General features: G+C 34.1%; 1 pseudogene; it reads right to left on the bottom strand.

Moving 5' to 3' along the window:
- Nucleotides 1-38,702: 38,702 nt before the first annotated feature.
- Nucleotides 38,703-48,679, bottom strand: LOC100928186 (annotated as a pseudogene).
- Between the last annotated feature and the right edge of the window lie 23,410 nt (nt 48,680-72,089).

Genomic DNA, 72,089 nt, shown 5'->3' with positions numbered 1-72,089 from the left:
AAAAGATGCTCCAAGTCATTATTAATCAGAGAAATGCAAATTAAGACAACTCTAAGATACCACTACACACCTGTCAGATTGGCTAAGATGACAGGAAAAAATAATGATGATTGTTGGAGGGGATGCGGGAAAACTGGGACATTGATGCATTGTTGGTGGAGTTGTGAACGAATCCAACCATTTTGGAGAGTAGTTTGGAACTATGCTCAAAAAGTTATCAAACTGTGCATACCCTTTGATCCAGCAGTGTTACTACTGGGATTATATCCCAAAGAGATTATAAAGAAGGGAAAGGGACCTGTATGTGCACGAATGTTTGTGGCAGCCCTTTTTGTAGTGGCTAGAAACTGGAAACTGAATGGATGTCCATCAGTTGGAGAATGGCTGAATAAATTGTGGTATATGAAAATTATGGAATATTACTGTTCTGTAAGAAATGACCAACAGGATGATTTCAGAAAGGCCTGGAGAGACTTACACGAACTGATGCTGAGTGAAATGAGCAGGACCAGGAGATCATTATATACTTCAACAACAATACTAGATGATGACCAGTTCTGATGGATCAGGCCCCTCAGCAACGAGATCAACCAAATCATTTCTAATGGAGCAGTAATGAACTGAACTAGCTATGCCCAGAAAAAGAACTCTGGGAGATGACTAAAAACCATTACATTGAATTCCCAATCCCTGTATTTTAGCACACCTGCATTTTTGATTTCCTTCACAAGCTAATTGTACAATATTTCAGAGTCTTATTCTTTTTGTACAGCAAAATAACGTTTTGGTCAGGTATACTTATTGTGTATCTAATTTATATTTTAATATATTTAACATCTACTGGTCATCCTGCCATCTAGGGGAGGGGATGGGGGGGTAAGAGGTGAAAAATTGGAACAAGAGGTTTGGCAATTGTTAATGCTGTAAAGTTACCCATGTATATATCCTGTAAATAAAAGGCTATTAAATAGAAAAAAAAGCCATCAGGGAAAAGAAAAAAAAAATTGAGAATAGGCTATTTCTTCATCATGGTTTTCAGGAAGTCTAATAATCCTTAAAATGTCTCTCTTAGATCTATTTCCCAGATCAATTCTTTTCCCAATTAGGGGATTCTTTATTGTTTCCTTTTTTTTTTTTTTTTTTTTTTTTTTTTTTTTTTTTTGGTTTTGATTGACTGATTCTTGTTGTCTCATCGAATAATTAATTTCCATTTGTTCTGATTTTTAGTGAATTGTTTTCTTCATTTACTTTTTTTTACTTCTTTTTGTATTTGTCCAATTAAATTTTTAAATGAGTTGTTTTGTTCTATGAATTTTTTTCCATTTCACAAATTCTGTTTTTTAAGTAGTTATTTTCTTTTTCAGTTTCATAAGTTCTGTTATTCAGGGAGTTGTTTTCTTTTTCCATTTTGTCAGCTCTATTTTTAAAGGAGTTATATACTTTTTCCATTTCATGTAGTTGATTTTGTAATGAATTTTCTTCAGATAATTTCTGTTTCCTTTTCTAAAACCTCCTTGTAAAGTTCTCATTTCCTTTCCTCATTTTTCTTTTAGCTCTTTCAAGATACTATTTAATTTCTTTTAGCAAAGTCTTGTGTGATGGGTGCCAACTTTTATTACCCTTTGGGGCTTCTTCTTGAGACAATCTGCTTTCAGTCTGCTCAGGGTTTAAAATCTTTTCTTCTCTTTCATCATCTTTTTGTTTTTTTACTCATTAAAAAAAATAAAGTCTGCTTTTAGTGCAGGGGAGATTATCCAAGATTCCTCTACAAGTGGCAGCAGCTTCCTTTACAAGTGGTAACGGTTTCCTCTACAAGCAGCAGTGGCTGTGCTGGATCAGTGTTTACTGACTTGTAATCCTGGTTGGGCATGACTAAGTTCCATGAGATTCTGGTGATTTGGGGTTCACTATTTACTTTTTTGCATTTGTGTTGGATATTTTATAGCTTCTCCGCTGATCTACTGGCTTGCTAGAAGGGCAGAGTAGCCAACAGTGCTATAGACTCCTCCCTGTAGATTCTCCTCTGGGAGGAGCTTCCGCCACCCCAGTCTGAGCAGTCTGCATTAGTGTTTGTGCTCAATCTGTTTGTGTTTGGCCTGTCTCCCTCCATACCCAATTGAAACAGACCTTTTCTGATGATCTTCAAAATTATCTTCTGCTGGTAATTTGTTGTACTGCCAATATTCGTGGGTTCTGACAGTCCAGAATTAATTCATAAGCTGGATTTGCTAACTAGTCTGAGGGTCATGAAAGAAGATCAGAAAGAAGCTTGTGTCCTCTCCACTATCTTGGCTCCATCACTGGAAGATATTATTGTTGTTGTTTTGTATTAGATTTTCTTTTTGGAACTACTCATTTTACTTAGTATCAGTTCATGGAAGTCTCCCCAGGTCTTTCTGAAATCATCCTGTTGATTGTTTCTTATAGAAAAATAATATTCTACAACAATAATATACTATATCATATTCAGCCATTTCACAGCTGATGGGTCTCCACACAGTTTTCAGTTCTTAGTCACTAGAAAAAGGGCTGCTAACAAAATTTTGCAAATGTGGGTCCCTTTCCCTGTGTATGATTTCCTTGGGACACAAAGCCAGTATAGACATTGCTGGATCAAAAGGCATGTACAATTTCATAATCCTTTGGACATAGTCATAATTGTTCTTCAGAATGGTTTGATAAGTTCACAAATACACCAACAATACAATAGCAGCCCAGTTTTCCCATACCCCCTTCAACATTCATCATTACTCTTTCCTCTAATCTTATCTAATCTGAATTGTGTGTAGTAGAATCTCAGAGTTGTCTTAATTTTCATTTCTATGATCAACAGTGATTTAGAACATTTTTATATGACTATAAATGGTTTCAATTTCTTCACCTGAAAAATTGTCTGTTCATATCTCTGATCTTTTATCATTTGGAAAATGGACTGTATTCTTATAAATTTGAGTCAATTTTCTATATGTTTTAGAAATAAGGTCTTAACAGAACTCTTAAATATACATTTTCTCCCAGTTTTCTGCTTCCCTTTTAATCTTGCCTGCATCAGTTTTGTTTGTACAAAAACTTGTTAATTTAATATAATCAAAATTATCCATTTCATATTTCATAATGAACTCTCATTCTTCTTTGGCCACAGATTCCTTCTTTCTCCACAGGTCTGAGAGATAGCCTATCCTCTGTTATCCTAATTTACTTATAGCATCACCCCTCATGTCAAAATCATGAACCCCTTTCAATACATATCTTGGTATAGGCTGTTAAGTGTTTGTCAATACTTACTTTCTCCACACTATTTTCCAATTTTCCCAGCAATTTTAGTGAAAGTGATGAAGTCTTTGAGTTTATCAAACCCTAAATTACTACAGTCATTGACTATAGTGTTTTGGGAACCTAACCTATTCCATTGCTCAATTACTCTATTTCTTTTGTTTTAATGTTCTAGTAAATTTATTTATTTTAATACATTGCTTTATGAATCATATTGGGAGAAAAAAAATCAGAACATTAGGGAAAAATCTTGGGAGAGATAAAAAAAAAAAAAAACAAAAATAAGTGAACATAACATTGTGTTGATTTATAGTCAATCTCCTTAGTTTTTTTTCTGAATACAGATGACATTTTTGGCCCAGTGTCTTGGGATTGATTTGGGTCACTGAACTACTTAGAAGAATGAAAGCATTCATAGTTGATCATGGCGTATTCTTGTTGTTATTGTGCATAATGTATTCCTGGTTCTGCTTGTTTCACTCAGTATCAGTTCGTGTAAATCTTTCCAGGCATTTCTAAAATCAACTTTTTCACCATTTTATAGAACAATAATATTCCATTATCTTCATATACCACTTGTTTACCCATTCCTTAACTGATGGGCTTCTACTCATTTTCTAATCCTTTGCTGCAAAAATGTTGCTGCAAACATTTTGGCACATGTGGATCTTTTTTCCTCCTTTATGATTTCCTTTGAATAAAAATCCAATAATTGTATTCCTGGATGAAAGTTTTATAGTTCTTCAGGCATAGTTCCTTTTTGTTCTCCAGAATAGTTGGATCATTTCACAACTACACAAAGAATGTGTTAATGTTCCAGTTTTCCCACATCCCCTTCAGCATCTATCAGTATCTTTTACTGCCATCTTAAACAATCTGAAAAGTGTGAGGTCGTATTGCACAGTTGTTTTAATTAGCATTTCTCTAATCAATAATGATTTAGAGCATTTTTTCATATAACTACAGAGGTTTTTAATTTTATCTTCCAAAAATTGTCTCTTCCTATCATTTAACAAGATTCAATCAAGGAATGACTTATATTTTCATAATTTAACAGTTTTCTAAATATTTTAGAAAAGACACTTTTATCAGAAACATTGGCCTAAAGATTTTTTCCCAAGCCTTGTACTTCTCCTTTAATCTCGTTTGTGAAAAAAAAAAATTAATGTCATCAAAGTTGTCCATTTTGCCTTTCATAATGTTCTCTAGCTCTTCTTTGGTCATAAATTCTTCATTGTCCAAAGACCTGATAAAAAAAAGACCTTGTTCTTCTAATTTGTTTGTGGTATCATCCTTTATGCTCAAATTTTATATCCATTTTGATCTTATTTTGTTGCGAGGTGTGAGCTATAAGGTTATGTAGAGTTTCTGAAATAATATTTTCTAGTTTTCCCAACAATTTTTGTCAGATAGTGAGTTCTTATGCCAAAAGTTGAAATTTGGGGATTTATCAAATACTAGATTGCTACAGCCTTGATTATTGTTTTATGTGTATTGAATATATGCCACTAATCCACCACTTTTAGCCAGTACCAAATGCTTTGAAATATAGTTTTAAGTTTGGTACTGCTAAGCTATCATCCTTTGAATGTTTTTTTTTTCCATTAATTCATTTGATATTCTTGACCTTCTGTTCTGCCTGATGCATTTTGTTATTATTTTTTGTAGTTTTATAAAATAAAATTTGGGTAGTTTGGTTGGTATTGACATTGAACAAGTAGACCAATTTAGGTAGAATTATTATTTTTTAATTATATTGACTTTGCCTGAGCAATTGATATTTTACCAATTATTTTGATCTACCTTTTTCTTGGCAGGTAGAACTCCAAGTATTTTATTTTGTCTACAGTAATTATAAATGGATATTCTTATTCCATCTCTTGCTGATGGATTTTGTCAGTAATATAAGAAATGCTGATGATTTGTGTGTGTTTTTTTTATCCTGACACTCTGCTAAAGTTGTGAATTTTTCCTAGTAGTTTTTTAGTTGATTCTCTAAGTATACTAACATATCATCTGCAAAGAGTGATAATTTGGTTTTCTCCTTACTTGTTCTAATTCCTTTAATGTCCTTTGAGATTTCTAATAAATATGGAATAGTAGTGGTGAGATTGAGCAACCTTGTTTCACCCCTGATCTTATTGAGAATGGTTCTAGATTATCCCCATTACATCTGATATTTGCTGATGACTTTAAATAGATGCTAAATATTTCTTTTTTTTTCTAAAATAGGACTATTTAAGTAATTTATTTCCTTGTCTGTTAATCTGGGAAATCTATATTTTTGTAAATATTTATGCATTTCACTTAGATTATCATATTTATTGGCATTTATTCTTCATTGGTGGTAAGTTCACCTCTTTCATTTTGATTTTCTTCTTTCTTTCTTCTAATAAAATTAACTAAAGATTTATCAGTGTTGTTGGATTTTTCATAAAACCTCTTAGTTTTATTTATTAGTTCAATAGTGTTCTTTTTTTAACTTTCAGTTTTATTAATCTTTCCTTTTATTTTCAGAATTTCAAATCTGGTATTTACTTGGGGAGTTTAATTCATTCTTTTTCTAGCTTTTTTAGTTGCATGCCCAATTCATTGATCTTCTCTTTGTCTATTTTATGCAAGTGAGCATCTAGAGATATACAATTTCTCCTAAGAACTGCCTTGGTTGTATCTCATAAATTTTGGCATGTCTCATTTTTGTCATTCTCATTGATGAACTTTTTTATTTCTATGATTTGTTGTTTCACCCTCTTATTCTTTAAGAACAGATTATTTAGTTTCCAATTAATTTTTGGTCTATTCTCCCCTGGCATTATTGCATCACTATCTGAAAAAGATGCCTTTAATATTTCTGTTTTGCTGAATTTTATTTTGAAGTTTTTATGACCTAATATATGAGCAATTTTAGTATAGGTTCCATGTACTGCTGAGGAAAAAAGTATACCCCTTTCTGTTTCCATTCAATTTTCTCCAAAAGTCTATCATATCTAAGTTTTCTAAAATTCAATTTACCTCCTTAACTTCTTTCTTATTTATTTTGTGATTTGACTTATCTAGTTCTGAGAGAGCAAGGTTGATGTCTTTTTCTTCCTGCAGCTCTCTTAAATTCTTTTCTAGGAATTTGGATGCTATATCCCTTGGTGCATGTATGTTTAGTATTGATATTACTTCATCATCTTTAGTACTCTTTAGTTAGAACTATTTTTGTTTTTGCTTGATTGAGATCAAGATTGCTATCCCTGCTTTTTTTGTTTGTTTGTTTACTTTAGCTGAAGCATAATAGATTCTGCTCCAGCTTTTACCTTTATTCTTTATGTATAACTCTGCTTTAAATGTGTTTCTTGTAAACAACAAATTGTAGGATTCTGGCTTTTAATCCAGTCTGTTATCTGCTTCTGTTTTATGGTGGAGTTCATCCCATTCACAGTCACAGTTAAAATGACTAGTTCTGTATTTCTTGTCATGTTATTTTTCCAAATTTTCTCTTTTTGTTTCCTCTTCCTGTCCTCTCCCAAATATTCCTTCTGAGCACCATCTCCCTCAAAAGCCTTCCCTTTTTACAGTCCTCCCTCTTTCTTATATCTTTTCCCTCAACTTCTGTTTTCTCTTCTATTAGCCTCCCCCTTTCCTTTTCGTTTTTCTCTTTTACTTTGCTAAAAGGTGAGACAAGTTTCTCTGTGAAGCTAAATATGTTTTATATTCTCTCTTTGAGCCAAATCTGATGAAAGTAAGATTTTTACAATGTTCATGCCTCTTCTTCTTTCCCTCAATTATGATATCTTCTTTGCCTCTTCCTGAGATATAATTTAACTTTTACCTTCATTTTCCTCTTTTTTTCCCCAGTACAATCCCCTATCCACCTCTAGTTTCTTTTTTATATTATAAGAATAAAATCAAATTATACCAGCATGCTCTAACTATACCCATAACAGAGATATAATTCGCAAGAATGCTTTCCTTTTTTTAACCTTTGTATGATTCCTTTCAGTTTTGTATTTGGAGATCAAATTTTCTGTTCATCTGTGGTCTTTTCATCAGAAATAAATGAAATTTACCTATATCATTGAATATCCATTTTCTTCCCTGAAGGGTAATACTCAGTTTTGCTGGATAGTTGATTCTTAGCCTCAAATCAAGTCCTTTTGCCTTTCTGAATATCAGATTCTGGGTCCTTCTGTCCTTTAAAGTAGAAGGTGCTAGGTCCTCAGTAATCCTAATTGTGGCTCCTTGATATGTGAATTGATTCTTTCCAGGTGCTTGCAATTTTTTCTCTTTGATATGATTAATTCTCTAATTTAGCTATGATATTCCCTGGTGTTTTCATTTTGGGGTCTCTTGCAGGAGGTCATGTGTGAATTCTTTTAACGGCTATTTTAGCCTCTGCTTCTAGGATATCAAGGCAGTTTTCCTTGATGATTTCCTGAAAGATGATGTGTAGACTTTTTTTTTTTAATTTCCATCATGATTTTCAGGAATTCCAATAATTCTCAGTTTGTCTTTCCCAGATCTATTTTTCAGATAGGTTGTTTTTCCAATGAGATTTTTCATATTTTCTTCTATTTTTTCATTTTTTGGATTTTGTTTGACTGATTCTTGATGTCTCATTCAGTCATTCATTTCTTTTTGTTCAATTCTAATTCCTAGTGAATTGGTTTTCTTTAATTGCATTTTTAACTACTTTTGCTTTCAGCCAATTAAATGTTTAAGTGAGTTGTTTTGTTCAATAGATTTTTTAATTTCCATTTCACAAATTCTATTTTTAAAGGACTTATCTGCTTTTTCCACTTTGTTAAATCTATTTTATAGTTTTCTTCATCTAATTTGTTTCCTTTTCATAATTCTCCTGCAATGATCTCATGTACTTTCCCTATGTTTCTTCTAACTCTCGTTTAAGGTCCTTTTTGAATTCTTTCAAGTGAGCATTGTGAGAAGGGAATAAATCCATATTACCTTTTGGGTCTTTATCTGGAGGTGATTTGCTTTTAGTGTCCTCAGGGTTTGAGGTGTGTTCTTTTTGTCCATAAAAACTATTTATGGTCAGAGTTCTTGTTCCTTTTTTGTTCCTTTTTTTTTTTTTTTTAATGTTGAAGTCTGCTGTTAGAGCAAAGGGGAGATTGTACCCAGCTTCCTCTACAGGAAACAGTGGCTGTGCTAGATTGTTACTCACTAATTTCTGGTGCTGGATTGGCCTGGCCAGGTCCCACATTATTATGAGGTTCAGATGCTCATTATTTGCCTTTTGTAGTTATTTTGGATGTTTCACAGTTACTCTGCTGATCCACTGGCTTGTAACCAAGACAGAGTAGCCAACACTGCTATGTATTTCTCATGGCAGATTCCTGAGAGAGCAAACACCACAGCACCATGGGTCTCTATGTTATGCCTGCATTGGGCTGCCTCCCATTTCCCCTTCCCACCTGGCAGAATGAAAGAAGCCTTTTCTGAAATTCTTTCAAAATATCTTCTGCTTGAAAGCTCAGATAAAGATCTGTCTCTTTTCTACCCCTCCTCACTGATGGTTTGCTTCTGATCATTATCTCCCTCAAACAGTCCTCCCTTTTTTATAAAGCATGATCTTTTCTTATCCCTTTTCTCTTTTAATTTGTTCACCCTTCTTTTAGCCAACCCATTCCTTTCTCCTCCTACTTTTTTATAGGATGAAACAAATTTATATAATATGCTAAATTTATCTGATATTCTCTCTTTGAACCAAATGCAATAAGATTAAGGTTGAAATGATGCTGATACCTCTCCCTCCTTTCCTTCAACTATAATACACCTTTTTGACTTTTCATGTGATGTAGTTTACTCCATTTTACTTCCCATTTTCTCTTCTTCCAGTACAATCACTTTTTCACCACTAATATTTTATATCATCACAATAAAGTTAAATTACACCTACACCCTCTAAATACACCCCCAAGGAAGATACAGTTCTCAAGGGTTAAGCATATAACTTTCATATATATAGATGTAAATATTTTCACCTTTATTTTTATTATAGCTTTTTATTTACAAGATATATGCTTGGGTAATTTTTCACCATTAATAATTGCAAAACCTTTTGTTCCAATTTTTCCCTTCCTTCCCCCCAACGTCTCCCCCAGAGGGCAGGTTGACCAATACATATAAAATGTGTTAAAGTATATATTAAATACAATATATGTATACAAGTCCATACAGGTATTTTGCTGTACAAAAAGAATTGGATTTTGAAATAGTGTACAATTAACCTGTAAAGAAAATAAAAAATTCAGGCAGACAAAAATAGAAGGACTGGGAGTTCCATGTAGTGGTGCATAGTCATCTCCCAGAGTTCTTTCACTGGATGTAGCTGGTTCAGTTCATAACTGCTCTATTGTAACTGATTTGGTTCATCACATTGTTGAAGAGGGCCACATCCATCAGAATTGATCATCATATAGTATTGTTGTTGAAGTATATAACGATCTCCTGGCCCTGCTTGTTTCACTCAGCATCAGTTCACGCAAGTCTCTCCAGGCCTTTCTGAAATCATCCTGCTGGTCATTTCTTACAGAACAATAATATTCCATAATATTCATATACCACAATTTATTCAGCCATTCTCCAATTGATGGGCATCCACTCTCTTTCTAGTTTCTGGCCACTACAAACAGGGCCGCCACAAACATTTTGGCATATACAGGTCCCTTTCCCTTCTTTAAAATCTCTTTGGGATATAAGCCCAGTGTAACACTGCTGGATCAAAGGGTGTGCACAGTCTGATAACTTTTTGAGCATAGTTCCAAATTGCTCTCCAGAATGACGGGATGTATTCACAATTCCACCAACAATGCATCAATGTCTCAGTTTTCCCACATCCCCTCCAACATTCTGCATTATCTTTCCCTGGCATTCTAGCCAATCTGACATTTGTATGGTGGTATCTGAGAGTTGTCTTAATTTGCATTTCACTGATTAATAATGACTTGGAGCACCTTTTCATATGGCTATAAATAGTTCCAGTTTCTTCATCTGAAAATTGTCTGTTTATATCCTTTGACCATTTATCAATTGGAGAATGAATGGAATGGCTTGATTTCTTATAAATTAGAGTCAATTCGCTATATATTTTGGAAATGATACCTTTATCACAACCTTTGACTGTAAAAAATATTTTCACAGTTTATTGCTTCCCTTCTAATCTTGACTATCCCCACAAAAGCCCCTGCTGCAGAATGCCACTGCATAGCTGTATTGTGGCCAGTGCTAGTTTATTCACTTCCAGTTTGGGTGGGTACAGCCAGATCCTGTTAGGTACTGGTGTTTTTTAGAGTACCCTCTACCTTTTGCTTTAATTTCTCTGCTGGTCTACTGCTTTGCAACCAAAACAGAACAGCCCAAATTATGGTAGAATCCTCTCTATAAATTTTCCAACCATGGAGATCACCCCCACCCCTGGTTCGCTCCAGATGCTAGACTCTTGTTCTATCCCAGTTTTTGCTGGTCTACTCCCAGTGCTCAAGGCAAACCTTTTCTGATGATCTTCTAGATTATATTCTGCTGGTAAGTTGTACTTCCAATCTTTGTGAATTTTACCAGTCAAGCACAATTTTTGAGGCTGATTTTAATAATTAGTAATGAGGGTATGAGAGAAGCTTAGAAAGTCACATGTGCTTTCTCTGCCATCTTGGCTCTGCCTCTGTTTTCACCTTTCAAAAACATAGTTTTCATAGATGTACATCTCACACCCCATAACAAAATAGAGTCAAACTGGGTACATGATTTGGGCATAAAGGATGACATCATAAAGACATTAAGGAGTACAGGATAATTACCTATCAGATCATTACAGAAGGGTGAAATTTATGACTAAAGAACTAGAGAACATTATGAAAGGCAAAATGGACAACTTTGATTACATTAAATTAAAATATTTTTTGCACAAAAAAGACAAACAACAGAAACAAAACCAAAAGGGAAGTACAAAGCTTGGAAAAAATCTTTTAAGCCAATGTTTTTGATAAAAGTCATTTCTAAAATACATAAATGTTTGTAAAATTAATAAGCAGTGCCATTACTGGATTTGTATCATCACCTGCTATGCTCACTTTTTCTTCTGTTTTTTTTTCTCTTCCATTTTTTTCCCTTTTCTCTCATTTTTCTCTCCTAGCATGATTCATAAAGCAACGTGTATTAAAAATTAAATTAATTAATTAAAAAACATTGCTTTTTTCTTCCCTTTTTACAGTTTTAGGCTTCCCTAGAGTTTTGTGTTTGAAGATCAAATTTTCTGTTCAGGTCTGATTTTTTCATTAAAACATATAGAAAATTCCCTATTTCAATTGAATATCCATATTTTTTCATGGAAGATAATGCTTACTTTTTTTGAATAATTGATTCTTGGCTGCAGCCCAATTCCTTTGCTCTCTGGAATATCATAGTCCAGGCCATTAAATATCAACCTGGAAGCTGTTATATTCTGTGTAATTTTAATTGTGACACCTTAATATTCAAATTGTGTCTCTCTGGTTGCTTGCAGTATTTTCTCCTCGATGAAATTTAGCTACAATATTCCTCTGAATTTTAGTTTTGATTTCTTGAAAGATGTTGTTGTCTCTTTTTTCAAGTTCTTCATAATTTCAATAATTCCTTGTCTCTCCTGGATTTATTTTGCAAGTCATTTGTTTTTCTGATGAGATATTTTACCTTTTCTTCATTTTTGTTTTGTTTTGTTGAACTGATTTCTTGATGGCTCATTGAGTCATTCACTTCCATTTGCTCAATTCTAATTTTTAATGAATTATTTTTTAAATTAGTTTTTAAAAAAATTTCTTTTGCATTTGGCAAATTGAACTTTTAGACAAGTAGTTTTGTTCATTGCATTGGATTTTCTTCCTACTTCACAAATTCTATTTTTAGGGAGTTATTCTCTTTTTCCATTTAACCAATTCTGTCTTTCATAGAAACTCTATGAAAGTAACACTTTCTTTTTTTCATTCACCAAGTCTATTTTTAAAGATTTGTTTTCTTTTTCCATATTGCCAAATATAATTTTTAAAGAGTTGTTTTTTTTTCAGAAAATATATGTGTAACCTTTTCAAAACTCTCCTGCAAAGCTTGTGATTTCCTTCCTCCATTTTTCTTCTCTCTTTTAAGAATCTTTTTGAATTCTTCCAAGAGAGCTTTTTTTTGAAGCTTATAAAGCTTTTTATTTTCAAAACATGTGCGCAGATAATTTGACACCATTGACACTTGCATAGTCCTGTGTTTCAGATTTCTCCTTCTTCCCCCTTTTGCACCCCTTCTCTGGAGGTGCAATTAGCTCTCTTTATCACAAGACCTTTGTGCTTGTGGGACTGATTAAAGCCCATATAAGCATTTCAGTGCTTTGCTTTGGGTTAAGCTACACAAACTACTAAATAATTTTCACGTCACTCTCATAAATACGAATTACAAGACTTTATCTTGCTTGGAATTGGTAACAACCATCTCATTGATAGAAAGAATCAGGTTCATCAGATTTGATCATCACATAATATATTTGTTGTTGTATACAATGATCTCCTGTTTCTGATCATTTCACTTAGCATCAATTCATATATTTCCAGGCCTCTCTCAAACCATCCTCCTGCCTTATAGAACAATAATATTCAATAACATTTATATGCCGTAACTTATTTGACCATTCTCCAACTGATGGGCATCCACTCAGTTTCCAATTTCTTGCCAGTATGAAAAGGATTGCCACAAACATTTTTGCACATGTGCTTCTTTTTCCTCCTTTATGATTTCCTTGGGATACAGATCCAGTAGTGGCACTGTTGGGCCAAAGGGTATGCTTAGTTTTATAGCCTTTTCAGCAGGGTTCCAATTGCTCTCTAGAATGGCTGGATCCTTCACAACTCCACCAACAAAGTACTAGTATTTCAGGTTTCTCACATCCCCTCCAACATTGGTTCTTGTCTTTTCCTGTCATCTTAGCCAATCTGAGAGGTATATAGTGGTTTCTCAGAGTTGTCTTAATTTGCATTTCTCTGATTAATAGTGATTTAGAGCACCTTCTCATATGATTAGAAATAGTTTTAATTTGTTCATCTGTAAATTGTCTGTTCATATCCTTTGACCATTTATCAATTGGAGAATGGCTTGGATTCTTATGAATTTGAGTCATTTCTCTATATAATTTAGAAATGAGGACTTTATCAGAACTTTTAAATGTAAAAATTATTTCCCAAATTATTGCTTCCCTTCTGATTTTGTCTGTATTTGTTTTGTTTGTACAAAAAATTTTTAACTTAATATAATCAAAATTATCTATCTGGTGTCCAATTATCAGTTCCATTCCTTCTTTTGACACAAATTCCTTCCTTCTTCACAGATCTGAGAGGTAAACTATCCTATATTCTTCTAATTTGCTTAAGATATTACTCTTTATGTCTAAATCATGAACCCATTTAGATCTTATCTTGGTATGTGGGGTTAGGTGTGGGTCAAGCCCTAATTTCTTCCATATTAGTTTCTAATTTTCCTAGAAGATTTTGTCAAATAGTGAGTTCTTATCCCAAAAGCTGGAGTCTTTGTGTTTGTCAAACACTAGTTTGCTCTAATTATTGCCTATTTTGTCCTCTGATCCTAACCCATTCCACTGATCAACTATTCTATTTCTTAGTCAGACCACTGGTAAAATAAAAATAAAATAAATAAAATAAAAAAAATAATCCCTCCATATTCAACTCATATCTCTACCTTCTGTCTATAGATACTCCATCTAACTTCCATAATAATGAGAAATCTATAATGAATTACAAGTATCATCCATCCTCATATAGGAATGTAAACAGATAAAACTTGTTAAGTCCCTTATATCACTTTCTTGATTATCTTCTTATGCTTCTCCAGAGTTCTGTATTTGAAAATCAAATTTTCATTTCAGCTCTGGCCTTTTCATAACAAATGTTTGAAAATTCTCTATTCCACTGAATGACTACCTTTTTCTCTGAAGAATTATATTCAGTTTTGCTAAGTAAGTGATTCTTGGTTGTAATCCTAGCTCCACTATTCTCTGGGATATGTTATTCCAAGCCCTCCAGTCCTTCGTTATAGAAGATGCTAAATCCTGACTCTGGCTCAACTACACATGGATAGTTTCTTTCAGGATACTTGCAATATTTTCTCCTTGACCTGGGAGTTCCATAATTTAACGATAATATTCCTGGGAGTTTTCATTTTGGAAATTATTTCAAGAGGTGATGGATGAATTCTTTCAACCTCTATTTTACCCATTCTAGCATATCAGGACAGATTGAAGAATTCTCTCTTTCTCTCTTTTTTTTAATTTTTCTTGAGACTTTATTTTCATTAGGGTGGGAGAGCTATTTTTTTTTCACAACAATAATTCTTTGCAAATGTTTTGTGCAACTTCATAAGTGGTTTCTTAATATGGGTGGAGTTAAGGGAAAGAATCTAGAACTCAACTTTTAAAAATAAATGTAAAGGAAATTGGGTTTTTTTTTTGTATTGAAAGAAACTGGGGAAAATATTGAATAAATAAAGTTAAATAAAGTTTTAACAAAGTGATCAAGAGTTATGGTTGTTTATATGCCCATAATTCTTGATTATATCTTCACTTATTGTTTGACAAGATATAAAACACATATAGAACATTCCTTTAAAGATTCTCGCTCTTTTATTATTTTATGTGCCAAAACCAATGACTCAGACTTATGGTTTTCAAGTTCTTTACTGCTTGTTGTAATGAAAAAATTCTAAGTAGACTTTGCTATTGTCACGCATTATACATACTAGTCATTTTTGCTCATATTAATTCTTATGGTAGAAGCCATGTTTAAGAACTAGCCACCTAGCTGCAAATAAAATAATTTCTGGAAATATAAAAAAATACAATGAATCATTCTTTTAAAAAAGTTAATTAATGAAATAATATTTAATAGATATTGCTTTATGAATCTTTTTGGTAAAGAAAAATCAGAACAGGAGGAAAAAATATGGCATATCAAATAAAAACAGAAAAAAAGAAGTGAATATAACAAAGCATGTGTTTTATTATATTCAGTCTCTATACTTTATTTTCTGGATATAGATAGAATTTCTATTCAAAGTCTACTGGGATTGTCTTGGATCACCGAACCACTGAGAAGATCCAAGTGTTTCATTTTGATTATCACATATTGTTATTTTCTACAATATATTCCTTGTTTTGCTAGTTTTTCTCAGTATCATTTCTTATAAATATTTCCAAGAAGTTCTAAAATCATCTTTTCATCATCTTTTATAGAATAATATATTCAACTTAATTCAATTAGGTTTCTGATAAACCACAATTTGTTCAGCCATTCCCCAATTGATGGGCATCTATTCATTTTCTAACTCTTTGCTACTACAAAAGGAGCTTCTGCAAACATTTTTGCACATGTGGATCTTTTCCCCTCCTTTGATTTCCTTGAGAAACAGAGCTAGTAGAGGGTCTTGCTGGGACAAAGAGTATACACAGTTGATAGAATTTTAGGCATAGTTCCAAATTGCTCTCCAGAATGGTTGGATCATTTCATAACTCCACACACAATGTATTAGTGTCCGAGTTTTTCCACATCCCCTCCAACATTTATCATTATCTTTTCCTATTATCTTTGCCAATATGAAAGGTATGAGGTGGTAGATACATCAGAGTTGTTTTAATTTGTATTTCTATAATCAACAGTGATTAGAACATTTTTTCATAGAGTATAGATTGCTTTAATTTAATCATCTGAAAATTGTCTGTTCATATACTTTGACTACTTATCAACTAAAGAATGAGTTGTATTCTTTTAAATTTGATGCATTTTTTTAATATATTTTTGAAATGACACATTCATCAGAAACACTGGCTATAAAGATTCCCCCCCCCAGATTTATACTTCCCTTTTAATCTTGTTTGTGTTGGTCTTGTCTGTGCAAAAGATATTTAATTTAATGTAATCAAAGTTTTCCATTTTGCCTTTCATAATGATCTCTACTTCTTCTTTGGTCATAAATTCCTCTGTTCGCCAAAGTTCTAATAGGTAAATTTTTCCTTGCTCTCTTAAATTGCTCATGGCATCACCCTTCATACCCAAATCATTTATTCATTTTGACCTTATTTAGTATCCCAGTTTTCTCACATCCCCTCCAACATTTGTCATTATCTTTTCTTATCATTTTAGCCAATCTAAAAGTTGTGTAGAGGTACCTCAAAGTTGTCTTAATTTGCATTTATCTGATCAATAATGATTTAGAGCACCTTTTCATATGACTAGAAAGGGCTTTAATTTCTTCATTTGAAAATTGACTGTTCATATCCTTTGACCATTTGTCATCAAACATTTCTATTAGAAATCTTTAAACACAGAACTCAAGAGAAGCACAGAAAGGTAAAAAGGAGGAAATATATATATATATATATATATATATATATATATATTTCTGTGTGTGTGTGTGTGTAAATATATATATATATATATACACACACACACACACACACACATATATATATACATATAATTTAAAGGTTAAACTGTATACTTTTTTAGATGGGAAAATGATATATGTAACTCTTAAAAATTACATCTGTTACTGGATCAGAGAGAAGAGGGGCATCAGAGTGATAGAAAATATGATTGTGAATGGACTTTGATTTGATGATATCAACTAAAAAGAGATTAATCTGTAAAATGAACTGAAGAAAGAAATGGATAATAACTCTAATATCATTGCCAAAAAATCTCCAAATGGGGACACATAAATAAAATATATAAAAAAAAACAAAATGGATGAAATTTATTGTGTTATAAAGAATTTGCATTGTATCTACAATAATTTTCTAAGCTTGGTAATCGATGCCATTCTTAGAATATTTGGTCAAACAGTTAATAAATCCACAAATATTTGTGAAATTTCTTCTATGTGCCAGGCATTAAGGAAATAAATATATAATAATGAAACAGCCTGCAGTCACAATGATCATTCATTCCAAAGGGAGAAGCAACAAAAAATCCATATCAAATGTATTTTGAAAAATAGCATATATACAATGTATATATAGCATTTATATGTACATATATCTGTATGTAAACATAAAATGTATCCAAGAATATAATTGTATAGGTGTATATAAATTTATACATCTGTGTATGAATACAGAAAATAATTAAGTACTAGTCATTATGGGAAAAAAAGAAGGCAATTATAATTAGATCATGCAAAACTTATCACAGACAATGATATTTGAGATAACTTTTTAAAAATATAGGGACTTTATGAGGGTGACTTTGGAAGGAAATGGTTCCTAGAGGCTGAGCCACTACAAGTACAAGAGCATAGAAGATGCTCATAGAAGGAGTATCATGCATGATGAACAAAGAGAAATTCAATTTGGCTGAACTCCAGAGTGCAGGAAAGAGAAATCATATCTAATGAGACTGGAAAGTGAACCTGTGCCCTGGTTATTGAAGACTTTCAAACCTAAGGAGAGAACATTAAATTTTATTATATAATTTTCATAGTCTATAAGAAATACAAAAATACACAATATAAATCCTTTCATTTAAAGAAGTTTTTTTTTTGTTTGTTTGTTTGTTTTTTTGGCAACAACATATGCTATGTCCTAGTATGATTCCTGAGAAAGGAAGACCACTTAAGAGACAGTCTGTATACTTTAGGTCATAAGGCCTTTATTAAGTTTGTAGTTATATGAGTGTAAAAGATCAGAGTTAACAGACATTTTGAATATTGAAACAAGATTGGGGAACTAATTGGATATATAGAGTGAGGGAAAGTTAAAATTACATAATAATTCTAAAATTATGAATTTGAGACACTGTAGAGATGACATTACTTTCAACAATAAATCAGGAAATTTAGAAGATAGAAAAGTTTAGTAGCAACAAGAAATAATGCATTTAATTTTAAATGTGTTGAAATTCAGATTTCTTTGGGAAATCAAGTTCGAAATATTTTAAAAATAATAACACAGTGTTGAAATTTGGAGTGAAAACTGATACTACATATATAGCCTAAAATTCATTTGCTTAAAGATATAAGTTAATCAGTTGGAGCTAAAAATGGTAGTAAAGGAGAATATATAAAATTAGAAAAGAAGAGGGCCCAGGATGGAATACCTGCATTTTGGGATGATACAGTACAAGGCAACATGCTCAGCTAAAAAATAGAGGGGTAAGAAGGGTTTAAATATGTCTGTATGGAGCAACTTTGTAAGGCTTTGAAGGGAAGGTAGAAAGGAGATTGATTCTTAGACTCTGGTCTACTACAAATGAAAGAACATAGAAGGAGTGTTACTTGGAATATTTTATCACCTTAATTGTTTCTTCTAATTCCCAGGAAAGATAATTGAAATTCCAGCACTGGAAAATCAATATTTTAAATTATTGACTTTTCAAGGGCATACACTTATCTTTTTATTTTATTAAAGCTTTTATATTTAAAAACATATATATATGTATATATATATATATATATATATACATATATATATATATAATATACATACATATTTATATGGTTATCTAGCTGCACAAGAAAAAGTGGTTCCAGAAGAAAAAAAAAAACTGAGAAAGAAAACAAAATGCAGGTAAACAACAAAACAAAGAGTGAGAATGATATGTTGTGTTTTACACTATGTTCCCAAGGCTCTCTCTGGGTGTAGATGGCTCTGTTTATCACAGAATAATTGGAATTGGTTTCAATCAACTCATTGTTAAAGAAAGTTATGTCCATCAGAATTGATCATCATATATCCTTGCTATTGCCCTGTATAATGATCTCCTGGTTCTGCTCATTTCTCTTAGCATCATTTCATGTAAGTCTCTCCAGATGTCTCTGAAATCATCCAGATGGTAGTTTCTTTCAGAACAATAATATTCCATAACATTCATATACATAATTTATTCATCTATTCTCCAATTGATGCCCATTCATTCAGTTTCTAGTTTCCACTATAAAAAGGGCTGAAGGGCATACAATTATCTGCTTTTTATTTATCTATAAAGTTTTTGTGTCCTACTTTCAGGGTTAAGAACCCTTTGGTTTGAATTTTCACTCTAACCAACAATGAGTGCCATAATCTTTCCTCATTCAACTTGTGAAATGACTCTCTCTAATCTCGTTTGCCTCCACTGTGCCCTCATTTATCATGACGATAAATCAGTCTTGGAGGATAAAATGACTGGACTGAAATATATTTCCTTTCTGACTAGTCTGTTTGTAAAGCCCCTGCTCAAAGTAAACATGAGTTTCATCTCTTATGTAGTAATTGAGGAATCTTCACCAGTAACTAATTCTGACCCTTTGGCAGTAATGTTGCAGATAATTCAACTGCCCCACTAAGCAAAGGAAGAAAGACAAAAACAACAACAACAACAATCAAATGATGGAGTGATTGCATGGGCAATAGTCTTTTTAACTAAATATTTTTTTTTTGTAAAATCTTGAACCACAATAAAAAAGTATTCAAAATGCTAATATCCTTTGAAGAAGGTGTCATTGATCTGTTTTTCTGGGTTCCCATAAATTAAGAAAAGTATGTTCAATAAACTGTAATGTGCACATCATTTTATATGCTGTTAATCCTTCATACGTGTCAATCTCTCATAACTTTCTTGAGAAGTTATAAAACTACTGTTTCCAAATTAGGCCACTTGCCACAAGATGACATTTGATTTAATATTAGTTGCAGAAATTGGTTCTGTGATTTCTTTGCTTTATAGAGCATCCAGTGAAATACTTCTGATTATATTGTAATTTATCATCTCTACATCTTATAGACAATTTTAAGAGACTTATCTGGAGTATTAAGAACCCCATTTTCTAGAACTTTAAAGCCTGTATCAGAAGTGAAGCTTGAAATTAAGTCTTTCCAACTTTAAACCACAATACTACATTGCACCTATAATTTGTTCTTATTCCATGAAAATAGAGAATATTGAGATCACAAGATTTATGGAGGAAATGGATATTGAAGATAATTAGATTTAAATTCATTATTTTTCAAATGGAAATCCAGGACTCTATTTTTTTTTTGTTTGTTCTGGGGCTCATGGTCAGTATATAACAGATATAAAATTCAAAATTATATATTTTAATCCAGTATTTCTCAGACCCTTTTGTTTTCTTGAGTTTTTAAAAGAGACCACTTTTTTAACATATAGAGATTTTTAATAATGTTTGTTTGTGTATGTGTGTATGCATGTATGTGTGGGTGTATAGTTATACATTACTCTTAAGAGAAAAATAATAGGGTATGAAATAAAATTTAAAACAAGGTACATGTAAAATGCATAGCAAAAGTAGAAACTGCCTTTAGTTAACTCAGCTGTTTAAGGATTTCTTTTTACTAAACTTCTGCCATTCTCAAAAATTGTCATAATTTTACCCTCTTTTCCTTTCCTCCAGTCAAAGTTTTTTTTTTTTTTCTTTATTGCACTTACTCCAATAATCTACTCCTAAATTTTACTAATCCCTAAAGCTGCTAGAAGCTTAAATGTTTGGCTTTAACATTTTTGAAACTGCCCTACTTAGAATATTAATATAACTTTGTTTAAAAATCTCCTATGTTGCCTTGGCCTGTTGCCTCTGAATCAATATTTTCTAATTTTATATCAGTGTATTGGTTACGGAAAAAATAAAGTTTAATGATGTGTGATGATGTTATCAAAGGGTGTTAATTCTCATTTCAAAAATCCATTTTCTACTTTAAATTCCTTTAACATCACCCACCATTTTATCCTCCTTTATAACAGAAATGAGATAATAACTGAAAAGTACTTAGCTTACTTTCTTGCAGATAGTGGAAATGCTTATTCCCATTTCCTATTCACCTATTGTTGGATAAAGTGGTTTTTCTCTTTTATTAACTTATGTCCTCTACTTATGTCCTTGACTTTTACATTTTCTAAGTGCTTTCTCCTTTGATAAATATCTTCTCCAATTTTCATTCATCCTTTCTCTACTGGTCCCTTTCTTGAAGCCTATAAAAATGTCCAAATGTCTGCTAAGCAACATCAGAAGCAACAATAACAACAATGACAATGAAACTGTCAAAACAGCCCCCTTTATTTGAACATACCATGTGGTCATTCTTATTTTGTCTGATAATTAAGGGAAAATTTCTTTACACTTATTATCTCTTTCTTCTTATCCATCATTTTAGAAAAAGTAAAGAGAATTAAGGAGAGGAAAACAGGAAAAAAAGAGAACAGAGAAAAGGAGAGCAGAGGAACCTGTTGAAATTTCTAGGGCAAGGCATATTGGAAGAAGATGAATTATCAAGGTGCTGCCATGGAGATATTAAGAGAAGGCCTAGACAAATTTTTAAAATCACTTATATCCAAGTATGTTTCCTTTAAGAGAAACACATTCCATCCCTCTGAGGTTTTAGTTAACAAATCTCTACCTTAGTTAATGATCTTCAAGAAATGGTGGAGAGAAATTAACTGCTGGTCACCATAATTCAGGAAAGGCCCTAAGACATTTATTGACCTCATGCCCAGTTTGTGGTAGGAAAGCTAAAGCAGGGCATGGCACAGATCCAATAATATCCCACATGAAGAAATGTACCCCTCCAAATTTCAGTATCAAGAGTAAGATCATATGTGCCCTAGTTTAAGTGTTTTTATTTCTTACAACAATAATATTCTTTAAGTTAAAGTAATCCCACAACCAGTGAAGATCAAGTCTACTCTGTAAGTGCTTTTCTAATTAATCAATAAATTAATAAGCATGCACTAAGTGTCTATTTTATGTCGGGCATTGTTCTGCATTCTAAGAATACAAGGACAAAAATAAATGATCTTTGTATTGAGGGAGAAGCATGTAGACAGATGTGTTAAAGATTTATATAATTTAAATGCAATGTGTAAAGAGAAATTCTAATAACTTTTATGAAGCAGCATTAAGTTAAGACTGATCCAAAAAGTGATCCAGGGGTTTTAAGAGATGAAGGCAAAGCGAGGATTTTTCACACACACACATATTCAAACAACAACAAAAATAAATTAGATAAGATGGGGAATTTGGGCCATTATATCAGGTTCAAGAGGGGAAGAAATATGAAATCAACCTCCTCTCCCCCCAAACCAATAAAAACAAACAGCAAAAATCCCTTTTGATCAATGTGATGGACTTCAAATGAAATGGATGTATATATTACAAATAATGGTGTGGAACTGGGGACAATTATCTTAAATAGAGGAGCTAATAAGAATGGTTTTAAAATATCAGTTTGGCAGGTGTATGAAAGATGATAAGAGATTGGGTAGATGACCAAATGGTTGACATTTGCAATAATCTGGTTGGATGAGAATGAGAACCTGAAAAGAAAGGATATTAATTTGTGCATTGCTCCAGAGTTAGAAAGGGCAGGACATGGCAATTGTTGAATATGAGAAATGAGGTGAAGTGAAGATTTAAGGATAACTGACAATGACAAAAATGGTTGACTGGAGGAACAGCAGGGCTGATGATGAAACTAGTATTATATATTCCAAATTATAGAATATTTTCAAATAATGTCATATTAAAATTATTTTATAAATTTGAAAACTCAGCACCATACAGACAACATGGCTTTATCAAGGTTTAAAGGCTACTCCCTCAAACTTTATGAGATCCAAGGAAATTCTTTGTAAATAGTACCATGAATTTTTCTTATCCACATTCGAAAATTTGACCAAGTGAATCCTCAAATTGATCAATTTAATTTATCTATTGACTCTGTGATAAAATTAAAAATTCAGAATAGAAGATAAGAAACAACAAGTTTAGATTTTGAAGTGTTTCATATCCTGCATCTAACCAATGCTGCTATAGTATTTGGACACAGCTCCCCTCTCACTGACTGTCCCCATAAACAGAATAATACAATACACACATCCATATGGGTGTGCATACACACATATAATCTATATGTCAACTGGTGTATTTGTCTAGCACAATCTAGAACTATACCCAAAGGGCTATAAAAATCTGCATACCCTTTGATCCAGCAGTGCATTACTTTGTCTGTATCCCTAGAAAATCATAAAGGAGGAAAAAGGATCCATATGTGCAAAAATGTTTGCAGCAGCTCTTTGTGATAGTAAATCATTGGAAAATGAGTAGATGACCATCAGCTGAGGAACAGCTGAACAAGTTGTGGTAGATGAAGGTAATGGAATATTATTGTTCTATAAAAATGATGAAAAAGCTGATTTTACAAAGAACTGGGAAGATTTACATGTGATGCTGAATGAAATAAGCAGAACTAGGAATACATTGTACGCAGTAACAACAATAATATGCAGTGATCACCTATGAAAGACTTGCTTCTCAGTGGTTCAGTCATCTAAAGGAATTTGAAGAGACTTTGGACAAATGCATCTGCATCTAGAAAAAGAACTAAAGAGACTGAATGTAAATCAACACATGCTGCATTCATTTTTTTTCCTGTTTTTTTTTTTTTTTTCTTCTCTCTCATGTTTTTTTTCTTTTGTTCTGATTTTTCTCTTCCTGCATGATTCATAAAGCAATGTGTGTTAAAAACAAATAAAAAAATAAAATAAGAATCAGAACAAAAAAGAGAAAGGAGGCCTTATCAAAGAAACTTGCTCTAATCTTTTAAAATTACTATTACTAATTGTATTTCACCTCTATTTATTCTTTCTTCTTTCATCCTGTCCACCCTCAAGAGTTTTGGTACTTATCACTCCCTCCTTCAAAGTGCCCTCTGTTTTATCACCCTCCCTCTTTTCCATATCCCATTCTCCTCCTATTTCTTATAGGGTAAAATAATTTTCCATACCCATATTGAGTTTGTATGTCATATCTTCTTTGAGTGAATTTTGATGAGAGTAATGCTCACTCACTCTATCTCATTTCTCTTTCTTTCCCCTCTCCTATAAAAACTCTTTTTGATTCTTTTTTATGACAATTTGCACCATTCCATGTCTCCCTTTCCCTATCTCCCAGTACATTCCTCCCTCATTCCTTAATTTAATATTATCCTTTCATATTTAAATAACATCTGAATCCTCTGTCTATTTATATTCCTAAATTCCATGATAATGAGAAAGTTGTAATGAGTTACAAGTATCATCCTCCGATGTAGAAATGTAAACACAAATCTTATTAAGTCATCTATGGTATTATTTTCCTGGTTGCCTCTTTATGTTTTTCCTGAGTCTTGAATTTGAAAATCAGGCTTTCCATTGATCTCTGATCTTTTCATCATATATGTGCTTGAAAATCCCCTATTTCATTGAATATTCAGTTTCCTCTGAAGAATTTTACTCTGTTTTGTTGGATAGGTGATCCTTGGTTGTAATCCTAGCTCCAGTGTCTCCAAAATATCATGTTACAAGCTCTCCAATACTTTAATGTAGAAATAACTAAATCTTCTGTAATCCTGACTGTGGCTTCACTATACTTGAATTCTTTCTTTCTGAATGCTTGCAATCTTTTCCCCTTGACCTGGGAGTTCTGAAATTTGGCTTTCATATTCCTGAAAGTTTTCCTTTTTGTTATGTCTTTCAGAAAGTAATTGGTTGACTCTTTCAATTTCTATTTCACCCTTTGCTTACATAATATTTGTAATGGGCTGAGGTTTGAGTTGATGCACTGAGGTCCCAAGTACATGAGGCTAAATAGTAATTGGGCTATACTCTATTAATATACATGATTGGATAAAGAATGGTCCCTGCCCACTCCCCGTGCAAGTCCTGATGTGTTGTATAGGAAATGACGATTTTGGTGGGTGGAGGCAGAGAGAGAGACAGGAAGAGAAGCTGGGAGAGATTGGTCCTGGGTTCGAGACTCCGAGCTGCTGGTTGTGTGGCTGCTGGTCGAGCTAGCTTCTTGACTCAGCTGCACACATTGCTATCGCCGATTCTCTTCTACCTCCTATCCTTCTTCACTGAGAATAAAGACTGACGATTTTCCCCTAACCTGAAATCCTGTCTCCTGCTGATTTAAAAATACACGATCTTCACATTTGGCGCCCAACGGTGGGAACCAAGGACTGAAGAAGTCTCAGGTGACCAGGAACTTGGGTGAGTATTGTTAATAGACAAATAAGGAACTTATTTTCTTAAAAACTAAACCAGTAATCTTTTTTTTTGGCTAAAATGGGACTAATGCTAGCTAAAGACTCTCCATCCCCGCCCCTAGCCCCACCCAAGAGTGGTGCTATAGAAAGCATGATTAAGCTGATAGAAATACATGGGTTACTTATAACTTGGGAACAGATAGCGAGATTTGTGGGTATATTAAACTGCATCTCCCCTTGGTTTGTAGAGGAGGAGCAGATCTCTTGAGATAACTGGTCCCAGGTTGGACAAGAGATGTCCATGCATTTCAGAGAATGTGGTCCCCATTCAATTTCTATCGAGGCATTTTATTTATACAATATATTTCAGTTAGCACTAAGAAACCCTATCCCTAGAAGAAAGAAAAAACCTGTGGCTCCTTCTACTCCTCAAATTAGCCATGATATTAAGGAGGAAGACTAATAATGATATTAAGGAGGAAGAGATTAATGACCATATCCCCACAGGGCATGGAGACTTAAGTGAGCAAGGGTGTGGTGACCTTCCCCCTCAGGAGGCAGCTTCAGCCCCACCCCAGGAGCAAGTGATTGTCTCTCCTCCACCAACTCCACCCTCCGGGATGGAGGGAGGAGGGGCAGTGGGGGGGGCAGTGACAGCACCAGCACCTCCCCTCCAGCATCTAATCATGAGCAGACTGCAAGAGGGCTTAAGGAAGGCCAAAGAAAAGGGTGTGGACATCCGCGAGCTTCAGCCACTTATGTTTCCTGTAATTTCCCAGTCTGATGCCTCTGGTCAACAAAGTCGAAGATACGCCCCTTTTAACATAGAAATCATTATAGATCTTAAAAAGGCCTGCACTATTTATGGGGCTACACCAGCTTATGTTAAGATGCTATTACAGAATTTGGCTTTTGAAATCTTGACTCCAGATGACTGGAAATATAGCAAGGGTATGCCTAAAACCTGGACAAAATTACATGTGGCTTTCTGAATATAGTGAGCTCTGTAGGATACAAGCCCAACAAAATAGTCAAAATGCTGTTCATGCTGCGATCACCTATGACCTACTACAAGGTATAGGTCCATATGCAGACGTCACAGCACAGGTTAATTATTCAGTAGCAGCATATGAGCAAATTGCTGCTAATGCTATCAAAGCGTGGGCTTCGATTCACAATAAAAATGACAAAGGTGAGACCTTCACAAAAATAATGCAAGGGCCAGATGAGCCCTTTGCTGACTTTGTGGGACGTTTGCAGACTGCTATCACAAGAACTAATGGGGAAAATCAATCAACAAATGTTTTAATAAGGCAACTTGCTAAGGAAAATGCTAATAAGGTGTGCAGAAGGATTATACTAGGCCTGCACAAGGATGCTCCTTTAGAGGAGTTCATAAGACGCTGTGCCACAGTGGGCACAAATGCCTTTTATAGCCAGACTATGATGCAGACTTCCAAGATCCCAACATGGGTAGAAGGGTGCTTCGGCAAGGGATTTCCAGAGAGACACGTCAATGCTTTCAGTGTGGTAAAGTAGAGCATCTGAAAGGTCATTTGGTATAAGGCAGAGTGAAAAAGGGTGGGAGAACAAGACCCAGTATCCCATGTCCAAATGAACAGAGCTCCATTGGGCCTCAGAATTGACAGGTTCAAAATGGATGAGGGGCCCAGCCCCAGGGGCCCAGGAAAACACTTGGGGCATGATGGCAAGCCAATTGCACCCAGAGAGGCCTAGATGGCCAATACCCAAATGACCAATCAGCCAGGAAGCCATATGATGGCAGAAAGGGATTACACAATCAATCAGCCAGGAAGCAACCTGATAAGGAAAGGGATTACAATTAGGAGAATAGAGTTGTATGCAGCTGAGACAACTGAGATACCCCTGAGAGGTGAAATCTGTTCCTCTCCAGCCTATGGATCCCTTTCCTCCAGGCACAGTAGGATTGACCATTTTACCTCCTGAGAGTACATACAAATCAGTGTCCATCCCCATACTGATGTGGGAAACTGGAGAATGTGTAGATAATATCCCAGTCACCAATACAGGCAAACAATGTGTGACTTATCACCCAGGAGAAATAGTAGCATCAGGTTTACTCATACAGAATCCTAATAAGCAGCCTGGTGATGTCACCCAGATTCTGATTCAGATCACAAAAATCCAGCAATTACTGACAGCAGATGTAACAACTGACCAACCTATGCTCACAATCTATATAAATGGCCTTCCATTGGAAGGATTGATAGACACTGGTGCAGATTGGACGGTCATTAGATGGTGCCAAGCTGGCCCAGTCACTGGCCAAAGATTAAGCAGACACCTACATGTCTGGGTAGGAGGATCAATAGTAGCTGAAGTTAGTGCTGTCCTGATGAGATGGACTTTGAAGGCAAACAGGAGATTTTACTCCTTTTATAGTTGAAAAATCATCAATCTGGGAAGAGACGTTTTACAGCAATTAGGGTTAAAATGAGTACTTGGTTTTTTAAGCAGGGCTGCTGTTGAAGGCCTGCCAACTTTCACCTGTTCCATCCAATGGAAAACTGATACACCAGTTGGATAGAGCAGTGGCCCTTAAGAAAGAAAATTCAGGCCTTATTAGATATAGTACAGGAGCAGCTTGACAGACACTTAAACCTTTCTAAGTCCTTGGAATTCCAGTGTTTGTTGTGAAAAGAAATCTGGAAAATGGAGGATGTTAACGGATTTAAGAAAAGTGAATGAACAGATGGAAACTATGGAACTCTTCAGCCTGACTTCCATCTCCTACTCAGTTGCCTAGAGAATGGGCCTTTGGCTCAAGATATTAAGGATTGTTTTATTCTATCCCTCTGATAAGAAGGATATGAAAAGATTTGCCTTTTCAGTGCCCAGCGTTAATTTTACCTGAGCCTTATAAAGATAGAAGGACAGTTTTGCCACAGGAATAAAAACAGCCAAATTATGTGTCAAATGTATGTTGCTGCTGCTCTTGCTCCAGTAAGAAAAGCATTCCCAAAAGTTATGCTATTACATTATATGAATGACATTTCGGGATGTGCACCTGAGGAGCAAATGTTAGAGGCATGTCTACAAAAGACCATAAGAAACACTAAGGAATTACAAATTATACTAACAGAAAAATTCAAAGACATGCTCCTTTTCAATATTTAGGATATGAAGTATACCTTAAGGTGTTAAGTTCAAAAACCTCCTTAAGAACAGAAAAGTAAACAATTGAATGATTTTTCAGAAATTAAGAATATCAATGGATGCGACCAGTGTTAGTTTGATACCTATCAATTAAAACCGTTATATGACATTTTAAGGGAGACAGTGCTTTTAAATTCACCACGCCAGCTTACAAAAGAAGCTCAAGAGGCTTTGAGAGAAGTTGAACTGGTTTTATCCAATGTGGTTGAAAGAGTATTCAAAACCCTTGGAGATACAGTTTTACATAAGAGACACCCACAGAGTCCTTCATCAAGGATAAGTGTGATAGAGGGGTGAACCTCCCGCACAACCAGAACAAAGCTTACACCCTCCCAGTGCTTGTGGTAGAATTTTATTAAAGGCCAATAAGCAGCAGTACAATTATCTGGGACAAGACCTGACAAGATATACACCTTTTATACCAATACACAAATTAATGTGTGTTGTGAGACCATCCCAGAGTGGTAAATTTTATTAGCCATGGCTCCAAATTTTTTACATGGGTCTCCATTAAAGATAACTAGACTATTACATAATTGGTAATGGATTCTTGAAGAAAGTTTTAAAGTTGTTTAAGGACCAACTATCTTCACGGATGCATCCAAACATAATATTTGTGCTGTGTACTCTCATGATCTAACTATAAAAAGAATAGTCAGAACTCCTTTTCAGTCCACTCAGCAGAATGAATTGTACGTGATCATCATTCTAGCTCTTACTTATTATCCAGGAGACATAAATATAATATCTGATTTGGCCTATTCAGTAGGTGTGGTACAAAGAATTGCCACAGCCCAAATAAAATTTGCAGCCTCTAATATATATCAGCTCTTTTAAGAAACTTCAAGAGCAAGTGAGAAAGCATCCAAGTAAGATCTTATATTAATGTCCATTCTCATAGTGGACTTCAGGGTCCTATATTTGATGCAATTCAAAGGCTGATAGCCTTCTAACTATGTTGGTCAATACTTTTGTTCCAAGGTCAGGCATCTCATTCTAAATATCATCAGGCTGCTCGAGCTTTACGTTTATAATTTGGAATAACAAGAGTGGAAGCTAGGAACATAGTAAAAGCCTGTACGGCTTGCCTTCCTTTCCACGCTCCTACACTGCCTCCAGGGAAGAACCCTCGTGGTTTGAGACCCAATGAAATCTGGCAAATGGATGTGACCATTATAAATCTTTTGGTCGTCTGTCTTTCATCCATGTTGTGGTAGAACCTTTTCAGGATTCACTTTTGCAAATGCCAGCAGCAAAAAGAGACAGCCCGAGTGGTCACTGAATTCCTCATACAAGCATTTGCCATTATGGGTGTGCCACAAGCAATAAAAACAGACAATGGTCCTGCTTATACTTCAAAACATTTTGCACACTTTTGCGCACAGTATAAGATTTTACACACCACGGGCATACCTTTTAATCCTCAAGGACAGGCAATAGTGGACAGGAGAAACAGAGATATTAAGATGCTCCTCAAAAAACAAGAAGGGGAGCCACAGGTAACCCTAGAGAACTTCTAAATCTAGCTCTTTATACTATTAACTTTTGAATTTTGACAAAGATGCAACTGGTCCAGCGACAGGTTTATAACCCACGGAAGGTCAGTGTCCAGGTGAGCAGCCCACTATCTTTAGATAATTGCCAGGATGTGGAGAGACCCAGAAAGTGGTGAATGGAAAGGACCAAATAGGCTAACTGCTTTGGGAGAGGGTTTGCTTGTATCTCTACAGGTGGGAAGGAATCAGATGGGTGTAAGGCCATATTGCCTTGTCCATCGCAGAGAGACGGAGCAGACCACTGAAACAAAGGAGAAGACCCAAGAAATATCGGGTGGTTCTGTTGCTGATTGTGCTCACCATTGAAAGAGCGTGGCAGTTATGGCGTTTGACTCATGGACATCAAAGATTGTTGGACTTCAAACCCTCAAGAATCATTGGATTCTCTGAGACATAGGATCGAAAACCCTCAGGAATCATGGATTCTCTGGACATAGGATTGAAAATCCTCAGGAATCATTGGATTCTCTGAGACATAGGATTTGAAAACTCTCAGGAATCATTGGATTCTCTGAGTGATAAGACATTCAACACTTCAAAATCTGCTGGATTCATTGGATTCCCTAACACATAAAAGTTTTGAGGACTTCAAAACTCAGGGGATCATTGGATTCCCTGACATGTGAAGCAATGGCAAAGATTGGTTTTGGACTATCTCTTGGCTGCTGAAGAAGGTGTATGTGTGGACTGTTGTTTTAATACCCACCTTCTAGGACTTCTGGTGATCTTTTCCAACACCATGTTGATTTATATTGTTTGCTATTCCGCTACTTGTGTGTACAATTCATGTTTGTTACACCACATCGAGCCTCACTGACTGGGAGGGTCATCCCAATAGCCTCTGTGTTATTGCTATGTGCTTGTGTAATACCTCCCATGCTGATGGGTTTGCATAATAGACCCTTCAGCCGAAAACCTCTAGCAACCCCATTTCCTTTGGTGCTTTTCATCTCCTTCCTGAGATGTCAGGGTAGGGCGTGATCATCTCCTTTTAGTGCTTTCACTGCCTTTTCTGAGAAGTCAGGAGGCTGTGATCACCTTTTCGGTGTTTTCACCTCCTTCTCTGAGAAGTTAGGAAGGCTGTGATCACCTCCCCTTGGGGGCTCTGACCTCCCTGAGGAGTCAGGGGATGGCATGACCACCCTGTGTTCTAAAATAAAAGAAAGGGGAGATTGTAATGGGCTGAGGTTTGAGTTGATGCACTGAGGTCCCAAGTATGTGAGGCTAAATAGTAATTGGGCTATACTCTATTAATATACATGATTGGATAAAGAATGGTCCCTACCCACTCTCCATGCAAGTCCTGATGTGTTGTATAGGAAATGACGATTTTGGTGGGTGGAGGCAGAGAGAGAGACAGGAAGAGAAGCTGGGAGAGATTGGTCCTGGGTTCGAGACTCCAAGCTGCTGGTTGTGTGGCTGCTGGTTGAGCTAGCTTCTTGACTCAGCTGCACACATTGCTATCGCCGATTCTCTTCCACCTCCTATCCTTCTTCACTGAGAATAAAGACTGACGATTTTCCCCTAATCTGAATTCCTGTCTCCTGCTGATTTAAAAATACACGATCTTCACAAATATTAGTACAATTTTCTTTGCTCACTTCTTGAAAATGATGTCCAGGCTCTTTTTTTAAATTAAGACTTTCAGGTAGAAGAATAATTTTTAAAATTATCTCTCATGGATTTATTTTTCAGGTCACTTGTTTTTTCCAATGACATAGCTCACATTTAAATTTTTTTTCATTTTTTTTTGTTTTGCTTTATTGTATCTTGATTTAATATAAAATCATTAGCTTCCATTTGCTCAATTCTAATTTTTAAAGGAAGGAATTTCCTCAGTGAACATTTGTACCTCCTTTTCCAATTGGCCAATTTTGCTTTTTAAAGGATTCTTCTACTCATTAGCTTTTTGCTTTTCCTTTTACACCACTTTCAATTTTTTTTCCCTAATTTTCCTCCATTTCTTTTCAAAATTACTTTTGAGCTTTCCCAAGCCCTAAGCCAAATATTTATTTTTCTTGGGGGCTTTTGGGTGTAGGCACTTTGACTTTGTTTTCAAACAAAGTGTGTGGAGGTTTTCTTGGGGGCCAGCCTTAGTCTCAGTTGCAATAAATAATTACTTCGAAATCTCAGCCAGCTGGTAAAAGTTGCAAACGTTTATTTCTCCTTCTGAATTAGCCTGGTTAGTTGAGGCCTATCTCTCTGCCTGGCTCCAAGTGATCTTGTAGCTTTGTCCTTGGCTTCTGCCTCTGCTTTCTTCAGCCTCCAGCCAGCTCCAAATCGTGGCTTCTCAATCTCCAGTCTGTGGCGAGTAGTCTTTTCTTCCAGAGTGTTCTGTCTCAGAGCCCTGTTGATGTTCCAGAGAAATTCCTCTCTTGCTCCAAGAGCTTCCTTCATTTATGTGATCTCCCAAAGGTTAACTCAACCTTCTGGAGGGAGAGGGATTCTGGGTTATCTCCCAGAGTGCTCTCTGGTCCTAAGGAAGGTGTGAATTCAGCTCTCATACTAGCCCTGAACTCTCGTGTGAACTCCATTGAGTACTTAGATATTTGAGCTCTCTAAAGGTGTGAACACAAGCATTGTTCAATCAGTTCCACTTAGTATCTTGTTTCAAGTTCTGGCCCAAAATAATTCTAAGATTAAATTAACCCCAATGTCTTTAACACTTTGTAAAGAAATGTCTTAACAATTTAGTAAAGATTCCAACAAAAGTGTGTTTTCTAGTTTGTGTGTTTTGATCTTCCATGGCACCATAATAAGTTTCAATGATCAAAAACTTTTTTTTTGGTTCATTTTCCTAGCCTATTACTCAGCTTTTAACACTTTGTTGTTTCTGGGATGGAGGAGATGTGCAGTTGTTTTCAGAGATCCTTCTAGGAACCTGACCATAAGCATTCTTTTCTGCTCTGCTGCTGTTAGGAATTGTCCCACACCCCTGTAACTGTAAAAATGCAGTGTACTAAAGCAACAGAGTACACTACATTTTTACAGTTACAGGGATGCAAAGTCCTATTTTTCTGATCCTGGGGCCACTGGGTGGGGTCTGGGCTATGCTGGCATGGTTTGCACTGGGATTCAACTCTGGGCTCTCATTTTGGTTCCAGAGACCTTTTATGTTAACCTTCCAAGTTTTCTTTCATGTCTCTGGGCTGAGAGCTCTGGAAAGCACCAGAACTGCTCTTGATTTAGAGGTCCCACCTCACTGAACCTAGAGCCTGGGTCAGGACTGGGTCAAGGGTCAGAGCTATGCTGGCATGGCCTGCACAAATCTGCATGCTGTATTCCCACTCTGGTGCCCCAGACCTTTTCTGTTCACCTCCTAAGTTGATTTTGGCTACAAAATATTCTACTCCTTTTCAGGTGTTCTGATGTTCTAAAATTTGTTTAGAGTCATTACTTAAAGAAATTTGGAATAGTTTGGGAGAGAGGTTGGGTGGGTATCTGCCTTTACTCCACCATCTTGACTCTGCCACTGTTTAGGTAATTTAAATCACCAATTAAAATTCCCAATTTGCATTGTAGCCTATTCATCATTCTATTCAATTTTGGAAAATTGATTTTGTAGGGACAAAACTTGTCAAAGATAGAAATATGAAAAAATTAACTCAGATGGCTTCCTACACAGTTGCATATTGATAAGATTTGAAAATATAATTTCTCCCCAAAAATCTAACTATGATTTCTAGCTCATTTTTAGCATTTTATTAACTTACTTACTTCCTACTCTTCTTGCCCTATCATGACACCTACACTCTCAAAGGCAAGGAAAATAGCTTGAAAGCTTTACCATGTTCTATCATTTTGAAGCAGCTTTAAGGCTGGACTTTCCCAGATACACTGTGCATAATTACCCAAGGCTAAGGAAACACAAATAGAGTTTTCCCAATTAGAATAATCATTAGCAACTCATCTGTTTGGCTCTGGGAACATATGAATAAAAAACATCACATAGACCTTAGTTCTGTACCATACATGTTCTATTTTATGAAGATAAGAACCAAATGGTAGAACAGTGCTTGCTTATACAGTTCTTCCTTTTTATCCCTTTAAAATTTGAAATAAAAGATTGCTTTACTTCCTTCAATGAACTGATAGTTTATGCCCCTTCTAAGATATTTTATACATTTTAGTACTTGCAACAAAGACTTTTTTATGGGTTCATTTTTTTTTCTTCCTAGAATATAAAGACTTTTTTAAAAGAAATTTTTGGATTTATCTTTTAAGAACATTACATGAAGTTTCAAGAAACAAATGTTTGCTTTTTAAAAATCCTTTAGAAAGATGAAGTAGTATGCTAAAGTAAAAATATGCTTGATCTTGAGTACTAATCATAACTGTATCATTTAACATGCCTATTTGTTAAAGGATTAGGCTAAATTATCTCTTCAGTTTCTATTTATTCTTTGCTTTGTAATCCTTTTCTAATCTAATGTTCCTTATCTTGTAAGTGGCAATTCTGAATTGTTATCACCAAGATCTTTTGCTGCTGTGATCTTTTTTTTTTTTCTTTTCAAATATATGAAATGTCTTGTTTAAGCAAATTATCTTCTTATCACTATGTGGCTAGAGTGCATGTCGAATCCAAACATTGTTTTCAATATATTATTAATAAAGGTGTACAATTGAATGAAAAATATGGGTGTAGAACAAATCAAAATGATAAATAAATTAACCATCAATTAAATCAGGCTTCATTTTTTTAAATCGGCTATTGGCTGGATGATGTCATATTGCAGGGAAAGGAGAATATTTTATCTTTTGTTGAAAATAAAACATAATTTAAAATAGAGGAAAAGGAGGAGGAGGAGAAGAAAGAGGAGAAGGAGGAAGAGAAGGAGGAGGAGAAATAGTAGCTAATGTTAATATAGTTTTTTAAAAATATTTACTAAACTTGATCTGTGTGTATTTATCTTATTCAAAAATTGGGGAAAAAACCAATTTCTGTGCATTGGTTAGGTTAAAAAAAATCAATTCTCCCTTTAAAGTATACATTTATTTCTGATCTGAGCATTGATGATCTCAACACACTGAAGCACTAACACATTGAACTGAATAATTTATTACTTTTTTTAAAAGCATGCTTTATTATATACAGCAACATGTTACTGATGCATCTATCTCTAGTTGTAAAAAAAGACTCATACCTTTTAAAAAGCTGTATCCAGGGATCCCATTCATATGTAGGATTTTATGTTTGCTGGTAGATTAAAACAAATGCCTTCTTTCTCTATGTAGCAATGTATGCTAGGTGTGTGTATCTTGAGGATAAATCTGTGAGATGCTTCACATAAAAAAGGAAGGCTTTCCCTCCCAGTCTTTCATCTGTCACTGCATATCCATTGTTGGGTGACAAACAGGTTCTTCTCTTAGGGCAATTGATGTAATCCATTTTCACTGAGACCAAACTGTTGTCAAGAAGAGGTTTTCCATTTTCCCTTTTTCATTATTTGATGAGGTGAAAGGAAAAATATTATGAGGTGAAGTGAGGTTCTCAAAGTTCATTTTATTTATCTTAAAATTGTAAGAAAGTTGGAACATTTCAGCATGATATATAAGATAGGACTTTAATAACAAAAATCCCTTGGCAAGAGGACATTTGGGATGCACATTTATTAAAGCTTTTCCTGAAACGTTGGTAACCTTGATATCTTGTTTTTATTCAACTCAGTTTCTAAGATTAAAAAAAAGCAGCATTGTGAGTGCAGATAATAAGTTTCATTCATTTACAATTTCTTCAAAAAATCTTTGCATACTGCAATAAAGAGTTTGAAAATAAATTGTAGCTAAGAATGCTTGAACCACTTTTTCCACAATGACACAAAACAATTTTTAATTATATACAAATTTCTTTTATAATTTTATCTTGCATCAGTGTGTTGTTTGCCCCTACAAAATTGTATGATTTTTTTTAGATATCTTATAATTCCTTTCAAATTGTATGCCAATCTCCTCCCAATTATCACTACATTGTCATTAAATTATAAAATATGCTCAGAAAATGCTTGTAAGTTTTTTTCTTAAAAGGAAAATAGAAATTACAATAAGCACTATGAATTGTAGTGCAAAGCACACTGGATGGGAAATCAGAAGAATTGATTTTGAATATCAGATATGACAATATTTGAAGAAATAAGTTGTTCCAAAAAACACTATGCAGTACAATCAGCTTCCTCCCCCTAAAACTGGGACAATGTGGTATTTATACTTCCTATTTCACAGGATCATTATGAATTAAATGTGTTGCAAGCCTTAGCAAATTGTTAACTGTAATGGGCTGAAGCTTGAGTTGATGCATGGAGGTCCCAAGCACATGAGGCTAAATAGTAATTGGACCATACTCTATTAATATATATGCTTGGAGAAAGAATGGCCCTCACCCACTCTTTGTTCAAGTCCTGATGTGTTTTATAGGAAATGATGATTTTGGTGGGTGGAGGCAGAGGGGAGGAAAAGAGGTGGGGAGAGACTGCTGGCTGGCTTCCTGTTGCAATTACACACATTGCGATCATGATCCCCCCTTCACCTCCGATCCCCCTACACCTCCGATCCTTCTTCACCTCTACTGAGAATAAAGATTGAAGATTTTCCCTTAACCTGAATTCCTGACTCTGGCTGATTTTAAAATACCAGTCATCATAGTTAACAATCCTTGAATACCAAGACAAATCAAATTTCTCAAAAGTACTAAATAAAATAATAAATTTTATTCCAGATTGAAATTTAAACTCTTTATTATATAAAATAAATGTTACTATATAAAATAAAACTTTCATATTTTATATAAAATATAAAATAAAATAAAATAGGTTTGCATTTATATGAAGCACCCCCAAATATTAAATTTGAATACATAAACAAACATTTTCACTTTATAAGTGAGTTTAATATATTGGCAAGGCTACTATATAAGAAGTGAGTAGACATGGAATTTGAGTCATTAATTGATTGCTTGAATTTGGCCAAGTCCCTATGCCTCCATTTATTTTCTTGAAACATCATAAATAATGGGGGAGAGGGTTTAGATTAATTAACATACAACTACCCTTAAATGCTCCAATTATCCCATATTTAGTCAAATAAATAGCTACTTACTTGAATCTGGATAGACAACTCACTTTAGTTTCAGTTAAGTTAAAACAGGAGCATTATAACAATAACATACCCCATATGTATTGCTTTTAAATACAAATCTCTATATTAGTGATCCAGCTTCATTGTTAGAATCATTACAATCTGTTAAGTCACTAGAATTGGTAGAAACAATGCATATGCTAACACTTTTGAGAATTCACACATTAGCTCACACATCAGTTCATAAGTTTGGAAGATTAAAAGATTCAGTATGAGATTCAAAAGTTTACACTTCCCACAATCCCACCCTCTCAGAGGAGGAATTAACTTTAGGGTTCACACCTTTAAGAGATCATATATAAGACGCTCTTAGAGCTTCAATGAAGAGATTTGAAGAGATTGAGTCAGTGGAGTCAGTCAATTGAGGAGATTGAGAAGCTAGAGACTGCAGTCAGGCAGAACTGGGGATTCAAAAGAGGAGAACCAAGATTCAGAGAGAGCTGGAGGCTGAAGCTGCCAGACAAGCTGCAAGAGCTCTTGGAATCAAGGAGGGAGATAGGCTTCTAAGAAAAATAACCGGGCTATTTTGAAGGAGACAATAAAGGATTTAAATGTTTAACATCTGGCTGCATTTGAGGTGATTATTGATTTGAACTGAAATGAAGACTGCCTCCAGAAAACCTCCCCAAGAAACCTGCTCCCAGAGAACCATTATATTTTAGAAAAGAGAACACTACACTTCTTGACAACAGTAATCCTTATTTAAAATCTCTACAGTGTTAGCATTAGCATACATTGTTTTAGAAGATCCCAACTGAGGTTATAGATTGGCAGACTATGAGATTTGCTTTTATAATAGAAATTAAATTTTCCTTAGGGGCCAGATATTGAGATAAAAGTAATTCTGTGTAAAACTTTGTATACCACATCACTTGTTCTCTAGGATAATAATGAAGATCATATAAATATAATATATAAGTCTACAATTTTGATATAATTTTATAATAAAATTTAAATAAATAATATTCCAAACCAAAAAAATAGATCTTTACAATTATTGGATTATTTAGACTTATAAGGCTTTAACAAGGTTATTCATACTACCTCAAAGATTAGTAATCCTGATTATACTAAAGTGTATTATATCAGTTTTTCAATATTGATCTGTTTTGATGTGACCTTGTATCAAAATTCAAATAACCTCAAATACAGTCAATCATATCTTGTCATCAATAATAACTAAAATCAATATAATGGTCCATATACTACTGGATTAAATTAATATTAACTGTCAATTCATAGTATAGTCTCCCATCTTTATTCTCCATTGAGTTTTCACATTTGAATTTTGGTTTTTAAAACCATGTTTCAAAGATCATAATTTAGTACTGAACAATTTCTAACTATAGTACCCATAATCAATTTCTAGCTATATCCTGTTTTACCCTCAAGCCTGAAAACATTAATATGAACCTAGCTGCTATGTTTCAGGCTTCTCAGATTATATTCATTATAATATTTGAGTACACAAATCTGGTGTGGAAAGTCTTCAAAATAGCTGAATTTCTTCACCATAAGCACCCTAATAAGATCCATTTTTTTTTTTTAGGAATTATTGGATAGTGAGCAATTTTGTAATAACTATGCTTTAACTACAGTATACCCACTCACAATCCACTTCAACTTCTGAACATTTGATTTAAAGCAGTTGTTTGATGAGTATTCAGTTAGGCATTTTGCTACAAGTTTCTGCCAGAAGGTCAGATCTTTGACATTTATCATGGAATGTTTTTGAAGATATTCTATTCCTTCTGTCAATTCTATAAATTTCTGTGCTTGTATCTCCAGTGCAATTGTAGAGAAGCTGAAAACAGATGGCTTTGCTTTAGAAAACATCATCCTACAGTAGCATGCCTTAAACTGAGCTTCCAGTCTTTCAAAACTCAGGTTCTTTCTCTTTTCAAATGGTAATTTTACATAATTAAGTGAATAATAAAGCTATAGAAACTAAAAGAACTGAAAGTACCTTTAACTTTGGAACATAATTCTAATAGTCTTTTCCATTCTCATCAGGTCAGAAACTGTGAATTTGTATTGGTTTATTTGGATCAAATCAGCAGCTAATGGGATATTTCTTTCTTATATTGTTGATTTCATAGCCAGATAAAGCAACTGTCAATCCCATGCCACTGAGTGCTGAGGCCATCAATAGTGTTTAGAAAACAAATGAGACATTTTTTTTTCTCCTTAAAAAGGGTCTAGAGTGAAAGAGGAAAAACAAAAGAAAATAAGTTATGAGAAGAATGTGGACACATTCAACAAAAATAGTGCCCTGATAAAAGGGAAAACAATGAAAAAAGTTCATGGAAAATTGTCAAGAGACACTATTAAGGCATATCTTTCTGAGAAATTTCAGTATCTAATTCAAATGACAGCAAAAAAAAAATGGAAATGATCTTTGAAGATTTCAATAATAAACTATGGTTGTCTTTCACTGGTAATGGAACCCAAACCTAGGACACTAATGCAATCTCTAATGGTTATAAAGTAGAAGTCACATGCAAACACACACACAAACACATACACATACACACAATGAGAAAGACATCTGATCTACACTAAATATACATAGAAGTTGTTCAATTTTGATGATAATGAGAGAATGATTCTTGTTATCTAAAACAGGAGGGGAAAGTAATAACTGAGGAAAATCTTGGATATTATTAATGCCTAAAAAGATGATTAAGGAAATATTATTAAGCCTATCTCCAAATTATTTTTATAATTTTATGTGAACAATGTATATGCATTTAAGGACATCTTTGTTTTAAATGTAAGGTGAAATATTTTATAAATAATATTTTAGGACGGTGGAGTCAAGATGGCAGAGAATAGACTGGTCTTTGTCAGTGGTCTTCCCGGATTCCCTCAGATCAATAAAATATCAAGCCTCTAAATGTGTTTTGGAGGGACAGAACCCACAAATATTTGGAGTCTAACAAGTTTTCAGTAGAAGATATTTTGGAACAATTCAAGAAAAGTCTATCTCAATCAGGTAAGGGAGGAGGGAAGGAGAAAGCTGTAAACCAGGGCAGACATAGCTCAGCCTAAGGAAAGACAGGTCAAAAGGACTCTGTCTGCAGGGGAACTCTTATGAGAGGCTCTTAGCCAAAAATACAGCAGCATTTGCTACTTTGTCCTGGTCCCAAACCAGTGGATCAGCAGACTAGCTGTGAGACCTACAAAACAAATACAGAAGGCAAATAAGTGAACCACTAAACACCAGCAAAACAAGTGGAACTTGATCACACACAAGAAGGAAGCTGCCAGCACTGACCTTCACACAGAGTGCTGCTGGCTCCTATAAAAGAAGTTTGGGACAATATCCCTTTATCCTAAGAGAATACCAAAAGCTTTAAAAATGAACAAAAAAGCAAAAAAAGCTCTGATAGCTTTTATAGAAGGGCAGGGAAGAACACCTCAAACCCTGAGAATACTAAAGGCAAAGCACCTTCAGATGAAGCATCAAAAAAAAAAAAATTGATCTCCATCTCTCAGAAAGCTCACTTGGAAGAAGTCAAAGAGAAGTTTAAAAAAAGAGAAGAAAAATGGGAAAAGGAAATGAGAACTCTGGAAAAGGAAACATAGAAACTGCTTGAAGAAAATCACTCATTAAAAATAATTTTGGTGAATGGGAAATAGAAAACAGCTATTGAAAAACAAAATTTGTGAATTGAAAAAAAAATCCAAAGAACAAAACAACTCATTCAAAAGTTCTAATGGCCAAATGGAATAGAGGAAATTCCATATCTCTAAATGCTTAGTTGAATAATAAAAAAAAAAAGCTCAATGAATTGAACATGCAGCTAAAAATTCCAGAGAAGAAAACAAATTAAAAATCCCCAATTAAATGCCAAAATTGAAATTCTGAAAATAACGGGGGAGATTAATAAAATTAAAAATAAGAAAGGAGGTAAAAAAACTAATTGAAGAAAATAATTCACTAAAAACAAGAACTTAATAAATGGAAGTGAATGACTTAATGAGATACAAAGAATCAGTCAAACAAAATTAAAAATGGAAAGAAAATAGAAATGTAAAATACATTATTGGAAAAGCAACTGTCCTGGAAATTATATGAAGGAGAGGCCATCTAAGAAGTATTGGCTTAACTGAAAAACTTGATGGAAAAAAGAGCCTAGAGAACATCTTTTAAGGAATCATCAAGAAAACAGCTCTGATGTCATAAAACCAGAGGGTAAAATTGTCATCAAAATAATTCACCAATCATTTCCCTTTTGAAAGAAACCCCAAAATAAAAACCCCAAGTAATATTGTAGCTAATTTCCAGAATTATAGTATCAAGAAGAAAATATTGCAAGCAGCCAAAAAGTAACAATTCAATTACTGAGGATCCACAATTTAGAATTATTACGGAGCTGGCAGTTTCCACTTTAAAGAACCAAAAAGTTTGGAATATGATATTTGAGGGCAAAGGAACTCAGACTGCCATCAAGAATCAACTATCCAGCAAAATTAAGCATTATTTTTTCAGGGAAGAAAGATGGATATTCAATGAAATAGAGGATTTTTGATAGAAAGACCAGAGGTAAACAGAAAATTTGATCTTAAAATACAGAACTCAATAGAAGCACAGAAAGGTAAAATGTAGAGAGCTGAAACTCTGAAAGGTGTGCTTGAATCTGAGACAGCAGAGCACTTAAGGCTAATTACCTTCTGGATTGTGAGATATGGTTATATATACATATATTTAGATGAGATGGTGAAGTGATAGCTCTTCTCACAACTGGTGTTTGCTAAATATGTGGTGGTGAGGTAATTGTCAGCAAGGATTGCAGGGGTGAAGGGAGAGAGGTCAGAGAACTGCAGCAGGACTAGCAGGAGAGAGACTTCAGCTTCCAGACTCCAGAGTCCAGGATTCTTCTCTAATGAGCTGAGTGGCAGATTTCCTGCTTCCTTCACTTCTCCTAAAGACCAAGAACTTTGACTGATCCTGACTCTGACTGATCCTGAGGCCCTTTGGAGAGCTAGCCTGGAAATTATAGTAAAAAGGAAAGGAAAAATAACTAATAGACATTATCAGACATATTTTGTTTGATATAGAAACTTGTCTCATCCTACAGGGAGAACTAGGAGGAGAAAGGGAAAAGGTAAGGGGGAGGTAATAAAAGGGAGTTCAAAAGTAGAAAGGGAAAGGAATAAGAAATGGGGGAGAGGCTGTAAGAAGGAAAGGCAGAGGAGGGAAGTGGTGATCAGAAGCAAAACACTGGTAAGTAGGAAATGATGGAATTGAAAGAGAAATGTGTACCTTGGGAAAATAAGAAGACAGGGAATACATAATTAATAATTTTAACAGTGAATGTAAATGATATGAACTCTCCCGTAAAATTGAAGCAGATTGCAGACTGATTTAAAAGTCAGAATTCTACAATTTGTTATTTTCAAGAAATATTTTTTATTATAACATTTTATTTACAAGATATATGCATGGGTAATTTTTTAGCATTGACAATTGCAAAACCTCTTGTTCCATTTTTTTCCCCTGCTTCCCCTCACCATCTTCCCCAGATGGCAGGTAGATCAATACATATTGAATATGTTAAAGTATATGTTAAATATAATATATGTCCATGTCCATACAGTTATTTTGCTGCACAAAAAGAATTGGACTTTGAAATAGTGTACAATTAACCTGTGAAGGAAATCAAAAATGCAGGCCAACAAAAATAGAGGGATTGGGAATTCTATATTGTGGTTCATACTCATTTCCCAGAGTTCTTTTGTTGGGTGAAGATAGTTCAACTTATTACTGCTCTATTGGAACTGATTTGGTTCATCTCATTGTTGAAAAGTGCCACGTCCATCAGAATTGATCATCATGTAGTATTGTTGTTGGAGTATATAATGATCTACTGCTCCTGCTCATTTCACTCAGCATCAGTTCATGTAATCACTCCAGGCCTTTCTGAAATCATTCCACTGGTCATTTCTAACAGCAATAATATTCCATAATATCCATATACCACAATTTATTCAGCCATTCTCCAAGTGATGGGCATTCACTTAGTTTCCAGTTTCTGGCCACTACAAGGAGGGCTATTTATAGCAAATATTTTGTGGTATCAACAGTTATTTCGAATGGAATTTCCCTTTGTATCTCTTGCTGTTGGAATTTGTTGGTGATGTATAAAAATACTGAGGATTTATGTGGATTTATTTTGTATCCTGCAACTTTGCTAAAGTTGTGAATTTTTTCTAATAGCTTTTTAGTAGAATCTCTGGGGTTCTCTAAGTATATCATGATATCATCTGCAAATAATGATAATTTGGTTTCCTCATTACCTACTCTAATTCCTTTAATCTCTTTCTCAACTCTTATTACTGAGGCTAGCATTTCGAATACAATATTAAATAATAATGGTCATCGTGGGTAAACTTGTTTCACTCCTGATCTTACTGGGAATGGTTACAGTTCATCCCCATTACATATTATGCTTACTGATAGTTTAAATAGATGCTCCTGACTATTTTAAGGAAAAGTCCATTTATTCCTATACTCTCTAGTTTTTTTATTAGGAATGGATGTTGTATTTTATCAAATGCTTTTTCTGCATCTATCAATAGATCAATAGATGATCATATGTTTTTGTTAATTTGGTTATTGATATAGTCAATTATGTTAATAGTTTTCCTAATATTGAACCAGCCCTGCATTCCTGGTATAAATTCTTCTTGGTCATAGTGTATTATCCTGGGGATGGTTTTCTGTAATCTTTTTGCTAGTATTTTATTTAAGATTTTAGCATCAATATTCATTAGGGATGTTGGTCTGTAATTTTCTTTCTCTGTTTTCAACTTACCTGGTTTAGGTATCAGTACCATGTCTGTGTCATAAATGGAATTTGGTAGAACTCTTCAATCACTATTTTTTCTTTTCTTTTTTCTTTTTTTTCAATCCTCCTTATTTTACTTTATTTTATTTTAAAGCTTTCTACTTACAAAACCTATGCATGGGTACTTTTTACATCACTGATTCTTGCAAAACCTTTTGTTCCAAATTTTCCCTTCCTTCACCCTGCTACTCACTCTAGCTGGCAGGTAGTCCAATACATGTTAAATAGATTAAAATACATGTTAAATCCAATATATGTATACATATTTTTACAGTTATCTTGTACACAAGAAAAATCAGATCAAGAAGGAAGAAAAAGAAAAACTGAGAAAGAAAACAAAAATTCAAGCAAATAACAACAGAGAGAGTAGGAATGCTATGTTGTGTTCCACACTCTTTTTCCATGGTTCTCTCTCTGGGTGTAGATGACTCTCTTCATCACTGAACAAGTAGAACTGGTTTGAGTCATCTTATTGTTGAAGAGAGCCACATCTATCAGAATTGATCATCACATAGTCTTGTTGCTATGTGCAATGATCTCCTGCGTCTGCTCATTTCAATTAGTATCAATTCATGTAGGTCTCTCCAGGCCTCTCTGAAATCATTCTGCTGATCATTTCTTTCAGAACAATAATATTCCATAACATTCGTATATCACAATTTATTTAGTAATTCATTAAGTTATGGGCATCCACTCAGTTTCCAGTTTCTTGCCACTACCACAAGGGCTGTATCAAACATTTTTGTACATGTGGGTCCCTTTCCCTCCTTTAAGATTTCTTTGCCCAGTAGAAACACTGCTGGGTCAAAGGGTATGCATGGTTTGATAACTTTTTCAGCATAGTTCCAAATTGCTCTCCAGAATGTTTGGATTTGTTCACAGTTCCACCAACAATGTATCAGTGTGTCGGTTATCTCACATCCCCTCCAACATGTGTCATAATCTTTTCCTGTCATTTCAGCCAATCTGAGAGGTGTGTAATGGTATACCAGAGTTGTCTTAATTTGCATTTCTTTGATCAATAGTGATTTGGAGCACCTTTTTGCCCCCTTTTTCTTTATTATTATAGCTTTTTATTTACAAGATATATGCATAGGTCATTTTTCAGCATTGACAGTTGCAAATCCTTTTGTTCCAACTTTTTCCCTCCTTCCCCCCACTCCTTTCTCCAGATGGCAGGTTGACCAATGCATGTTAAATATGTTAAAGTATAAGTTAAACACAATATATGTATACATGTTCAAACAGTTATTTTGCAGTACAAAAAGAGTTGGAATTTGAAACAGTGTACAATTAGTCTGTGAAGGAAATAAAAAATGAAGGCACAATCTCTATTTTTTCAAATTGTTTATATAATATTGGAATTAATTGTTCTTTAAATGTTTGCCAGAATTCACATGTAAATCCTTCTGGTCCTGGGGATTTTTTCTTAGGGAATTGATTAATAGTTTGTTCTATTTTTTTTTTTTTTTTGAGATGGGACTGTTGAACCAATTTACTTCTTCCTCTATTCATCTGGGCAAGTTATATTTTTGATGGTATTCTTCTATTTCATTTAAATTATTGAATTTAGTGGCATAAAGTTGGGCAAAGTAACTCCTAATTATTGATCTAATTTCCTCTTCATTAGTGGCAAGTTCTCCCTTTTCATTTTTGCGAATAACAATTTGATTTTCCTCTTTTCTTTTTTAAATTATATTTACTAAGGGTTTATTTATTTTGTTGGTTTTTTCATAGAACCAATTCTTAGTTTTATTAATTAATTCAATATTTTTTACTTTTAATTTTATTAATCTTTTATTTTTAAAAATTCAAGTTTTGTGTTTGATTGGGGGTGTTAATTTGTTACTTTTCTAGCATTTTTATTTGCAAGCCCAATTCATTGACCTTCTGTTTCTCTATTTTATGCAAGTAGGCCTCTAGAGATATAAAATTTCCCCTTATTAATGCTTTGGCTGCATCCCACACATTTTGGTAGAATGTCTCATCATTGTCATTTTCTTTGGTGAAGTTATTAATTATGTCTATGATTTGCTGTTTCACCTCATCATTCTTTAGTATGAGGTTATTTAGTTTCCAATTATTTTTTGGTCTATTTTCTCCTGGCTTTTTATTGAATGTAATTTTCATTTCATTTCATTGTGGTCCAAAAAAGGATGCATTTACTATTTCTGCTTTATTGCACTTGAATTGAGGTTTTTATGTCCAAATATAGGTCAATTTTTGAATAAGTTCCATGAACTGCTGAGAAGAAAGCCTACTCCTTTTTGTCTCCATTCACTTTTTTCCAAAGATCTATCATATCTAACTTTGCTAGTATTCTATTTACTTCATTGACTTCTTTCTTATTTATTTTGTGGTTTGATTTATCTAATTCTGAGAGTGCAAGGTTGAGATCTCCCACTATTATAGTTTTGCTTTCTATTTCTCATTGCAGCTTTCTTAATTTCTCTTTTAAGAATTTAGATGCTACACCACTTGGTGCATATATGTTTAATATTGAAATTGCTTCAATATCTATGCTACCCTTTAGCAAGATATAGTGCCCTTTATTTATTTTAATTAGATCAATTTTTGATTTTGTGTGATCTGAGATCAGGATGGCTACCCCTGCTTTTTTGACTTTACCTGAATCATAGTAGATTCTGCTTCAACCTTTTACCTTTATTCTGTTTGTATCGCCCTGCTTCAAGAGTGTTTACTGGAAACAACACATTGTAGGAGTCTGTCTTTTATTCCATCTGCTAACTGCTTCCTCTTTATGGGGGAGTTTACCCCATTCACATTTATGGTTAAAATTACCAATTCTATATTACTTGCCATCTTGTTAACCCCTGCTTATGCTTTTCTTCTTTCTTTTTCCCTTCCCACCCTCCCCAGTATTAAATTTATGAGCACCACTCACTTCTCATAGCCCTCCCTTTTTAGTATCCCTCTCCCCCTTAAAGTTCCTCCCCCCCTTTCTTACCACTATTACTCACAATTTCTGTATTCCCTTCCACTTAGCTTACTCCTTCCATTTTCACTTTTCCCTTACCACTTTTCTATGAGATGGGAGAAGTTTCACTGTAAATCAAATGTGTCTAATATTTTTTCTTTAAGCCAATTCTGATTAGAGTAAGATACACACTATGTTCATCCCCCTCCATTCTTTTTCTTTGATATAATAGGGTTCCTTTGCCTCTTTGTGAGATGTAGTATCCTCACGTTACCTTTTTTTCTGGTACATTTTCCTTTCCACCTCTGGTTTCTTTATGTATCTTTATAACAGAAATATAGTTACCAAAATTTACTTTTGCCTTTTTACTTGTTGCTTAAGTTCTATATTTGGAGATCAAACTTTTTGTTTAGTTCTGTTTTTTTCATCAGAAATAGATGAAATTCACTTCTTTCCTGGAAAAAAAAATGCTCATTTTGGCTGGGTAAGTTATTCTTGCCTGCATACCCAGTTCCTTATCCTTTCAAAATATCAGATAGCAGGCCCATTGATCCTTTAATGTGGATACTTCTAGATCCTGAGTAATCATTATTGTGGCTCCTTTATATTTGAATTGATTTTTTCTAGTTGCTTGCGGTATTTTTTCCTTTGTCTGATAGTTCTCAAATTTGACCACTATATTTCTTGGAGTTTTGATTTTAGCTTTCCTTTTAGTAGGTAATTGATAAATTCTTTCCATGTCTATTTTACTCTCTGTTTCTATAACATCTGGGCAGTTCTCTTTAATAATTTCCTGGAAAATAGTGTCCAGGCTCTTTTTTTTTCTTCATATTTTTCAGGAAGTCCAATAATTCTCAGATTATCTCTCCTAAATCTATTTTACAAGTCTGTTTTTTTTCCCAAGAAGGTATTTGACATTTTTTCCATTGTTTCCTTTTTTTGGTTTTGCTTGACTGATTCTTGTTGTCTCCTCAAATCATTCAATTCCATTTGGTCAATTTTAATGAATTATTTTCTTCACTCACTTTTTCATATCTTTTTCTAATTATCCAATTGAAGTTTTAAGTGAGTTGTTTTGTTCTATGGACTGTGTTTCCATTTTGCCAATTTTATTTTTAGAGGGCTATTTTCTTTTTCCAATTCATTAATTCTGTTTTCCTTGAAGTTGTTTACCTTTTCCAATTCACTAATTCTGTTTTTCAAGGATTTGATTTTTTTATCCACTCTATCTTTAAATGAGTGGTATGACTTATCCAGACTCTCTTACCAAGCTTCCCTTTCCTTTTCCCATTTTTCTTCTAGCTCTCTTGTGAGAGCCTTTTTTAAATTTCTTCTATGAGAGTCTTGTGTATTGAGGATCAGATCATGTTTCTTTGGGGGATTCATCTGGAAACAGTCTGTTTTTAGTCTCTTTAGGGTTTTAAGTCTGCAATCTATCCATATAGAAGCTATCAGTAGTTAGAGACTTTTAATTTTTTGCTCATTTTGTCAAGGGAAGAATTGAAGAAAACAAACTAACAACAACAACAACAACAACAACAACAACAACAACAAAACAAAAGAAAACAAATTTAGTCTTTTTTTTTTTTTTTTGGGGGGGGTCACTGGATAGTCTTACCAGGCTTCCTCTACAGTCAGCAGGGGCCAGCAGTAAGGCACTTGCAGGCCAGCACGGGCTGTGCTGAGTCTGCATTCTGAGATTCTGATAGCATGCTGAGAGACTCTGGGTGGGTTTGGCCAGGTCCCAAGAGACCCTAGCTTTTTAGGGTTATAGTCTTTGCCCCCTGTGTTTATAGTGTTTCTGCTGAACTACTGCTTGCAGCCAGGGCAAAGTAGCCACACTATGGTAAAGTTCTCATCACTGAAATGTGTGAGATTACACCCCACTCCCCTCAGGTCTCCTCATTGTGAACTGCCTCCTGTACTCTCAGTGCCTGCCGTGCTCTTGCTGCCTTCCTGCCTTCAGTCTGAGCCCAATCTAACTATCCCCATCTGCAAGCAAAACCAGACCTTTTCTGGTGAATTTTGAGGATTTTTTCTGTTGGTAATTATTTGTGTTGTTTTTTTTTTTTCAGTCAAGCACTAATTCTGAGGCCTTGTCATGAAATAAAGTATTCTGAGAGCAAAGAAGGAGCTTAAATAGATGTGTGTGTCCTCTCTGCTATCTTGGCCCAATTGGGTTACTTTTTGAGCATAGTTCCAAATCGCTCTTCGGAATGGCTGGATGTATTCAGAATTCCACCAACAATGTATTTTTGATTTCTTTTCTTTTCTTTCTTTTTTTTTTTTTTTTTGTTTGAGTGATTCTTGATGTCTCAATGAATCATTCATTTCTACTTGTTCAATTCTGATTTTTAATGAGTTATTTTCTTTGTTAGCTTTTTTTTATTTCTTTTTGAATATGTCCAATTTAGTTTTTAAATGAGTTGTTTTGCTCTGTGGATTTTTTTCCCATTTCACTATTTTCTTAACTGAGTTATTTTCTTTTTCCAGTTCACAAATACTACTTTCTTGGGAGTTCTTTATCTTTTCCAATTCACAAATTATGTTTCCCTGGGAGTTCTTTACCTTTTCCAATTCACCTTTGAGGAAGTTGTTTTCTTTTTCCACTTTATTAAATTTTTATTTAAGTGAGTTATAAGCCTTTCCTGTACTCTCTTGCATAGCTTCTCTTTCCTTTCCCAATTTTTCTTCTAGATCTCTTTTAAGATTTTTTTTTAAAATAATTTCTGGTAGGAGAGCCTTGTGTGATGGGGACCCGGTTACATCCCTCTTTGGGGTTTTGTCTGGAAGCTGTCTGCTATTAATCTCCTTGGGGTTGAAAACCTGCTTTCTTTCTGTATAGAAGCTATTGATGGTCTGTTTGGCTATTTTACTCATTTTTTTTTTTTTTACAGCCCTTAAGGTCTGCCTTCAGGCCAAGGAGATTACCAGCTTCATCTGCAGAGCAGGGATAAATATATGTACAGTAGCTATCCTGAAAATGAGTGGCAAAGAGCAGCTGAGCTGTGGAAGTGCTCTGGGAAAAGTTCCACATTGGAAGTGTCTCTACCCTAGCTAGCACAGGCTGAGATGAGGAAGTGCTCTGCTAAGAGCCCCACTGTGTTGATTAGCAACTGCCCTGGGGTTAAAGGCTGAGCAGTGAAAGTGTCACTGCCCTATGCAGAAGCCCTGCCATGGGAATCATGGTAGTTCCCCTGTGAAGAGCCCCCAGCACTCCATGGGAAGTGCCTCTGCCCTGGGAAGTGCAGTCATGCTGCAGAAGTTCTATTGCCCCAGGCTGAGCCACCCCACCCCACCCCCTGCCATTAGAAGTTGTCCCAAGCTGAGCCTCACTGTCATGCTGATTTGTGACTGCCCCGGGCAAAATCCCTGTGCTGCAAAATGTGGCTGCACAGCTCTGCTGTGGTCTGTGCTCAGTCACTCACTTCCGATTTTGGGTGGGTATATCCAGATGTCAGATTCTGGCATTTTTTGGAGTACACTCTACCTTTGGCTTTAATTTCTCTGCTGGTCTACTGCTTTGCAACCAAAGCAGAGCAGTCAACTTGTGCTAGAGTCCTCCCTGTAAATTATTCAGGCACAGAGACTGTGCTTGCCTCAGTATGTTAGCTTCTCCTATCTCCTCACTGGCACTGGCCTGCTCCCACTGCTCAGGACCAACCTTTTCTAACAACCTTCCAGATTATCTTCAGCTGGTAAATTGTTATATTTCCAATCTTTGTGAATTTTACCAGTCAAGCACACTATTTTTGAGTCTGAATTTGGTAATTAGTAGTGATGGTATGAGAGGATCTTAGAATGTCATGTGTGCCTTCTATGCCATCTTGGCTCATACAAGAAATAAATTTAAAGCAGAGTGAAAAATATGGAGTAAATATAAAAGACTGGAGCAGCAATTATTATGCTTCAGATAAAGTTTAAAAAAAATCAGGGGTAGCAATCTTTTTTTTTTTTAATTAAAGTTTTTATTTTCAAAATATGTGCATGGATAATTCTTCAACATTAACCCTTGCAAAACCATATGTTCCAGTTTTTGCCCCCTTACCTCCATCTCCTTTCCTAGATGTCAAGTAGTCCAATATATGTAAAAGGTGATAGAAATATATGTTATATCCAATATATGCATGCATATTTATACAATTATCTTGCTGCACCAAAAAGAACAAATCAAACCACAAAAAATGAGAAAGAAAATAAATGTAAGCAGATAATAACAAAAAGACTGAAAATGCTATATTTTGAACCACACTCAGTTCCCACAATCCTCTCTCTGGGTATATATTGCTTTCTTTCAAGATCACTGTAACTGTTCTGAATCATCTCACTGTTGAAGAGAGATATCTCCATCAGAATTGATTATCATATGATTTTGTTGCCATGCATACTGATTTCTTGGTTCTGCTCATTTCACTTAACATCAGTTCATATAAATCTATTCAGGTGTCTCTAAAATCATCCTGCTGACTTTTTCTTACAAAACAATAATATTCCATAATATTCATATATCATAACTGATTAAGCCATTCTCCAACAGATGGGCATCTACACATTTTCCAGTTTCTTGGCACTACAAAAAGGGCTGCTACAAATATTTTTTTTGCACATGTGCTTCCTTTTTTCTCCTTTTAGATCTTTTGGTGATATAAAATGTGAAGAAACACTGCATGATCAAAAGATATGCACATAACTCTTTGTGCATAGTTCCAAATTCCTCTCCAGAATACTTGGATCTGTTTACATTTCCACCAACAATGTATTAGGGTGCCAGTTTTGCCATATAGCCTTGAACATTTGCCATTATATTTTACTGTTGTCTTAGCCAGTCAATGAGATGTGTAATTGTATCTCAGAGTTATTTTAATTTGAATTTCTCTGATCACTAATGATTTAGATCACTTTGTTCATATGCAAAGAAATGGTTTCAATTTCTTCATCTGAAAATTTCTGTTAATATCCTTTGAACATCAATTGGAGAATGTCTTAAATTCTTATAAAATTGAATCAATTCTCTATATATTTTAGAAATGAGGCTTTTTTCAGAACCTTTGAATGTAAAAAAAAATGTTTATTGTTTCTCTTCTAATCTTGTCTGTATTAGTTTTGCTTGTACAGAAATTTTTTAAACAATATAATCAAAATTATTTATTCTGTGATGTATTTATGACCTGCAGTTCTTTGGTCACAAATTCCTTCTTACTCCACAGATCTGAGAGATAAATTACATTATGTTCTTCTAATTTGCTCATATCACTCTTGACGTCTAGATCTTTAGCCCATTTTGACCTTATCTAGGTATACAGTGTTAGGTATAGATTGATGCCTAGGTTCTGCCACCATAGTTTCCAATTTACCCAGCAGTTTTTGTCAAATAGTGTTCTTATCTCAAAAGTTGGTTTCTTTGGCTTTGTCAAGAACTGAGTAGTGTAGTCATTCACTATTTTGTCATGTAAACTTAAGCTATTCCACAGATCAAATACTCTATTTCTTAGCCAGTACCAAATGGTTTAGATGACCCACAGCTTTATAATATATTTTTAGATCTGGCACAGCTAGGTCATCTTTTTTTGCATCTTTTCAAAAATTCTCTTGAAATTCTTGAACTTTTCTTCTTTCAGATGAGCTTTGTTATTATATTTTTTATATCTATAAAATAATTTATTGGGAGATTTATTGGTACATCACTAAATAAGTAGATTAATTTAGATAATATTACTCATTTTTTAACTCAATTTGCTCAATCTATCCAAGAACACTTGATATTTTTGCATGTGTTAAGGTCTGACTTTATTTGTGTAGAAAGTATTTTGTAGTTGCATTCATATAGTTCCTCACTTTGCAATGGCAGGTAGACTCCCAAATATTTTATATTATCAATAGCTATTTTAAATGGAATTTCTCTTTGTGTCTCTTGCAGCTTTTGTTGGTAATATATAAAAATCTTAATGATTTCTTTGTATTTGTTTTTTATCCTGCAATTTGCTAAAGTTGTGTATTGTTTTAGAATATTGATGCTAAAATCTTAAATAAAATATTAGCAAAAAGATTACAGAAAATCATCCCCAGGATAATACACTATGATGAAGTAGGATTTATACCAGGAATGCAGGGCTGGTTCAATATTAGGAAAACTATTAGCATAATCGACTATATCAATAACCAAACTAACAAAAAAAAATATGATCATCTCAATAAATGCAGAAAAAGCATTTGATAAAATCCAACATCCATTCCTAATGAAAACTCTTGAGAGTATAGAGATAAATGAACTTTTCCTTAAAATAGTAAGGGGCATATATTTAAAACCATCAGTAAGCATCTTATGCAATGGGGAAAAATTGGAACCTTTCCCAGTAAGATCTGGAGTGAAGCAAGGTTCCCACTATCACCATTATTATTCAATATTGTATTAGAAACACTAGCCTCAGCAATAAGAGTCGAGAAAGAGAGTAATTGAATTAAAGTAGGCAATGAGGGAACCAAACTATCAGTTTTTGCAGATGATATGATGGTATACTTAGAGAACCCCAGCGATTCTACTAAAAAGCTATTAGAAATAATTCAAAAATTTAGCAAAATTGCAGGATATAAAATAAATCCCCATAAATCCTCAGCATTTTTATACATCACCAATAAAATCCAACAGCAAGAGATACAAAGAGAAATTCCATTCAAAATAACTGTCAACAGCATATAATATTTGGGAATCTATCTACCAAAGGAAAATCAATAATTATATGAGCAAAATTACAAAAAAAAAAAAAAAAAAAAAAACTTTCCACACAAATAAAGTCAGACTTAAATAATTGGAAAAATATTAAGTGCTCTTGGATAGGCCGAGTGAATATAATAAAGATGACAATACTCCCTAAACTAATCTATTTATTTAGTGCTATACCAATCAGAGTTCCAAGAAAATATTTTAATGATCTAGAAAAAATAACAACAAAATTCATATGGAATAATAAAAGGTTGGGAATCTCAAGGGAATTAATGAAAAAAAAATAAATGAAAGTGGGCTAGCTGTACCTGATCTAAAAGTATATTATAAAGCAGCTGTCAGCAAAACCATTTGGTATTGACTAAGAAATATATTAGTTGATCAGTGGAATAGGTTAGGTCCACAAGACAGAATAGTCAACGATAACAATCTAGTGTTTGACAAACCTAAAGATCCTAACTTTATAGGATAGTTTATCTCTCAGACTTGTGGAAGAGGAAGAAATTTGTGAACAAAGATGAACTAGAAACCATTACTGATCACAAAATAGAAAACTTTGATTACATCAAATTAAAAAGCCTTTGTACAAACAAAACTAATGCAAACAAGATTAGAAGGGAAACAACAAACTGGGAAAACATCTTCACAGTTAAAGCTTCTGATAAAGGCCTCATTTCCAAAATATATAGAGAATTGACTCTAATTTATAAAAAATCAAGCCATTCTCCAATTGATAAATGGTCAAAGGATATGAACAGACAATTTTCAGATGATGAAATTGAAACTATTACCACTCATATGAAAGAGTGTTCCAAATCACTATTGATCAGAGAAATGCAAATTAAGACAACTCTGAAATGACACTACACACCTGTCAGATTGGCTAAGATGACAGGAAAAAATAATGATGAATGTTGTATGGGATGTGGGAAAACTGGGACACTGATGCATTGTAGGTGGAGTTGTGAATGAATCCAACCATTCTGGAGAGCAATCTGGAATTATGCTCCAAAAGTTATCAAACTGTGCATACCTTTTGACCCAGAAGTGCTACTACTGGACTTATACGCCAAGGAGATACTAAAGAAGGGAAAGGGACCTGTGTGGGCTAAAATGTTTGTGGCAGCCCTGTTTGTAGTGGCTAGAAACTGGAAAAATGAATGGATGCCCATCAATTGGAGAATGGTTGGGTAAATTGTGGTATATGAATGTTATGGAATATTATTGTTTTGTAAGAAATGACCAGCAAGTTGAATGCAGAGAGGCTTGGAGAGACTTATATGAACTGATGCTAAGTGACATGAGCAGAAACAGGAGATCATTATATACTTCAACAACAATACTGTATGAAGATGTATTCTGATGGAAGTGGATTTCTTTGACAAAGAGACCTAACAGTTTCAATTGATCAATGATGGACAGAAGCAGCTACACCCAAAGAAAGAACACTGGGAAATGAATGTAAACTGTTTGCACTTTTGTTTTTCTTCCTGGGTTATTTCTGCTTTCTGAATCCAATTCTCCCTGTGCAACAAGAGAACTGTTCAGTTCTGCACACATATATTGTATCTAGGATATACTACAACATATTTAACATATATAGGACTGCTTGCCATCTAGGGGAGAGGGTGGAGGGAGAGAGGGGAAAAATCAGAACAGAAGTGAGTGCAAGGGATAATGTTATAAAAAATTACCCTGACATGGGTTCTGTCAATAAAAAGTTACTATAATAAAAAATCACTCAATTGGGTGTAAAATTTTATCTTAGCGTATAAAGAAATAAGAGCAAAAATGGAAAAGCAAAGGAGTATACTGTATAGAAGAGAGGGTAGAAACACTAAGATAAAAGATAATAGAGGGGAGGAGGAGTGATTGAAGGTAGGGCAGGTAAAGGGTGGGATAGCTTAGAAACAAAATGCTACTAATCAGGGATAGGATGGAAAAAGAGTACAAAAATAAACAATGGAAGAAAATAAAATGGAGGGAAATACAGAGCTGGTAATCATAACTGTGAATGTAAAAGAGATGGATTTTTCCCCATATTTATGACCTGCATGATAACTTCATGACAACAGAGAACTATATTAAAAGCAAGCACTCTGAACATTGAGGACTCAAATTATATCAGTTTCTCTCATTGTTCTCCATGACCATGGAAAGTGAAATTTAAATTCTGTCTCTGATCGTGGCCTGAGGAGAATCTACAGAAACTTCAAGCATTAAAAGAGGAATTTAAATATGAATCATGTAAAATTGGGTCATTTTTTTTTTTCTTATCAGTCATTAGAATTAAACTCAGGCTTTGAAAAACCTGCCATGGCACAACTAAGAGCAGGGTGGAAAGAGAGAGAAAAAGTATATATATGTGAAAAAAGACTGAGGGAAACACAGAATTTGTAATCATAAATGTGAATGTGAATGAAAAGAATTCTATAAAATGGAAGTAAATAGTATAGTGGATCAAAAAAATATAATCCTTCGATATGCTGTTTACAAGAAACACATTTGACACAGAAAGACACAAACAGAATAAAAATAAAAGGATGGAACAAAATTTATTATACTTCAGCTGAAATAAAAATAGCAGGGGTGCCAATTCTGATTTTAGGCAAAGTAAAAGTAAAAATAGATCTTATTAAAGGAAATAAGAAAGGAAAGTACATCTTGATAAAGGGAACCACAGACAATGAAGTAGTATCATATTGAATGTGTATGCACAAATTGGAAGATAAGCCACATTCCTAGAGAAATTTAAGTGAGTTACAGGAATAAATAGACAACAAAACTATACTAGTAGGGAACTTCAAACTTCCCTTCTCAGAATTAAACAAATACAACCATAAATAAACAAGAAAGAAACTAGGAGGTTAATAGAACTCTGGAAAACTTAGATATGATAGACTTCTGTAGAAAACTGAATACAGAGAGAAAGGAACACATCTTTTTCTCTGCAGCACATAAAACCCATACAAAAATTGACCATGTATTAGGGCATAAAAACCACACATTCAGATGTAGAAAGGCAGAAATAGTAAATGCTTCTTTATCAGACCACAATGTAACAAAAACTATATTCAATAAAGAGCCAGGGCAAGATAGACAATAAACAAATTGGAAATTAAATAATCTAATTCAAAAATGAGTAGATCAACCAACAAATCAAAGAAACAACCCCTAATTTCTTCCAAGAGAATAGTGGTAATGAAGCAACTTTCCAAACTTATGGGATGCAGCCAATGCAGTTCTTAGGGAAAATTTTATTTCTCTAAATAGCAGCTACATAAATAAAATAGAGAAAGAATAGATCAATGAATTAGGCATACAACTAAAAACGCTAGGAAAAAAAATAAATGCACCAAATTAAATACCAAATTGGAAATTCTGAACTCAAAAGAAAGATTAATAAAATTGAAAATAAGAAAATTAATGAAGTAATAAAACTAAGTTGGTTTTATGAAAAAAACAAAAAAAATAAACATTTGCTTAATTTGATGAGAAAAAGGGAAGAAACAAAGCAAAATATTAGCATCAAAAATGAAAAGAGTGAACTTGCCACCAATGACAAAGAAATTAAAGCAATAATTAGGAGCTGTTTTGCTCAACTTTTTGGCAGCAAGTCTGACAATCTAAATCTACAAAAATATAAATTGCTCAAATTAATATAAAAAGAAATGAGTTACTTAATAGTGGCATTTTAGAAAAATTGAGCAAGCCATTAATGTACTCCCTAACAAAAAAATCTCCAGGGCCAGATGGAATCACAAGTGAATTCTACCAAACATTTAAAGAACAATTAATTCTAATGCTATGTAAACTATTTGGAAAAATAGGTAAAGAAGGAGTCCTGCCAAATTCCTTCTATGACACAAATATAGTACTGAGACTTAACGAGGAATAGTCAAAATAGGGAAAGAAAATTACAGATCAATCTCCCTAATGAATATTAATGTGAAAATTTCAAATAAAATATCATCAAATAGATTACAGCAATTTATCAACAGGATAATACACTCTGACTAAGTGGGATTTATGCTAGAAATGCGGGGCTGGTTCAATATCAGGAAAACTATGACCAATCTTGACCATATCTATAGCAAAAGTTGGATTGACATGGGTGGTGAAAGGGAATTGCTGTTTTAGGGTAATTGTTCACTTGTGGATTGTACTAAATGTGTTTTGAAATTCCTGCCAACTCCAAAATTCTATGATTATGTATGTAGTCACTTTTTTGTAATGAGGAGTGAAAGATTAAACTATGCTACTTAATGAAAAAAAATAATATCCTGCTATTTAATTTATGTGCTTAGTAGAGGAATGAAAAATTCTTCTCTCTTTGATAGCAGCAGCAATTTTCCCCCATTACTCATATCCCCAGCATTTGTGGTATGTAGTAGGTACTTAATAAATAAGTGCTTGTATTTCACTTAAAAATCAATGTTTATCATTCTTTTTTTCTAAACTACTTCCTTCTGTTTGCTTCTGGAAACAACATTGCTTTCTTCAAGATTCAGAATAACTTTCTTCCATTATACTGAAGGGAAAGGCAGTGTTGAATAGCAATCAACATGGCATAGCCAAAAGAAAGATAATAAGCACAACTACCCACATAAGACAAGAATGGGTCCCAACCTACAGGTGATGCCATTCACTTCAATTATATACTCTTTTTTAATTCTCATTTTCTTTTGTCCCAGATTTAGAAAAATGTTTTAAAAAAAGATAGAATTTGTGATTCTACTTTTGTGCAGACTTATAGAGATCCTTATCTCAATCAAGTGGAAGAAAGAATTGGCCGAAAGGTAATTAGTGATGATAATTGGACACAGTTGGTCTGTTTTTATGCTATTTCACAGTTGCTAAATAGTTTAATAGAAAAGTTAGAAGGTTAAGATGACTCAGGAATGGACAGTAATTTCATGAGAACAGTTTGGAGATAAAAAGGCAAGAGATTCAGGCATAGAAATATATTATTCAAATGAATAACCATAAAGAGAGGAAGGAGGAGAGACAAGACTGATTTTGAATTAGGAGAATATAAGAGGTTATATTATGAAGAAAGCAGTTGTGAAAAGGACAGCAAGCAAGTTCATACCTGGTGAGTTGGTGGGTAAGGGAGAAGGGCAGGTCTTTGCGGTCAGACAAGAGAAATTCAGGTTGAAAGACCTTGGCAGTGGAATATTTTCAGATAATAAATTCTAAGATATGATTATGCTCTGAGTGTAGCTGACATAAAGAAGAGATTGTTGTAGTTATAAAGACTGATGAAAAATTGATCAGAATTTGAAACTGTCATTAATGTGGAATCTAACAAGATCTTATCAAATCTGACTGTGAATAAGGTCACAGAATTTCAAATAACAGAATTGGTATTTGATAACTTGGTATCATTATTCTTTTAATTAATGACAATTTTAACTTTCTGCTTTCTTTGTTCAAAGTCTTTAAATGCAAAGATATTTAAATTACTGTTATTTAGAATTGCTCTTCTTGGAAAAGGATTTTAAGGCAAAATTTATGCTCTACTTTTCTCATAAGTAACTTCTCATTTTACTAGTACTGGTCAAATTTACTAAATTGAGTCCCAATTTTTGAAATAAGTAATTTATTCATTACTTGATTTCCTCTCCCCCCATTGATTAGTTTTAAGAAAGAGAAAAACTAGATTAGTGGGGACTATCTCATGAACTTATAGGAATGTTTCTTATGAAAAACATTGAAACATTTTCTACTAATTGTGAGTATAATTCTTAAAAAATAAAACTAAAAAGAAGAGTATTCTTGAAAAATGGTGCAGTAGGTCAAAAAGCTTGAAACTCTCCAAATTTTCTCCACAGAAAAGACAGGAATGTAGATTAGCAGAAATAAACAAAAGTCAAGGTAAAGCCTACATATTCCCAAGACAATCTAAAAAGATGCCCAGAATAAATTCCAGGAGTAAAGGTTCAGTTTTAGTGAAGTGAAAACATCTCCAGGACAACTCTGCAAAATCAACAAATAATAAGCCCTGGGGCATATGGAGTTAGGTGGACTTTTCAGTTTTAGAAACTTTCATCTAATGAACAGAGTAGAGATTGAAGGAGTAGGAGACGACTGAAAGATTTTCTATTGTGTAGGGATGCCAGGACAGTTGTACCGGCTAGAACAATCATGGATTGTACAATAATTATGGGGAAGAAGGAGCTAGCACATACTTGTTGAGTGTAGTAGCAGAGGGGCAGATACTTCTGTTTTTGGACACTTGTTTCTGGTTTCAGTTCCAGAGAACAAAGAACAACTGTGGCTTGCAGCTATCCCAAGTGCAAGAAGGATTAAGATCATTTGCAGGACAGCATGGTTTGGGTTGTAGTCATGGCTTAGGAGAGCCCAAGGTTGAACACAGAGAGAGACCACAGAAAATAACAGTAAGTAGGACCTGAGGCTTAGGGCATAATTTCTTATATTTTAGGACTAGAACTGGATTGTATCATTAGTTGCTACAAACAAAACAAAAACAAAATAAGCAACCAAAAGAGAAAAAACTCAACCGTGGATAGTTATTACATGAATAAAAATTAGATGTCATATTCAGAGGAAAATACAGAGCAAAAAACCAACCAACCAACCAACCAAACAAAAAAAAGCCACTCCTTTTTCATTTAGAAATGTCAAATGGCTCCAAGTACAAAAGGATTTTTTAAAACTTAAAAAGGACTTTAAAGAGCAGCTAAATGGTGCAGGGGATAGAGTACCATCCCTGAAGTCACGAGGACCCACGTTGAAATCTAGCCTCAGACACTTAACACTCACTCCCTAGCTGTGTGACCTTGGGCAAGTCACTTAACCCCAATTGCCTAAGCAAAAAAAAAAAAAAAAAAAAAAAACTTTAAAATTAAATAAGCGATATTGAAGAAAAATAAAAGCAATCCAAGATATTGCCAGCAAAGCACAGCAGCCCAAGATAGAGAAAATCCATTTAAAATAACAGCAGACAATATAAAATATTTTCAATTTTACTTGTCAAGACAAACTCAGGAACTATATAAACGTAACTACGAAACACTTTTAACACAAATAAATACAGATTAAAAACAAATAAATAAACACAAATAAAGTCAGCTATATATAGCTGTAAAATATCAATTGCTCATAATAGATCAAATTAATATAATAAAATGTATAATAATATATATCATATATTATATTATTTTTATTAGTATATTATTTGTTGTTTTATTACAAATAACAATTATTTTGTTATATCATATTATATTACATTTATATAATTACATAATAATAACATACATAAAATAATAAAATATAATAAAAATAGCAATACTACCAAAATTAATTTGCTTATTTAGGGTCATACTCATCAAACTGCCAAAATATTTTATACTCCTAGAAAAAATAACAATAAAATTTATCTGGGAGAACAAAAGGTCAAAAATACAAGTGATGTATTGGAAGAAAATCCAAAGTAATAGGGGCCAGCCATACCAGATCTAAAATTATATCATAAAGTAGCAATCATTAAAACTAACTGGCTAGGAAAAAAAGAATAGTGGATGAGTAGAATAGATTAGGCATACAAGACACATAGTCAATGACTATAGTTATCTGCTATTTGATAAACCCAGACTCTAGCTTCTGGAATAAGGAATAAAAACTCACTATTTGGAAAAAACTTCAGGGGAAAATGGAGATGGAAAATATTATGAAATGCAAAATGGATAATTTTGATTACATTATATTAAAAAAATGTTTTTGCACAAAGTCAATATAATCAAAATTAGAAAGGAAGCAGGATGATGGGAAACAATTTTATAGCCAGCATTTCTGATGAGAGCCTCATTTCTAAAATATTCAATCTAATTTATAAGAATATAAGTAATTCCTCAATAAACAAATGGTCAAAGGGTATGAACAGGAAGTTTTCAAAAGAAGAAATTACAGCTATCTCTAGTCATATGGAAAAAATGCTCTAAATCACTACTTATTAGAGAAATGCAAATTAAAATCACTCTGAGATACTGTCTCACACCTATTAAATTGATTAATAAGACAGAAAAAGAAAAATGATAAATGTTGGAGAATAAGAGGGAAAATTGGAACATTTTTTTTTAATAGCCTTTTATTTACAGGATATATACATGGGTAACTTTACAGCATTAAAAATTGCCAAACCTCTTGTTCCAATTTTTCACTCTACCCCCCCCCCCTCCCTAAATGGCAGGATGACCAGTAGATGTTAAATATATTAAAATATAACTTAGATACACAATAAAGTATACATGACCAAAACATTATTTTGCTGTACAAAAGAATCAGACTCTGAATTATTTACAATTAGCTTGTGAAGAAATCAAAAATGCAGGTGTGCATAAATATAGGGATTGAGGAATTTAATGTAATGGTTTTAGTCATCTCCCAGAGTTCTTTTCTGGGCATAGCTGGTTCAGTTCATTACTGCTCCATTGGAAATGATTTGGTTGATCTCGTTGCTGAGGATGGCCTGATCCATCAGAACTGGTCATCATCTAGTATTGTTGTTGAAGTATATAATGATCTCCTGGTCCTGCTCATTTCACTCAGCATCAGTTTGTGTAAGTCTCTCCAGGCCTTTCTGAAATCATCCTGTTGGTCATTTCTTACAGGACAGTAATATTCCATAATTTTCATATACCACAATTTATTCAGCCATTCTCCAACTGATGGACATCCATTCAGTTTCAGTTTCTAGCCACTACAAAAGGGCTGCCACAAACATTCGTGCACATACAGGTCCCTTTCCTTCTTGATAATCTCTTTGGGATATAATCCAGTAGTAACACTGCTGGATCAAAGGGTATGCACAGTTTGATAACTTTTTGAGCATAGTTCCAAACTACTCTCCAAAATGGTTGGATTCGTTCACAACTCCACCAACAATGAATCAATGTCCCAGTTTTCCACATCCCCTCCAACAATCATCATTATTTTTCCTGTCATCTTAGCCAATCTGACAGGTGTGTAGTGTATCTTAGAGTTGTCTTAATTTGCATTTCTCTGATTAATAATGACTTGGAGCATCTTTTCATATGACTAGAAATAGTTTCAATTTCTTCATCTGAGAATTGTCTGTTCATATCCTTTGACCATTTTTCAATTGGAGAATGGCTTGATTTTTTATAAAATAGAGTTAATTCTCTATATATTTTGGAAATGAGGCCTTTATCAGAACCTTTGACTGTAAAAATATTTTCCCAGTTTATTGCTTCCCTTCTAATCTTGTCTGCATTAGTTCTGTTTGTACAAAAGCTTTTCAGTTTGGTATAATCGAAATTTTCTATTTTGTGATCAGTAATGATCTCTAGTTCTGCTTTTGGTCATAAAGACCTTCCCTTCCACAGGTCTGAGAGGTAAACTATCCTATGTTCCTCTAATTTATTAATAATTTCATTCTTTATGCCTAGGTCATGAACCCATTTTGACCTTATCTTGGTGTACAGGCGTTAAGTATGGATCAATGCCTAGTTTCTGCCATATTAATTTCCAATTTTCCCAGCAATTTTTATCAAACAGTAAGTTCTTATCCCAAAAGCTGGGATCTTTGGGTTTTGTCAAAGACTAGGTTGCTATATTTGTTGACTTTTTATCCCTTGAACCCAATTTATTCCACTGATCAACTAATCTATTCCTTAGCCAATACCAAATAGTTTTGGTAACTGCTGCTCTATAATATAATTTTAGATCTGGTACAGCTAGCCACCTTCATTTGATTTTTTTCATTAATTCCCTTGAAATTCTTGACCTTTTGTTTTTCCATATGAACTTTGTTGTTATTTTTTCTAGGTCATTAAAATAGTTTTTTGGGAGTCTGATTGGTATAGCACTAAATAAATAAATTAGTTTAGGTAATATTGTCATATTTATTATATTTGCTCGCCCTATCCAAGAGCATTTAATATTTTTCCAATTGGTTAGATCAGACTTAATTTGTGTGAAAAGTGGTCTGTAATTTTGCTCATAAAGTTTCTGATTTTCCCTTGGCAGATAGATTCCTAAATATTTTATATTATCAGTAGTTACTTTAAATGGAATTTCTCTTTGTAACTCTGACTGTGGGATTCTGTTAGTGATATATAAGAATGCTGATGATTTATGTGGGTTCATTTTATAACCAGCAACTTTGCTAAAGTTGTGGATTATTTCTAATAACTTTTTAGCAGAATCTCTGGGATTCTCTAAGTATACCATCATGTCATCGGCAAAGAGTGATAATTTGGCTTCCTCATTGCCTATTCTTATTCCTTTAATCTCTTTCTCAGCTCTTATTGCTATAGCTAGCGTTTCTAATACAATATTAAATAGTAACGGTGATAGTGGGCAACCTTGTTTCACTCCAGATCTTATTGGGAATGGTTGCAGTTTGTCTCCATTACATATGATGCTTACTGATGGTTTTAAATAGATGCTGCTGATTATTTTAAGAAAGATCCATTTATTCCTATACTCTCAAGTGTTTTTAATAGGAATGGATGTTGGATTTTATCAAATGCTTTTTCTGCATCTATTGAGATGATCATATGGTTTTTGTTAATTTGTTATTAACATGGCCAATTATATTGATAGTTTTCCTAATATTGAACCAGCCCTGCATTCCTGGTATAAATCCTACTTGATCATAGTGTATTATCTTGGACATGATTTTCTGTAGTCGTTTTGCTAATATCTTATTTAAGATTTTAGCATCAATATTCATTAGGGAGATTGGTCTATAATTTTCTTTCTCTGTTTTCAGCCTACCTAGTTTAGGTATCAGTACCATGTCTGTGTCATAGAAGGAATTTGGTAGGACTCCTTCATTCCCTATTTTATCAAATAATTTATATAGCATTGGGGCCAATTGTTCTTTAAATGTTTGGTAAAATTCACATGTAAATCCATCTGGTCCTGGGGATTTTTTCTTAGGGAGTTGTTTAATTGCCTGTTCTATTTCTTTTTCTGAAATGGGACTATTCAAGCAATTTACTTCTTCCTCTGTTAGTCTGGGAAGTCTGTATTTTTGGAGGTAGTCATCCATTTCACTTAGGTTATCAAATTTATTGGCATAAAGTTGAGCAAAATAACTCCTTATTATTTCTCTAATTTCCTCTTCATTGGTGGAAAGTTCTCCTTTTCATTTTTAAGACTACTAATTTCATTTTCCTCCCTCCTTTTTCTAATCAGATTTACCAAAGGCTTATCTATTTTATTGGCTTTTTCAAAGAACCAACTCTTAGTTTTATTAATTAGTTCAATAGGTTTTTACTTTCAATATTTTTAATTTCTCCTTTTAATTTTAGAATTTCCAATTTAGTATTTGATTGGGAGTTTTTAATTTGGTCTTTTTTTTTTAGTTGCAAGCCCAATTCATTAATCTTTTCTTTCTCTGTTTTATTCAAGTAAGCCTCTAAGGATATAAAATTCCCTCTTATTACCGCTTTGGCTGCATCCCACAAATTTTGGTATGATGTCTCATCATTGTCATTATCTTGAGTGAAATTATTAATTGTATCTATAATTTGCTGCTTCACCCAATCATTTTTTAAGATGAGATTGTTTAATTTCCAATTACTTTTTGGTCTATTTCCCCCTAACTTTTTGTTGAATGTAGTTTTTATTGCATCATGATCTGAAAAGAAAGCATTTACTATTTCTGCTTTCTTGAATTTAATTTTGAGGTCTTTATGTCCTAATATATGGTCAATTTTTGAATAGGTTCCATGAACTGCTGAGAAGTAAGTATATTCCCTTCTATCTCCATTCAATTTTCTCCAAAGATCCAACATACCTAATTTTTCTAATATTCTATTTACTTCTTTAATTTTTTTCTTATTTGTTTTGTGGTTTGATTTGTCTAATTCTGAGAGTGCAAGGTTGAGATCTCCTACTATTACAGTTTTGTTGTCTATTTCTTCTTGCAACTTTCTTAACTTCTCCTTTAGGAAGTTGAGTGCCATACCACTTGGTGCATATATGTTTAATATTGATATTGCTTCGTTGTTTATGCTACCCTTTAGCAGGATGTAGTTACCGTCCTTATCTCTTTTAATTAGATCAATTTTTACTTTTGCTTGATCTGAGATAAGGATGGCTACCCCTGCTTTTGACTTCACCTGAAGCATAATAGATTTTGCTCCAGCCTTTTACTTTTACTCTATATGCATCCCCCGGCTTTAAATGTGTTTCTTGTAAACAACATATTGTAGGGTTCTGACTTTTGATCCAGTCTGCTATCTGCCTCCTCTTTATGGGGGAGTTCATCCCATTTACATTTACGGTTAGAATTACTAAATCTGTATTTCCTGCCATCCTAATAACCCCAGATTGTGCTTTACTTATTCTTGCCTCCCCCACCCTCTTTCCCCCTTTTCCACTTATGTACCCCTCTTGTATCGATACTTATCCTCTTTATAATCCCTCCCTCCCCTTTGAGTCTTTCCCCTTCCTTCCCTTATTACTCTTTTTTTCCCTTCTCCTCTCCCCAGTTTTTAATGAGGCGAGAGAGAATTTTCTCTAAAACAAATGTCAATTATTTTTTCTTTGGGCCAACTCTGATGAGAGTAAGATTCACACAATGTTCCTCCCCCTCTCTAAATTCCCTCAGATATGATAAGTTTCCTTGGCCTCTTTGTGGGATGTGGTTTCCCTCTTTTTATCCCTCCTTCCCACCTTGTTCTGCCATCATCCCTTTTCCATATCTACTTCCCTTTTTATATTATATCAGTACAATCAAATTATACATGTATTCTTTTGTATATCCACAACAGAAATACAATTCTCAAGAGTTATTTTACCTTTTCTGCATCTCTTGAGTTCTATTCTTGGAGATCAAATTTTTTATTTAGTTCTGGTTTTTTCTTCAGAAACAAATGGAATTCATTTGTTTCATTAAATGTCCATCTTCTTCCCTGGAAGAAAATGCTCAGCTTAGCTGGGTGAGTTTATTCTTGGCTGCATCTCAAGTTCTTGTGCCTTTCGGAATATCATATTCAGGCCTTCTTTCCTTTAATGTAGAGGCAGCCAGATCTTGGGTGATCCTTATGGTGGCACCTCGGTATTTAAATGGTTTTTTTTTTGGCTGCTTGTAAAATTTTTTCCTTAATCTGATAGTTCTGAAATTTTGCCACAATATTCCTTGGGGTTTTTATTTTAGGGTTTCTTTCAGAAGGTGTTCGATGAATTCTTTCAATGCCTATTTATTTTACCTTCTGATTCTATTACATCTGGGCAGTTCTCTTTGATGATTTCTTGTAAAATACTATCTAGGCTCTTTTTTTCATCATAGTTTTCAGAAAGTCCAATAATCCTCAGATTTTCTCTCCTAGATCTATTTTCCAAGTCTGTCATTTTTGCAAGTAGAAAATTCGTGGTTTTTCAGTTTGTCATTTTTTGTTTTGCTTGACTGATTCTTGCTGTCTCAATGAATCATTAGTTTCAATTTGTTCAGTTCTAATTTTTAAAGAATTATTTTCTTCAATAGCTTTTTTTACTTCTTTCTGTATATGTCCAATTGAGTTTTTGAATGTATTGTTTTGGTCTGTGGAATTTTTTCCATTTCACTAATTATTTTTAGTGAATTATTTTCTTTTCCAATTCACAGATCCTACTTTCTTGCGTGTTCTTTGTCTTTTCCAATTCACGGATCCTACTTTCTTGCGAGTTCTTTGTCTTTTCCAATTCACAAATCCTACTTTCTAGTGAATTCTTTATTTTTTCCAATTCACAATTCTTACTTTCCTGAGATTTTTTTTTTTCCAATTCACCAATTTTGTTTCCCTGCACTTCCTGGGAATTTTTAACTTTTCCAATTCGTATTTCAGGAAGTTGTTGCTCTCTTGTAAGGCTTCTCTTTCCTTTCCCCATTTATCTTCTAACTCTCTTTTGAGACTTTTAATGGTCTCTTCTATGAGAGCATTATGTAAAGGAGGACAGTCTGATGCATTTTTGCTGTTTGAGGTCTCTTCAGGTTTGCTGACCTGCTCTTTTTCTGCATAGAAGCTGTGGATTGTTCTTTTCATCTTTTTATTCATGTTTTAAAGCCTTTAGGGTAGGTCTCCTAGGCAAGGGGGTTACCAGCTTCCTCTGCAGAGCAGGGAAAGATGTAAACCGATTTCCGGCTCCGAGGTATGGGAGTGCTCATGGTGAGAGTTTTCCCTTCCCCCAACAGGAAGTGGATTCAGCACTGGCCGAGCTATCAAACTGCTTAGTAGGGCTGAGTGGATTATCGATTGCCCTCAGCTAGAGACTAAGTGGTGAAAGTGTCACTGCCCCAGGCCGGAGCCTCTTGTGGGACTGTGAGTATTAGCAGCTGACCACAGAACACAGACAGCCACAAACTCTGCCCAGTGTCTCTGCCTGATGCAAATCGGCCCTGGAAAAGCTCTATGGCCCCAAGCCGAGCTCCCCACTGCGCAGATTGGAGGCTAACCCGGGCTGCGTCCTCCTGCTGTGCAGGATCACAACTGCCCCAAGGAAAAGCCCTGTACTGCGGGTTGGGGCTGCGCTCTTGTGCTGAGATCTGTGCCTTCACCCTCGGTTTGAGACTCTCCTCGGAACCTAATTTCTTTCCCCTTCTGCGCCGATCTCTCCCCTGGCCCCGGAACCAACCTTTTTTGGCGAGACTGCAGATTTTCTTCGGCCGGTGAGTTGTTCTACTTCTTATCTTTACGAATTGTAGCAGTCAAGACTATTTTTGAGGCTCGATATAATATTGATAAAGAGGATAAGAGAAGAGCTTAGAAAGTCGCATGTGTCTTCTCTGCCATCTTGGCTCCGCCCCGGAAAATTGGAACATTATAACATTATCCATGGAGTTGGTAATGGATCCAACAATTCTGGAAAGCAATTTGGAACTATCCCCTAATTATGTGCTGTAATGTTCTTTTTTTTTTTTTTTTTTTTTTTTTATTCAATAGCCTTTTATTTACAGGATATATGCATGAGTAACTTTACAGCATTAACAATTGCCAAACCTCTTGTTCCAGTTTTTCACCTCTTATCCCCCCATCCTCTCCCCCAGATGGCAGGATGACTAGTAGATGTTAAGTACATTAAAATATAAATTAGATACACAATAAGTATACATGACCAAAACGTTATTTTGCTGTACAAAAAAGAATCAGACTCTGAAATATTGTACAATTAGCTTGTGAAGGAAATCAAAAATGCAGGTGGGCATAAATATCGGGATTGGGAATTCAATGTAATGGTTTTTAGTCATCTCCCAGAGTTCTTTCTCTGGGCATAGCTGGTTCAGTTCATTACTGCTCCACTGGAAATGATTTGGTTGATCTCCTTGCTGAGGATGGCCAGGTCCATCAGGACTGGTCATCATATAGTATTGTTGTTGAAGTATATAATGATCTCCTGGTCTTGCTCATTTCACTCAGCATCAGTTCGTGTAAGTCTCTCTAGTCCTTTCTGAAATCATCCTGTTGGTCATTTCTTACAGAACATTAATATTCCATAATATTCATATATCACAATTTATTCAGCCATTCTCCAACTGATGGACATCCATTCAGTTTCCAGTTTCTAGCCACTACAAAAAGGGCTGCCACAAAAATTCGTGCACATACAGGTCTCTTTCCCTTCTTTATAATCTCTTTGGGATATAATCCCAGTAGTAACACTGCTGGATCAAAGCACAAAAAATGTGCTGTAATGTTCTCTAAATTATATTGTTCTCTGGGAGCAGATTTATAGGGGGGCTTCTGGAGGCAACCTTAGTTTTAGTTCAGAGTAATAATCACCTCAAATTCATCTAGCTGTTAAAGTCCAAATCCTTTATTTTCTCCTTCAAAGTCTTGAATCTTTTCCTGGGGTCAGGTTAGCTTTAGTAGAAGCCTATCTCTCTCCTTGGTTCCAAGAGCTCTCTCTGATTGTCTCCAGCCAGCACACAGGTTGAATATGGAATGAATCTGTATTGCCTCCGAGAGTGGGCTTCTGGGTGTCTGTGGGCTTGTGGAAGCTCCTTGCTCATATGCTGTACACCAAGTATACTCCAATCATTACATTACTAGGAAATCATTATTTGTTGTAGGATTAAATCAATGCTAAATTAGATTTAACCATTGTCTCCTCAATTCCATTTAGTTCTGTGTTTCAAGTTCTGGCCGATAACATGTCCTTGTAGGATCAGATCAATTCTACTGTATTAGTGCCTTCTAAGAATCATAACAATGTGCATATGCTTTAATTCAGCAATACTACTTAGCATGTATCCCAAAGAGATCATTAAAAAAGAGAAAGGACACATAAACACACACACACAAAAATACTTACAGCAGTTATTTTTGTGGTGACAAAACAATAGAATTTGAAAGGATGTCCATCAACTTGGGAATGAATAAACAAATTGGAGTTTATGAATATAATGGAATATTATTGGTCTTTAAGACCTAATGAGCAGGCAGATTTCAGAAAAAAATATGGAAAACTTACCTGAATCAATGCTGAATGAAGTGAGCAAAAACAGGAGAATATTATGCACAATAACAGCAATAGTTTTCAGTGATTACTTTTGATAGACTGCTATTCTCAGAAATAAAATGATTTAAGGCACTTACAAAGGACTTATGATGGAAAATGCTAACTGCATCCAGAGAAAAAACTAGGGAATGTGAATGCAGATTGCAGCATACTATTTTGACTGTTTTTTCTTTCTTGTACTTTTTTTCCTTTTGTTCTTATTCTCCTTCCACAATATAACTAATGTGGAAATACATGTAATATGATTGTATATTTTAACCTATATCAAATTTCTTGTTGTCTTGAGAAGAGGGGAGAGAGTATAGAAAAAGAAAAATTGAAATCAAAATATTACAAAAGTGATGCTTGAAAAGTATAACTTCATGTAATTGGAAAATATGAAAATTATGAAATAAGTAAACAAACGAAATAAAGAAGCAAAAAATTAGGAAAAGACCAATTCTCTTAAAACCAGAATGTAATAAAGGAAAAGTAGTGATGTTCTAAGAAACAAATAATAAAAACAAGATCCAAAGATTGAAAAAAATAGAAGAAAAAGTTAAACATGCCATCAGAAAAACAACTGATTTATAGGATAGATCAAAGTTAAACAGTATAAGAATAGTTAGATTGTCTAAAAATTATGATTAAAAAGTATTTTGATACTATATTACACAAATATTATCAAGGAAAATTGTACTGAAGTTCTAGAACAACAAAGGCAAAACAGAAATAGAAAAAAAAAAAATCTGAATTTCCACGTGAAAGAGATGCCAAGAAAAAAAGAAATAAAGATTTTTTTTTTTCTTTAGCCAAGTTTTAAAGCTCTCTGGTAAAGGAGAAAAAGTTGGAAACAAGAATAAAAAAATATCATGGGGCTACAATAAGGATTACACAACATATAGCGGTTACTACAAGGAAGGAATGAAAGTTTCAAAATACTCTATCTCATAGAACAAAAGAATGGAAGTTATGATTAAGAGCGACAAACCCAGCAAAGTTAAGTAAAATTCTGAATGAAAAAAAAAAATGGACATTTAATAAACTGAAAAACTTTCAAATATTATGTTACAAAAACAGCAGAACCAAAAGCAAATTTGTAAAATTTTTATTTGTATTTTAACCATGAATAGATCATGTAACTTCACTAAACATCAGCTGTCTCATTTGTGAAATGGAAATGGTAATACTTGTGCTGCCTTCTTCATAGAAACCTTATGCAGATACATTACATAATCTAATACACCATATCAACATGATCTCCTATGTTTTCTTTAATTTCCTGGAGTTCAAAATAATAATAATTTTCTTTATATTAAATTAGAAATATCTTTAAAATTATGAGACTCCATAATTATATTTTAACAACTTTATTGACATCCAAATAACTGGATACCAGAATATTAGAATATGTGTTTACTGCAACTATTGCTATTTTATAAAATCCCAAACTATACAAACATTTCATAGGATGAGAAGATGCAATTGATAAAAGAGAGCAATTGATTAAAAATTATTGATAAGTGATATAGAAATTTAGCAAGACACTTCTTTCAATGTAAAAAAATGTGGGAAGAATATCCAATTCATTCTTGATGCTCTTAAGGAAAAAAAAAAAAAACATATATCACAAGCAAGACAATAAAGCTTCCTTCATATGGGATCATTTTTCAGAGTCCTAAATTGTAATTGATTTAAAAAAAAAGCAACCACATCAGGCACTCTGAAATCACAGACATGAAAAGAAACTAGCATGATGGATAACTGTGTGCATACCCTCCATTAGTTTTGTATTTGAAATAACTGGGATATATTTCAGATGCTTACTTCCCTGATATTATTTAGTTAAATATTTTCATTTCACACATTATTTGAGGAACATGTGATAGTGTTTGTCCAATGTTAAAAG

Source organism: Sarcophilus harrisii, chromosome 1, assembly GCF_902635505.1.
Source record: "Sarcophilus harrisii chromosome 1, mSarHar1.11, whole genome shotgun sequence".
Taxonomy (NCBI): Eukaryota; Metazoa; Chordata; class Mammalia; order Dasyuromorphia; family Dasyuridae; genus Sarcophilus; species Sarcophilus harrisii.
Note: the sequence above shows the minus strand (reverse complement) of the source record. Positions and strands in the feature narration are given on the sequence as shown.